Source organism: Sardina pilchardus, chromosome 5 (genome assembly GCF_963854185.1).
Source record: "Sardina pilchardus chromosome 5, fSarPil1.1, whole genome shotgun sequence".
NCBI classification, from domain to species: Eukaryota; Metazoa; Chordata; class Actinopteri; order Clupeiformes; family Clupeidae; genus Sardina; species Sardina pilchardus.
In genome coordinates, this window is record NC_084998.1 from 35,384,419 (window position 1) to 35,456,507 (window position 72,089).

The following is a 72,089-nucleotide window of genomic DNA, read 5'->3' on the forward strand; positions in this document are numbered from 1 at the left end:
ATAAATTCTTCAATCACAAAGAAAATTGGTGTCATTAGCGGTTTGATTTTTACTCATTTTTTTTAATTGAGGCATTAAGATCAATTGTCAAATGATGATTTTATATTCCTCTTTTTAACCAACTTCAGCATGGTGTCAAATACATGTTCTCCCCACTGTATCTGACTCATTATTATGTTGTCCTTTTCTTGGTCAATAATCACATATAAAACACTTTAAAAGTATTTTCTTTCTTATCTTTTCTTTAATTCTTCTGACATTAACATTATTATCTTCAATGGCCAATGTTCTGTTTTTACCTACATGTTGGCCACAAGCTGAAAATTGGCTTACAGGCCAAAAGAAACCATGCTCTTCAACATTTTGTCTTTTAGTGTGCAATACATGAGGGGAAAAAAGAGATAGCATAATATTTTAATCAAAAGGCCACAGGTTAAATTAACATAAACAGTAATTTGGGGACAACACAAAAAATTGAAATATGGGCCACGCTGTTCTTAAAAACTCCAACCCATTCAGATGGCACACAAACACAGGAACTGTGAGGTTAAGTGGAACATTTGTCATTTACATTTGCTCAATCCATTTTCAGGGTATACAGATGGTCGAAAGACTTAAACATATGTAATCCCAAATGATAGCAAAAAGAATACCTATTCCTTTCTGGCTCCCCCATATAAATACTTAATTGCCTTGGAAACAGATTGTGCTCTCTATATTCTCACTCCTGGATGTCACTGAAAAGGCATTGGTTACTGAAGAACTGGTGACACGTGAGGGGAAGGCAGTTTCTCATTAGAGGTAGAGGATGTTAGAGAGGACTGGAGATGAACTGTTTTGTGAAACAGCTTGTTGCTGATGAGCACAACAAGGGAGAAAAGGCGCAGCTGAAAATGGCTGTTAAGAGACAATAACAGAGTAGAAATGTTGTCATGTTAACAGTTACATCACCACGAAATCTGGAGAGGGTAAAAAATTACAGGTTTAAATGTGATACTCACTATAACTTTACTGGAGTCTTGGCTTCATTGGCGCTGATGATGAAGAGGGGAAACAGGATGGAGAACAGACAGCCACTGATAAAAGATGTCATATATGACATTTGATTAGGGTTCAAACACATTTTGATGGAGAGCAGACAGCCACTAAAAAATATGACAAAATTGATCACAATAAATTTGAACAAAATTGACCAATCCATGTAGGCTGGGTGAACCCTGCCTGAACTTCCAACAAATCTGGAAATATGCACATATCTCCTCTGTTCCCTGCCAGAACCTTTGGCTCCAATCAGAAACTAGCTGACACACCGGATTGTTGGTCAGATTGGTTGAAGGACTATCCAAGCGAGTAATTTGAACAATGCCCATTGATCACAGTAGAAATAAAGCGCAGCCTCCCCATACTAATGTTCATTCTTAAAAGATTGAGCTTAGTATGGTGATAGCCAAACTACACTCTATGTGGCTTGATACAATATACACATGTATTTAAGTAACACAGACCCTCGTTTTGCATAGTTAAATGCATCAAATGATGAGGTTATATTTGTTTATTCATATTTTACATAGACCTGAATCAATAGTGGTGAAAGAGTTGAAAACAACACAAACAAAGTGAAATTGAACGTTGGTATGCCAGCACTAAGCATTCAGTGAACAGAGAAGGCTACCCAGATGCACCCATGCAGCAGACGTTTTGGATGCGTAGGCCTATAGCCTAGTTTCAAGCAAAATACTGCAAATAATGCAAACTGCATTTCACTCGAGAACGTTTACAATGTGACAATTTGCTAACGCCATGTTGCATGCAAGAAGGTACTTTTTGGGCTCTCTGTCTCTACCACGTAGCATTATCTAACTGTATTATAACAATTAGTTACTTTGACTTTTGAGTCTTGAATAATTCATTTTCCAAGCATTATGCCGTGCCGATTGAGGCATTCCATTCAGATAGCTATATAGGTGGCTACCAGATTCATAATTCACTTTTAATTGCAAACAGAAATGTGAAGCAACGTGTCATCACATACTTCAATTCACAAAGCGATTCTGCTTAGGGCACCAAAATGGTCAGCGGCGGCACCGGAGCCATAACCTAACTGTACCATCCCCCCTCTGTGAGCTGACTTCTGTGCCTTAAATCATGTATCAAAAAAAACCCCACCCCCCAAGAGCAGTTTCACACATCAGCTTGGGTTATTAGCAATCTTTTGTATAGTCTATGTTGAGTGTGTGTCTGCAACAGTGAGCCTACTACTCCTTTCCGGCTTTCGGTTAGGAGAGAGCATAAACCATATAGTTTCTCCTGTATTTTATTTGACAAATTTGACAGGTACAACAGGTGACAACATAGCCTTCTTTCTCTTTATCGCCATGGCGGTACGTATTTAGAATAAAGAATAACCTTTGTGATTCCTTTTGTTTTGTTGCCAGCATAAATGCTTTTAAATGAAAGTTTGACTTTCATACAGACCACAAACTGGGATTGTTCTAGAGGTATCGAGCACTGCCTCAAAATGTGAAGAGCTTCGTGGTTGCCACGCTGAAGCGACACTTTCCTAGCATTTCCTGGATTTTGTCACTAGCAGCCTATGTCCTCTGCCAAATACAATTGTAGCCTATTTTAAGCCCATTTTACAAAAAACCTCCACCACTCCGAGTAATTAATGTAGCCTTAATTTCCTGCACTGAGGCCCCGAGAAAGAGCAGAGTCGAGAAAAAGAAGACCATGCAAATATGTTATGTGCAAATTTAACAACTGAGATGCATCCCCTATAAACATTAGCCTTTAGGTCAAAAAAGACAAGAAGAACACACACACAACCATAGGATTCATGAGGTCATATCATTTTTAAATAAATGAAGTCAAAATTTTTAAGGCTTCCACAGGGCAAACGTGTGCTTCTAGCGTGTGTCTAGTAGGGCTGTTGGAACGAATTTCGGTATTCGAATATAGTTCAAATTTGTAAAAAATTAATACTATTCGAATGTTAAAATTATAATTCGAATGTGTTTTTTTTTTGTGTTGACTATATTTAGCAGTCGGCTTCAGACAACCTGGGACCACAACACGTCTACCTTTCACACTGCGAAATCCCCCTGAGCCCGTTATTTCTGTAACGTGAATGTAATGTTTCTCAGTCAGAAAAGGGCTATAATTTACTTAGCAAGACAGCTCTCACGTAAAACAAGTCAACTACGATGTCATAATGGCAGTGGCATAGGCTAAGCCAGTTTTTACAGTGTGAGTAGATAGAAAAATAGTAAATATTAATAAGTCAAAATTGATCATTAAATATTCGAATATAATTCGAATTTAGAAAAATAATAATGAATGAAATTCGAATGGGATACTAGAGGAAGATTGATAGCCCTAGTGTCTAGTGTGTTTCTTCTTCTTCTGTCAACTTAAAGTCCAATCAAACTTCCTTCAAGGGCAGTCAATTAGGGCTGGGACAATGCATCGGCCTAATTGATTAGTTCGACGCAAAAAATACGTTGGTTCAAAATATGAGAATCGATATGTTGTCAAAATCAGGTTGGCGGCAACGAGAGTGACTCCTCAGACTTTCAGAAGTGCAAGGCAGCACGCACTCGTTCCTCTGCAGCGTTTCTCTAACTATGGGCCGCAGAGCTGCACCGGTCTGCATGTAGACTGCTTGGTCGTGAGGCGTGGAGTGAAATTAGGCTCGGTGCTTCACCTGATAATTTGTTGCGCAATTGATCAAGCAACCGCGACCCGACAGAAAAAGAAAACAAACGTTTCAGCAATCAGGAGGAAATACTTGCTAATTCGATGTGATTAAACATAGAGCAACACAATTAAGTGTTGGTATAAGCATTCATTGAATGCATGCATGTGCGTGTTTGCGCGACAGAAACTGAAACTAAACGATAACGTTGGTGGCAAGTTCGGCTTCAACCTGTTGGAAGGCTGTTTAATTATTTAACAACTTTTAATAGAACAACATGGATTCTTGAAACAGAGCAGAGTATAGTTCAGTCAAATCTTAATATGGTCAAAAGATTGTAGCCTAAGTCTTTCATTTAAAAATCTCCAGATCAGTGATTTCCCAGCTAGCAATTACAGTCGGGCCGCTTCCATAAAACCTCCGGCGCTGTCGGCTGAGACGCCCATCTGCTCGGCCGTAATACATAGACAAAAGTTGGTATTGTGTTTCTGAATCCTTACATTCAGAGATTCAAATGGAATTTCATTAAAAAGCATGTCAATTTTGTCTCCATTTGCCAGAGTTTGATGCTTGCATGAGGGAAACATCCCAAAACAATAGCACCTATATAATTGCTGTTGTCAGAAGTATTTATCATGCAACCATGCAAAAGCAATTAGCTATTGTAATTATACTGTATCTTACATTACTATTTGCAGGGCTCTGATTTTTTCAAACTTTTTTGTGAACATTGCTAGCACTTTAAACATTGACTGCTTTGAAGTGAAAGTACACTTAACACAGCATAATAATAATGGTAATAATGATCATCATGATGATGATTTGATAGGGGTATACAGTATGTGTAGGTGGGCCCTATGGCCCCAAAGACTTAAAATAAGCCTATACTTAACTTGTCATTTTATTGATGACAGTTGGGATCTTGTCTCCTTCGACAACACTCCCAGTGTTTTCAAGGCTTCAAGGTTTTATTGAATGCTACTTCTGACTTAGAATGCATATTGCACTTGTACAGTCTTTCATTTTGGAATTTTAAGAGCAATAAACATACATTGCCATGTTAAGACATTCATGTTTTATTTCATTCAGATATGTAAATCAACATGTAGCTATTAGTCAATTAGTGGGGAGATAATCGATAATCGAATCGAACTGAAAAAATCAATCGTTAGATTTATCGATGCATCGAAAAAATAATCGCTAGATTAATCGTTTAAAAAATAATCGTTTATCCCAGCCCTACAGTCCATAGTTCAAATGAAATTGTTTTGTTACGAAAAAGTCCAAACTTTTATGACACATAATATAATATTTAAATAGGCAAGATGTTTGTGGTGCGTCGGAATACGGGACTTTTTATTTTTTAATCGTTGCCCGCATTTAGAATCAAGAATAACATTCGTGAACACCATGAGAAGTATTTTTTTGGAAAAGAATGTAATGTCTGCAACACTGATAAGTATTTTTTTGCCCTGATCAAAACGGTTCAGGAATTATTTATGCAAAGTGGAACTTATCGCTTTCAGTTCGGAATGAAACAGCATAAGAGAGCATAAAACCATATAGTTGCTCCTGTATTTTATTTTACAAATTTGACAACAGTCAGCTTACATTTCAAATAAATATATAATATAGGCAAGAGGTTAGTGGTGCGTCGGTTTTTATTTATGTTTCCCTTATTTAGAATCAAGAATAACATTTGTGAACAATTTTGTTTTGTTGCCAGCTTAATGTTGCCACCATCGACCTATCTGCAAATTTGAGATAAAAGGTATTGATTGAGCCAATAAAGACAACACAAGTGGCGCTTCGGACATAAGCCTTATTAGGCCTATGCTTTTAAATGGAAGCTTGACACTGGCTTCGTGACCTCATGAAACCATTAGTGACAGCAAAACAAACCTAAACGAAACAGCCCGATGCCTCTTCATAAACAATAACAGGTTTTTATTGTGAGACTGCATATCGTTTGGAGCATCTATCAGTAGGCTCTATTAAAAGCAGAAAAGATGTTCAGCTTGCTTCGGGATTTAATTCACTTTTTGGAATGTTGGATTGGATTGCTAGTGGTAAATGCCGACATTCCTAACCCTGCTCACAAGTGCCACCAGATGGTTGTCTGGGTCATTGCAGCTTCACTTGGGAAAAAATAAATAAAATACACGTGATTCACGTGAAACTGGCCAATTGAATGCAACGCCCACTGTTAGTGTACAGAAAGGGTATAAATACTCTGCAATCAGTGCAAAACCTAAATTCTTCTTCTAGAGGTCTGTTCGGAAATCAACTGTATGGATCAGAATAATAGTAAGATACTGCACTGACTGAACAAACAGACGTTTTTTGCACTTACAAAACTAAAAATACTTCTTTATCTCCAGGGTAGCTTCCTAATTATCCAACATGCCCTGACTTATCCCTGTAAGTCCAAATAGTATGAGAGGTCAAATAACTACCTTATGATATATGAGGATGGAAGAGCAGTCAGCAGAGCCATAGGTAGACCAAAGCCAAAGTAATAAGGCCAATTTCTCTCAATATTTGATAGCCGTTGATGCATTTCGATACCTAAAAAAATGCAAGTTAAGAAATTTGCAACTCAAGACTAAGAGAATGCTTCTGATTAGAAGAGTATTTTGGGGGGAAAACCCAACAACAAACACAACTCACCATGGTTGAACCAGCGGTATTCAAAGCAGTATAGAGAGTACAGCAGAGACATGTGTAGGAGACTAACCATCTGTCCAATCGCGTCAATAGGAAAGAGACTAACAATCATGCCCTTTAGAAAACGAAATGAAAAAAACTGTAACATTTCTTGGATCAACATTTTATAGTGAAATGTTGAAGAAAATAGTAACATAAAAAGACTAAAAGCACAGTCTCTCTTACTTGAATAAGGAAGAGGGCCTGGAGGATGAGATTGAAGAGCATGTCTGCAACAATCTTACTAACACTGGGAAAGGGCTGGGCCTTTCGTCCAGAAACTTCAAAAGCAAGATCAGCTATATCCTTGGGGAGGTATGAAACAAACAAACAAACAATACTGAAAACTCATCACAGGCTAAAAGTCATCCCAGTATTTACAACACAATATAGTCAATTTAAAGAGTCTAGCCAACAGCTGGATAGCATGGATACAATTCTGAGGGAAAAAGGACAGTCAGCTAAGACTCACCTGAAACCAAATGGCATTAACAATTTTGCTGAGCACAAAAAGAGGAAGCACCCAGAGAGCACTAAATACAGATGTCAAAATGAACTCCAGCCAGGACCACACATTTCCATGAAGTGATGGGTCACCTGTGAATAAAAGCCATATTTAGTACATGCTAACAGAAAACCACTTCCATGGACCACACCTGATTTTGGGATCCAGGGTTATAAAATGGCTTTACTTTGAGTAAAAGTGTTTGCATTGGCAATGCCGTATTTACATTGTAAATGCACTATTGGCATTGTGCACATCATTTCATGAGAAGAAAATAAACAGTCTAAAAGTGATGCTTAGCCTACCTCACAGAGCAGGGACAGCAGAATGGTTGCCCATGTTTGTACATAATGTAAATTTAGCATTTAATTCACACATTCAAATAAGTTCTAGGGATACAAAATAACACAGGTTCACTTAAGAGGGGTGTCCCCCTCTATGTTAAAATGTATGAATATCTCATCTGTTAACACATCAATGGTATTAATATAATTTATTACACGGCTCTTCAGAGAGCTGCAGAAAGTTCCATTCACATTAACAGGCCTTCCCAACGTTCGGAGGTCTGTTAAATCTATATAATGACCGTTGACAATGGCAACGGGTTTTGTGCTTTTAATTCACGTCTTTCATATCAATCAGCAACAAATCCGTTCGCTGGTTGCAATGGAATTTCTTTGAATGTGAAACTCAGCTACTAAGTATGTTGCCAGGTAACACCTACACTGCAATTTTTTTTTAACTTATCAAGATAAAAAAAAAACATAGATTTAGAAGTGTTAGATAATTCATCTTGTTTTAAGAGTGATGTCTTATTTTAAGTGTTCAACGTTACACTAGAATCTTATTTCTAGATATAATTAACTTTCATTCAAGAAATCTTGTCAAGTAAAATTATCTTGCTGCATGGACAGATAATTTTCACTTGTTTTGAGTATCTTTTACCTCAGATTTAGTGTTTTTATCATGTTTCTTTTTTACAGTGTAACAACTGTCAACTGTGGCGAACTACTTATTCTGTTAGTTCTAGCAGAAGCCACGAAACAGTAGCCAAGTCATTGCTAAAGACACATTGAGTTAAGTTTATTTTCTCGTTTTGGTAAGTAGCCGTATAATAAGCAGGATAATGTATAAAATGCCGGTCATTATCGGAAAATAAGTCCCTTCAGAACTGTGAGGGACCAGGCAGCAAGGCAACGGGGATGCAGAGATAAAGGTTTCAAAAAAGGGATTTATTCCAACAAAACATATAAAAATCAAAAATCAGAACTTGAAATCATAACAAAATCTTCAAATAATTCGAAAGAGAGTTCTCAGGCCTAGAGCTACAAAACAGAACTTAACTCAAATGAAATCCAGATAATGGTGACTCAAACAGAACTGAACATAATGACTGACCTCCTACAATGACACACTCGGGAAACATATATACTGGCTGATCAAACCATTGAAGACACACAGGGGAAGACTAGGACTAGCAACACATTCAAGGACCATGGCCACCTTAGAATAAATAGTCAAGTAAATAATATTTCTTAAATAAGAATAATCATAACCAATATCAAATCACTTAATCACAGTCCCAATAATCTTCTCCCCTCCCCCCGACATCTGCAATGGTGGTGCCTTCCAGTGGACACTTATTCTGGCATCCAATCACCACGAATTCCTTTAACTGGATATGCCAGCCGGAGGAAGTCACACCGCTCACGCCGGGTAAAATAATCATAATCAAAACTAAGGACATGTAGATAACGAAACAAACAGAAACAGACTGCGTGCGCGACGTCAAATAAACTTGGAACTGTTGGATGAAAATGAACGTGTTGTGTTCTAATTGTATGAACTGAAATGAAAGCATATGTTAACCGGTGCAATGTCACAATGTCGGGTGTGCGTGTAAACTGTTCAAACTTGCCGCTGTTATGGCAGTCTACATGTGCGGCCGCATAGCGGTCCGTCACAAGGACGAAGCAGAACCCCTCCGCTACGCGTCTGTTCATCCTGTCGGGACTTATTTTCCGATAATTACCGGCGTTCTATACATTATCCCTTACATAATCCATAATATGAGGTCGAGCAAATACTTTTGACAATATAGCGTATGTCTACAAAACCTACACAAGTATTCCATGTCTTCATGATATATATTTATGGATGACTAGAACCTATTGAACCTACTGGAGCTAAACAGTACAAGTCTGAGCTTCTTGTTGTTGGCACTAAATCTGGCAGAAGTAACACCTTCACGGTCTCTATAGATGGCTGTTGATAGCATTCTATTTTCGGAGTAAACCGGAATGTTAGGCTACTCTTGTATCTTTTTGTTACAGCTATATTTCATATATTCCAGCCAAATATGCAAGTGAAATGGTCACACTGTAGAGCCCTGATCAGGCATTGTGATTCCATACATTCACATTTTCCGCTTTGCGTCGTGTCTAACAACGCCCCTTAGCTGTTCTAAAATCAGTGTAAACTACGGCCTCGAGGGGCTTATTGCTTAAGTCTATTGCATATATGCCCAGCTCTCTCATAAGCCCCTTTCAGACAGTCGTGTATTTACACAATGTTCACGGACATTCTACGGCAGTTTTTTTTTCGTTGTGCTGTCTGAATGCATATATCCGCATATCTACTATCGGAACTTTTCCTGCTGGAAGTATTATGTGTAATACTGGGAAGTATTATGTGTATTTAAAGTGCCCGATATCACTGAACAGTTAGCCTACATCTCTCTTAACAAGCTGCAGATCTGTTTCGACCTCACTCTGACCGTCACTACGGTCTAAAAAGGGATGGTGACGGTCATCCCTCGGTCTCACAGATCCATAGTTACCTTCGTAACCTACAGTAATGCAGCAAGGCTACTCCCGGTGTGAAAACTACACTCGCATGCACAGCTGTCAGTGCGGCCGCATTTATTAGGCGTCATTATCTGCCCAGCGAACTAAAGCCCAATTGACGGAAATTCTACATTAGATGTGAACAACAGGTGGCCGTATACATTGCGCATATATGCTTAATGTCTGAAAGTCCGCTACCGTCAGAAATGCGGTAAGCAATTATTGCAAAATGTGCGCAAAACCTGTCTGAAAAGGGCTATAATGGGCCTCACCACCCCTCCTCTGCATGGACATCCAATAACACATTACCAATGGTTTAAAGATTGTAGTTAGTACACAGAAGCATTGCATAGAAGACAACGGGCTAAATTGCTATTCCGCTTAGCATCAAACTTTTTCACCTGCATCACTTCCAGGTGATTACAAACAAATACACATCTGCTACTTTGTGAAAACTTTGCGCAGCGAATTTGGGCTTGAATCAAAGCTCTGGATGTCTGGCAACTACTGGTGTCGGTGTCGCAATTAAAAAAACCCTCAAGGGCCGACATTATTATGACTGCAGCGCAACGAAGTGGCGGTCATATAGGTTTTTTTTCATCGGTTTTTTTTTTGTTGCTTTTTTTCGCATTAGTAATTTTCTGTCAAGATCTCCTGGGTCACTGAAAGACCGGGGTGCATGAAACTTGGTGGGCATGTAGCCCCACAAGAATGACATGGAACCATTGTTTTTCGCTTTGATCCATCGCCGCCCCCCGCTGGACTGGAACCCCCATCCTACAACCACTCATTTCATGTATAGCGCCACCTAGTTACAAATGAAGCAAAAATTATATGTGTAATAGTTTAGCTCACAGGTGGAATGTGGCCTATGCTATTAAGCTTTAATGCTAAATAATAATTTGAGGTGTTGTAACCAAATCAGCTACCACCACAAATAGAATCCAATTCTGTGGGAAACACTGCATACTTGTTATTGTTACTTAATTCATTAACTCATAACTCCAGATGCTTTGCATGACAGATTATAGGCCAAAGTGAACAACAGTACAAATTTGACTATTTTGCTATCAGACACATCCTAAGCCTGGGTCACCACATTTTACAATATATTTTACTGATATTGAACATATTGTTTAAGCAAATGACATATTCCAAATAAATGTAAGAACATACATACCTATGATTTTGGCTGTTACAGTCTGTAAGAGTGGAATAAACACTCGGTAGAAGAGTAACATACTGAGCTGTGAAGATAATTGCCATGATTTACCACACCGTGAGATTAATTAACAGTAATTCTCTCTGTGATTTCTAAATAACAGACTTACCCAAAACACTCCTCCATTCCATGCACAACACTGAAAGATCCGGCTGGCTAATTTTGGTTCACTGAATGGAAGAGAAGATGACAGAGATGAAATGAGTGCATTACATATTAATACATCACTGGTCATTCTCAAAATATTTTTTGTCCCTTTGTTGGACATAATAAAGCAGTGGTAGCATCACCACCTGACAGGTAAGCTTCTCTAACTCACTGTTGCAAGTCTGTGTCACTAAAAACAGATAAAAGCCTCTAGAGCAGTGGTTCTCAAACTGTGGTACGGGTACCACTGGTGGTACGCGGACTCTCTGTTCTGGTACTCAGTCTCCAAGAAGTTTTTTTTCCATGAAGACAAAATAATCACTTCAAATGATATATATAATGAAAAATCATTACATCTAGAGGAAAACAATAGTATGTACAATGTAGAATATATTTAAGTAGGCCTACGCTACCGTATTTTAATGCTGCTCATAATGGTGGTAAATGTAATTGTTCTCTGAGGTGGTACTCATTGTGAAAAGTTTGAGATCCACTGCTCTAGAGAGTATCAGTCATCTTTTTCTTTAATTTAGCTCTTTATTAAAAAGTTACCTGTCCTTTTACCAGCACTTTTCCTAAAATAATAGGTTGAACTGGTAGTTAATTACCCCTTGGTAGTTAAATACCCCTTTCTGTTTAAGTCAAATATTCGGTGTTTAGATTAGTCTGCATCTATGCATAACTGCATTGTACTTCATTGTACTACATTTCTACAGCATAACTGTGGTCATGCCACATGATTAAAGAAGGACTTGAGTCCCATGCAGGAAGCCCTATTTAGTTGACCTGCTTGTGGAGGATATAGAAACATTAGTCCTGTTTTGTCATTTTGAATTGCATTTTCTATGTGTGACATGCAGGAGACTGCAGGGAGAGGAGCACACACCCATCTATATTGGGGACACAGCAGTGGAGAGTCAGCTGCTCCAGATGCGTTACCAACTATTCAGGATCTTTACAGCCAGCGCTGCAGGAGAAAGACCAAGCGGATCCTCACTGACCCCAGTCATCCCTGCCACAGTCTCTTCACCCTCCTACCATCTGGTAGAAGGTACAAGAGCATGCAGACCTGTCTCAGCAGATACAGAGACGGTTTCTATCCACAAGCCACCAGGATGCTGAACTGTCATTACAGTGCCTATAGAAAGTTATCATACCCTTTTGAAATAGTTACTTTTTTTGTCTTACAGCCTGAAATCAAAACCCATTTAAAAAAAAAAATCTTTTCCAGTTTTATTTACAAATGTAGCTGTACAACATCAAAATAATGAAAAAAAAGTCAACAGTTCTGAAAATTAATAAAAAATTAAAAACTAGAATAACAGGGTTGGAAAAGTCATCATACCCCTGACTTAATACTTTGTCAAGCTTCCTTTTGCTTTCATTACAGCCATCAATCTGTTTGGATATGTCTCTATTATAGCTTTGCACACCTAGATAGGGGAATATTTGCCCAATTTTCCGTGCAGAATTGTTAAAATTTAGTCAAATTCTGTAGGGAATGGCGATGGACTGCTCTCTTCAAGTCAATCCACATATTTTCTATAGGATTTAAGTCAGGGCTCTGACTTTGCCACTCAAGGATATTCACCATCCTATCCTTAAGCCACTGCTTTGTTCTTTTGGCAGTATGTTTAGGATTTTTGTCGTGTTGGAAGGCGAATGACCTCCCCATCCTCAGCTGTTTAGGAGAGGGACGCAGGTTTTCCTCAAGAATTTTGGTGTACTTGGCAGCATCCATTTTCCCTTCTATCCTGACCAATTGCCCAGTCCCCGCTGAAGAGAAACATCCCCAAAACATAATGTTGCCCCCACCATGCTTCAAAGTAGGTATGGTGTGTTTTGGGTGTGTTTGGGTGTGTATACTGTGTTTGGTTAGCGCCTGGAGCTCAGTCCAAAAACTTCAATCTTAGTCTCCAAAAAGTTCGATCTTAGTCTCATCTGACCATATAAGCTTTTTCCACATGGTAGCAGAATATTCCAGATGTGTTTTTGCACTGAACTCCAAGCGCAATGTTTGGCGAAAACCAACACAGCACACCACCCAAAACACACCATACCTAGTGTGAAGCATGGTGGGGGCAACTTTATGTTGTGGGGATGTTTCTTTTCAGCGGGAACTGGGCAATTGGTCAGGATAGAAGGGAAAATGGATGCTGCCAAGTACACCCACATTCTTAAGGAAAACCTGCGTCCCTCTCCTAGACAGCTGAGGATGGGGAGGTCATTCGCCTTCCAACACGACAATAATCCTAAACATACTGCCAAAAGAACAAAGCAGTGGCTTAAGGATAGGATGGTGAATATCCTTGAGTGGCAAAGTCAGAGCCCTGACTTAAATCCTATAGAAAATATGTGGATTGACTTGAAGATAGCAGTCCATCGCCATTCCCTACAGAATTTGACTAAATTTTAACATTTCTGTACGGAAAATTGGGCAAATATTCCCCTATCTAGGTGTGCAAAGCTATAATAGAGACATATCCAAACAGATTGATGGCTGTAATGAAAGCAAAAGGGAGCTTTACAAAGTATTAAGTCAGGGGTATGATGACTTTTCCAACCCTGTTATTCTAGTTTTTCATTTTTTATTAATTTTCAGAACTGTTTACTTTATTTTCATTATTTTGATGTTGTACAGCTAAATTTGTTAATAAAACTGGAAAAGATTTTTTTTAAAATGGGTTTTGATTTCAGGCTGTAAGACAAAAAAAGTAACTATTTCAAAAGGGTATGATGACTTTCTATAGGCACTGTATCTTCCTCATACCAAATCAACTTCACACCTCCTCAGTTTTATTTATTTATTTATATATTTTTGAATTAACCCTTTAACCGCCAGGGTTTTTTTTTTTTTTTGAAGAAAACGCTGGATTTTGACATCATTTTTTCAAAAGGCTGTGGCTTGAAAGTGATTAGAAATGCAGGGAAAATTTAAATGAGACAAATAATGAGCATGATCCAAAGTTTATGAGAGGAGTAAATTTAGCATATTATGACATCATGGTGGCCATATTGAATTCCACAACTTTTAGTAAATACTGGATGTTATGATTATGGTTATGGAATTTAGCAGACATTGAACATATATATTTTTTTTTTTATTTTATCTACAGGACAACTGAACAAGTAAACTGGAACAAGTAAACCAACAGTAGTGGAGTGTTGGAGCGATGTTGACATAGTTCTAGGAGAAGGAGCTGACAAAAAAAAACAGGTTGACGGGAATAAACAATAAGAATAAGACTTAAAAGGAATAATAGTGTAGTATAGTAACAAGCCCTGCTCAACTGCCAGGGCTGCAGATCAAGCACTGGGCACAACAATGACTGTTACTAGTGGCTACAGCAGAATGTTGCAGTGTCTTGTCTTGATGAACTTACTTTTCATGATTTTTGTCAGCTGGTAAAATGGCCCATTATAAATGCAAACCCAGCAGGAACTCTGGCCCTGGTGCTTGTAGCCTAGGCCAAAGTCGCTAGGTTTAAGTTCATGGTGTAATTAATTGTCTGTCCCTTACACAGACTGTAGCAAAGCTAAAGTGTTGTAAATTAGGTAATTTGCAGATGCAAACTTACACATACCATAGCAATTGAGGAAGCTGAACTCTTTTCCAATAAAAATCAGTTTTATCACGATAGTATCCCATGGACTTATTCATGTAATTATCAAGATGTTGTGTTTTTCCATATACAAATGTAGGCTTTGCAAAGTCAAATAGCTTTGGCTATCTGTTAAATGTCAGGTGGTCAAGCTCTTACACTCCTCCAGTAATGTCAACTTTTAAGACATGGACAACTGCCATGTCCTGTTCCTTTTCTCTGTAATTCTACATTGGAACTTAGGGAATTATTATCACAGGGGTGGGAAAAAACTGTATTATTACCATTACAGCAAAACTTTGCGATCAATAAGTGGTTCACCTCTGTGTTGAATTGTGGGTGTTGGTCCATACAGATCAGTTATGGTCCATACACCAATGAAAAGCAGTCCACAGCCATGCTCCCTTCCCCCCCCCCCCCCCCCCCCCCCCCCCCCCCCCCCTTCATTAACCATGGTCTGCTCCCAGGTGCCACTTCTCAACACTCTCTGAGATCACCATGTAACTGTTTACAATTACAACACTCACCTAAAACTCTCTTACCTCTCTGGCTTGCGGTCATTAATTTGTGCTCTCCGTTGTGCCAGAGCTCCACTTGTTCGTCTCCGCCTCTGCTCTTCCCTTTTTTGCTGTATGCGGGCATCAAGTTTGGAGATTGTCCCAATCCCTACAATGGAGTCCTTTACCCCCTATAATTACACAATGACATGATTTCTGCAGATAATGACAGTAATCATTCAACCAAATACACTGAAAAAATACTTTCCCATATAATGTCCTATGTTTAAAATGAATAATAACCTTTTTCTTTTCATTTTTGTTCAACATATTCCATCGCTTACTTTTTGAAAATAATAGTAGCCCAAAGGGACTTGCAAGACATTTATCAGTATGTTTCACAGCTACCTAAAAAGCTACTCCTTTCCGCTTCTGCTTCAGGATAGCCCCACATCACCACATACCCTTCACCATGCCTAGAGATTAGCATGGTGTTTTTTTCCTTAGCCTATTAGCTGGTTTCATTCTCATTGAGCTCAATGCAAATCAAACCAGCTAATAGGCCAACTGAAAAAAACACCATTCCAATCTCTAGGTATGGTGAAGGGTATGTGATGAGGTGGTGTTATTTCATTCCAATGGAACTTTATCAGGATGCATAGTATCCTGGATCCATGAAATAACTGGCCTTTAAAAATAAAAATCTGCCTCTATGGGAATTTAACATAGGGGTTCCAATACTTATGACTCCTGAATTTTAAGGAAAAACATGTATTTATTTATTTGTTATTTACATTTATTCATTCATTCATTCAGTTATCTATTTATTTACATTATTCATTTGTAAAGACAATTGGTGTCCTTAAAGGTTTGATATTTCCTCATTTTTTTAGTCAAGACATTGGCCCTCATTTATGAAACGTGTGTACGACCAAAAACAGGCGTAAAACAGGCGTACGCTTGTTTCCACGCAAAGTATGGCATTTATCAATGTGAATGTGATCGGTGCTATACGCTCAAATCTCACGTCTAGTCTGAACTCGCGTACGCAAGTTTTTCAGGCGGCATAGCATCGCGCAGCAGTAAATCGGCGGTGCATTAGAAAGTTGAATAGTTTAATTGATGGACTATCTCGGACATAACACCTGTGCAGCCTATTTGCTGTAATGTTGTATATTGACACATTTCATGGCTTAGGATAGCCATTTAGGAGATGATTACTTTCTCTTTGGCAAACGCAACATTCATGAATTATATATTTGAAATTATTTTCAAAGGGCAAATTTCAGTGTCGTACGGTTTTGTAATGAATGTATTTGTAGTATGATGCATTCTCTCTGCGAAAATAAAGTATGTTGCGCTTAAAGCGCTCTAGTTTCCCACCTTCCTTGATGACAAGGACAGCTGGACGTCACTGTGGCTCAAGATCACTAATGATCTCTTTTGGATGTATAATGCACCTTCATGTCGTAAATTCTAGGGGCGAGGCCATTAAAACGAGCATAATATAGGGACGTGATATTTAAATCACGCTTGTTTCCAGCCGCCACATTTATCAACACACGTTTATTCTTACGCTGGAAATGGAGTGATACGAAACTTTGATGAATCACACATGAGCCCCGCCATAAAGTGATTTCTGCGCTTAGATATTCGCTGGTTTCTACGCTCTGTTGATAAATGAGGGCCATTAAGATCAATTTCCAAAAGATGATTTTATATTCCTCTTTTTAGTCAACTTTGGCATGTGTTCAAATACTTAAGAAGTTCTTTGGTACTGCTGGCAAACATTCCTGAAAAAGTATATTAAGGCGGCGGTACAGTCCACGCACCCGACTTGTCGTGCGACAATGTGACGTCACGTGGAACGTTGTAACCATGTATACTTGAGCGTGGTGGTAGCGACACTATTAGCAGTATAGGCCCTTCCCACGCTAACGTCAGACACTTTCCGCTTTGAAGCTTTGCTGAGTATCAGTTCATCCAACGTATGCAAAAGCTATGGTGATATGGTTACAGTTCTTGAGGTAAGATTAATATTCCACATGTATTTCTTATCTTCATTTTCCTTGTTATCGTTGGCGATCATTGCCGTCACATAGCTGCCTTGATTTGAGAGTAAAGTCAGTAGCCTAATCCTTAAAGGGATAATCCGGAGTGAAATGCACTTTAGATTCATTCGGATGTATTTTGAGAAAGTTCGAGGTCACCGTTTTTAGCCAAAACTCGTTAGCCTGGAAGTGACCCGGGCATGTCCTTTCTCAACTACAAAACGCTATTTTTATACCTCTTCTACTGTTCCAAATAACACTACACTTACGTGGTAGTGAGTAGAGGGTCCCTAGGGATATTCCGCCATTTTTGGAAATATGCTAATTTCCCACCTCCCCTCGAGCAAAACAATCGATATTTACCTTGTTCCCGTTCATCCAGCCATTCTGTGAGTCTGGCGATACAACTTTTAGCTTCAGCCTAGCATAGATCATTGAATCGGATTAGACCATTAGCTTCTCGCCTGCTAGCTTCATGTTTAAAAGTGACTAAGATTTCTGGTAATTTTCCCATTTAAAACGTGTCTCCTCTCAAGTTAGAAAGTGCAATAAGACCAACTGAAAATGAAACCTGGCGTTTTTCTAGGCTGATTTGACATGGAACTACGCTCTCATCTGGCGTAATAATCAAGGCAATTTGCAAACGTACCATAGGCGCAGTGATATCATACGCAGCATCTGAAAATAGTCCCCATAGACAACAAGCAGTAGTAGTGCCAGTAGTTTGCAAGTTGCCTTGATTATTATGCCAGATGAGAGTGTAGTTCCATGTCAAATCAGCCTAGGAAAACGCCAGGTTTCATTTTAAGTTGGTCTTATTCAGTGCTTAATTTGAGCCGGAACAAGCCGGAACAAGATCCGGAACCTCCGACTTTGGATCCGGCAGCTATTCAAGGCTTAATTTGAGATCCGGAACCTCCGACATTGGATCCGGCAGGTATTAAATTAGATCCACCACCTCCATGACCATATCACAATGAAATAAAGCAAACAATAATTAATTCATTCATTCATTAAATAAAAGTTCGTTCGGACCTTTTGGCCGCAGTCAACACTGTCCCAATCTCAAGTGCAGGGGCTTTTCGCAGATTAAATTGATTTGCGCAGCAAATAGAGCATCTCTTTTCCCCTCTACCATCTCCTCACAACTCTTTATTGGCCTTGTCGGCCCACTGCTTAAGCTACCCGGTTCAATCCCATTCCCTACGTGAAATCATGGATTGCCAAAGGACATATCTGCACGGGATCTGAGTAGGGAAATAGAGGCAGGTGTCTATCTATGGATAGCCTACTGTATGGGCTGTTTTGGACAAATAAGATATATGTGTAAGTCGAATGAAGTCTTAATTATTCTCTGCTGGTACTCTCAATATATTGTAGTCTTTGTTTTATTTGCTAGCCTAATCATTGATTCATTGTGTTGCGTTAACGTTTGGAGAGTTAACGTGCGAACTTTGAGTGAGTATTGTGTGTTTGGAGTTCATCCTTTTACTCTGCGCGTTGTCCGTTGTGGTTAAAATAACCTTGGCTAGCTTACTGTCTTGCAGTGTTGGCGAAATAAAGCCTTAAACATGCGAAGCTAAGCTAGGCTGAAGCTAAAAGTTGTATCACAAGACTCACAGAATGGCTGGATGAATGGGAACAAGGTAAATATCGATTGTTTTGCTCGAGGGGAGGTGGGAAATGAGCGTTATTTCCAAAAATGGTGGAATATCCCTTTAATATATAGCAGCAACTTCAGCTAGCTTCAAGTTGGTTTGATAGTGGATATTCGACAGACTGCCTCACTGCCTAGCGAGTGAGTTGCCGTAGAAGGCAACAAGGTTAACTGTACGGAACACTGTGGTGTACGTATTAGCGTTGTTTTCGAAATAGAACGCTGTACGGAACTCCGTGAACTACTTCTATGTGTTACCGACAGCTGTGCTTTAGGTGCGTTAGCGTAAATCGCTATTAGCATGCTAGTCATTGCAAATTAATTGCCACTGCTGTGTAATGACCGGAAATGCTTTAAAACCCTGACCAGCCAACGCGGTTCACTTGTTAAGACCCCGGGGATGGTGTTGTGAAGGAGAGGAGACGAAATTTGAAGTATAAACATGCTTTAGACGTGTAAACAGACCTATCGTGATTTTTGCAAGCTAAATACATACGTTTTTGCCTCTCTATTACAATATTTACGGTAAATGCTCTCATTGACAACCACCAAGCTATCCGCGTGCTGTGTCGTTGTATACAAGTGAGTACCGTAAATCTTAAAATAGCGGCGACCGTACAAAGCGTTCGTGAGTGTTGAGCCGACGGTTAACTTCAGAGGCAGATTTCTCCGTTTTTCTCTTGGCATGACAGGATGAACTCAACTCCTTTGAATGTTTATATTTCAGTAATGTGACATTCAATTCATTAGATAAAGGTATCGTTTTGAAGGTAGACTATGCCCCTTCGTGAAAACTTAAGAACTATGATTTTGAAAATTTTAACAATGTGACTGATTTCGCCGTGGAAGGTCTACATCAAACCAACTTGCTAACATGTTAGCTAGCTGAAGTTGCTGCTATGTATAGCACGGGTCTCCTAAATGTTAGGACTAACGTTATCTTCAGTTATCGTTTGCAATCATTGCTCTCGTAGCTGCACTGATTTGAGAGCAAAGTTAAATGACGTTTTGACTGTATATTACTGCTACTGGACGAACTAATACCCAGCTGCCGACATCACGTGGGAAAGGCCTATTCTCCTGAACAGAGGCAGGGTATCCATTGATGTTAATGGCAGAAGCAACTAGATTCTTTGATGATATTTCAGACTTTGCTTGCTGCTCTTCACAACTGGGGGACATTCCCATCTAGTTTCTAAGGTGTGTGCAGCTAGCTAATGAGATGAGTTTGTGTAATCTCCCTAAGTGGAAAGAGATTTTTTTTAGGTCTTAGCAGAATGATATCCTTTGGTTGAAAATAAATATCTTTGTTACCTTTTGCTGGAATGCGTATGTCCCTCGGTCCTAGTTCTTTCCCCTTAATTCTTTCGGTTGGAACTCTCACTGGTAACTTTGTTAACTTATCCAACGTCTAGTTCATGACTGTAAACAAATCAGTCATCCGAACAGCAACTTTCGCTGCAGCCTAGCCAAGTTAACTTCCCACTTCTCAAACTGACTATTATTCAAACTTCATGACTAGTCGTTTTAAAAATGAATGGGCTTATTTAAAGGAACACGCCACCCCCAGGTGAAATTGGGTCACTCCCCACAGTCCCTCGAGTTGGATGAGTGAGCCAAAGCGTTTTGTAGCCGACCCAGCCACTGTCCTAATCTAGAAACGGCCCGGTTAGCCTTAGCTTAGCATAGTCGCTGTATTCCAAAGTGTCCAGCTAGCATGTCGTTGCAAAACTGAATCAAATAACTCAACTCAATATGTTTTATAATTATTTCTCGTAACCTGTACATTCACATCGAGTGCAAATATCAATGCAAAATAACATGAAGGGATTTACTAGACCAATTTAGATTTGGAACTATTTCCGGGCATAGCACCGGCAAAGCACAGCTGCCAGGCGCAAAGACACCACCAGCATCTGACCATTTTGATTGCCGCGCAACAGGTCGGGTGCGTTGGGTATACATTAGGCATTACTTTTCTTCAATAAGTGTTATGGATCACGTGTCTAACCATTGCAACATTGCGCAGGAAGGTCCTCACACTGTCTGTCATGTCTTGACCAGCAGCAGATCATCAACTACAATGGGAATGCTGTCTGTGGATCTGCAAAGCTTTCATGATAAGACAAGCCCACTGCAACCTACAAAAACAAGGCCATAAAAATACATACATTCATGAGAGAACATTTTGGACAAGTTCCTTTTTGCAGTTGCTTTAATCAGATGGACGGTATGGTTAAGGCGAGACACGGCAGGTGAAGAAAACATTTTTGCATGCATCAGCCAATTTCAAGATTTAGTGCTAGTTTGCTACTTTAGCATGTATTCTTTCACCCTACCACAACAATAAGTCCGATTTGCTCATTTAGGTGTTTATTTCATGACATTTAGTCTACTCGCACAGGTATACATTTCTCCTAATTTCACCAAAAGTTCCCATTCTTATGTGTCATGTACTACGGCGACCTTGATCCGAAGCATATCGTGTTTTAAAATATATGCAAATTAGCACATATTTAATGAGATAATGGCTAATTGTTATATTTAAACATCAGATTACAGAAAAACCTTTTTTCTTATGTTGATCTCAGTAATCAACTGAGGAGGTTTCATAGTGATATCTGCTAGTTTAAAATGTTACCCTATTCACCTGTAGTGTCTCGCCTTAAATATCTATATCGCAGCATAATTAGAAGCATGTGGGTAACAACATGTATTTTAAAATCTAGATATAAATGCTAAAGGGGTAAAGCACAGTTAAGTCAAGACAATTACTAGGAGATATTTCACTTACTAGAGAGGAATTTTAAAGTAACTGACAATACAAAGTAGAATTCGGGACATTGAGGAAAAAGTTCATTTGGAGCCCTGATTATAACAAGCACTTCTTATAACAAGTGTACTAATGATACGGGCACACAAAAATACATCATGTATCAACTAAGTGTGATATTACCTATTCTAAAACAGGTGGATCCAGTCCTTGATTATGATTGGCTGAATCACGTTTGATGCAATTGTAAAATCCAACACAAACATACACCATGACTGCATTTCGTTCTATAGTAATTAGTAAGTTAGAGTTGCTGTGTCTCGATGTTGCTTGGCAATCATTCAGATAGAGGAAATATATTTCTTGGTGGAAGAATGACTACCTATGAATACATTGTTACATTGCTCATTGCTGTGCCTTTGTTTCATGAAATCTTACCAGACAGATGTAGCAACCGTTTCAGAAAACCAATGAGCCACTCAAGTCCATGGTTTACACTAATTTTAGAACAGCTAAGGGGGGGTTTAGCTAACGCAAAGTAGATTCTCATAATCAATCGACAATCGTAGGAGCTCCGGTGTGTGTTACAAAACCTGTGTAGATTTAACAGAGCTTATTTCTATGGAGTACTGTGGCACAAATGGCCATCGGCCTGACATAAATATCAAAATATGAAGCAGATAAACATTCATAGAAAATAAGAAATTGCATAGCCTGAGATGACACAGTACAGTGGGTACGGGTTGAGAATGCACCTTCTCCCGCGGGACTCCCGAAGAGATCCCGCAGTGCGTCAAGCCGATTTTTTTCGAGGCTAAGGCAATGTACCCAAACAACCACCAGGTGGCAGAAAGTTTCAACTGCATTTAATGATGAAGACCGCATATCCGTCAATAGTCGACTCCTTAATCTCATTGAATCATTAAAATGAAGGTGATGACTGGCGAAATTATTCAAACGACACTTCAATGAACCATTGTTGAAATGAATGAAAATGGTTATATAAATCGCCTACAGCCAGCGTTATAAGAAATATATAAGTAATAGTTAAAGTCTTCTTCCGTATTAAACAGATAGCCTACGGGACGCTCTTTGTTCCGTAGGCTATTTTAAGGAACTACTCAATGCACACACACTGGGTAAACTGGCGCGCTACAAACATTAAAATGTCAAATCATATTTATTTCTCTTTGTCGCCATGATATTGGGGGAAACGCGGAGAGGCGAGATGGTCAGTCCTCGTATTTGTTCTTCGCGTTTCGTTATAAGAAATATATAAGTAATAGCCTAGTTAAAGTCTTCTTCTGTAGCCTATTAAACAGATAGCCTACAGGACGCTCTTTGTTCCGTATTTTAAGGAACTACTCAATGCACACACACTGGGTAAACTGGCGCGCTACAAACATTAAAATGTCAAATCATATTTATTTCTCTTTGTCGCCATGATATTGGGGGAAACGCGGAGAGGCGAGATGGTCAGTCCTCGTATTTTTTCTTCGCGTTTCGTTATAAGAAATATATAAGTAATAGTTAAAGTCTTCTTCTGTATTAAACAGATAGCCTACAGGACGCTCTTTGTTCCGTATTTTAAGGAACTACTCAATGCACACACACTGGGTAAACTGGCGCGCTACAAACATTAAAATGTCAAATCATATTTATTTATCTTTGTCGCCATGATATTGGGGGAAACGCGGAGAGGCGAGATGGTCAGTCCTCGTATTTTTTCTTCGCGTTTCGTTATAAGAAATATATAAGTAATAGTTAAAGTCTTCTTCTGTATTAAACAGATAGCCTACGGGACGCTCTTTGTTCCGTATTTTAAGGAACTACTCAATGCACACACACTGGGTAAACTGGCGCGCTACAAACATTAACATGTCAAATCATATTTATTTCTCTTTGTCGCCATGATATTGGGGGAAACGCGGAGAGGCGAGATGGTCAGTCCTCGTATTTTTTCTTCGCGTTTCGTTATAAGAAATATATAAGTAATAGTTAAAGTCTTCTTCTGCATTCTCTGCCACATTCGACAACAGCATTCAAGTTCCTTCTCAGCACGAAGACGTGACTTTGCTTGCTGTTGGCCCAGAACAACATGCTCGGATCAGGGGCGTCATGCAAGCCAAAATTCGTAGGGGGCACAATCAGCGACGTTGCAATAATTTTCCGACGGGGGGGGGGGGGGGGGGGGATTATTAGATACATATTAAGTTTGCTATGTTGCTATAAAGATCCAATCCCAGAATAGACCAAACAGTAGGATTAATAGGAATCGACTGTATTGCTCACAAATATACTGTAGCCTACGAGAATTTGAGCGCCAACACTAACGTCAACGCATCTGAACTTGAAACTCTTCCTCTGCAATCGCGACATAACTTTCAATCAGTTCTAGCCACGTTCAGAGTGGTAGATAAAACAGTTCGTCCTGGCGGGCTACAGCACTGCCCATTCACTCCCTGAGAAGCCGACTTCCCTGGAAATGCAATTTTGGAGCGTTTGGTGAACTTTGTGATCATCATCACCAACATTTCCAGGTCCACAAATAATACCGCTACTTTTTAATATCATCCGAATGTAATGTTGATTTATTGCATAGCCTTACCACTTCAACACCATTGACTGTAGCTGTCCGAACGGTGCAGATCAACTGTTCAAATTGTAGCCTAACGTTAGCTGTAACAGTTCAATATAAGCGCAACAATGCGCGCTCGACGTGCGTGTGCGTTTCTACGGGAACAGACATGCTACAGACACCAATTTTAGGAAAAGGGCTGATATGGCCGGTCTTTATAGCTATATGTTTATTACACATCCAGAAGAATACATTTGAGTCGTTATAGGCTCTGGAATGGAGCATAATCGTAAAGTTATGATTAAAAAAAAAATCAGGGACGAAAAATCAGAGGGGGCACGTGCCCCCTTTACTTCAATGGGCATGACGCCACTGGCTCGGATTCACCAACAGAGTCGCGGCAACGTTGGTACGGATGCCTGCTCTTCAGAGCCATCACCACAAAGGAGCACTACAGAGTCTGGTGCAAAACCACCAACTGGGATGGATCGAAGGGCAAGCACTGCCACACAACGTCAAGACCTTTGTGTTGTCAACACTAAGCAGAAAGTTTCCTACGATGAGGAGAAGTGGCCGCAAGGACTGCATCGATAAGATCAACGAATGCCTTCGCAAGCCCCGAAACCCTGGCGATACATTTTCTTTCCTTTAATTCAATAAAACACTGTTTATCTGAAGAACCTTTCCGAGGTTGTCTTGTCTACCAAATCCTAAACTTAAATAGAGTAAACATTTTATCTTATGAAAAAACTCTTAGGGGGAACAGTTAGGCAGCCCTTCCTCCATTATCGTAGTAGGACTATAGGCAATTTATTAGAGGGGTCAAAAAAACTCATAAAGTAGGCTAGACTAAATGTGTCACTTTAGTGATTGGCTCTTTCAAATGCAAATTAGGTGGATGGGCTTTTGAATGGGCCTGCTGCAGGTGAGAGGACAAATCCTAAGAATTTATTGTTTTTAGAAAGTGCCATTATCATTGCCATATTCTCTTAAAACATAGGCTATATATTTGAAAACGAGTTGATTAAAGGCTTCTAATGGTGTTTCTATAATATGATAAAAGCAGAGATTGAGATGTGTGTTTGGAACAGTTTTTCAAATCCCCCGGGGGTATTTAGACTCCAGGGTGTTAAGCACTCATTCACAACTGTCCCATCGCTAAATGCTCTCTTGTGTTGCGTGATCACACAAGTATACCTGTCGTAGTGTGCTTTTAATTTGATAGGCCTAATTATTATCTCCGCCAAGGATATAACAAAGTCTATGGATTTGCTATCCAGTAGCCTAATAATTAGGCTATGTGCCACGTCCGATTCCGCAAGTGGTGTAGTAGGCTACATTTAAAAATCGACAGCCGCCTGTCTTGTGCGATCATTCCCCCTCCCCCACACTCGTCTAACCAGTTCATACATTAGGCCTATAGCCTACCTATGCGGCACTGAGGACGACACTTGAGCCCGACACTATGTCAATGTAAAAATGTGTGTGAGTGCGCGCTGAACCACGAATTAACATATTAACTTTTCTTTTTAGCAGACATCGCAAACATAAAAAGAATCTCAAAACAGAAAGTCTTTCATTTTTTTTAATAAATCGATACATTTTGCATTGATGGTTTCCGGAGAGGTTCCTCGACTGGGTTTCGAACCCCGGTCGCTGGCGTACGACACCTATGCTTCAACCACTTGCGCCACAGTTGGATATGAACTTTAACAGGCTTTATTCGGCAGATGTAGGGCCTACTTGAAACGCCGATCAAAAGTTCTGACATGTTAAACTGACGTTAGTTATTAATTCACCACATGATAAAATGCTGTCATATAGCTTGACGCCCAGCAGCCTATGGTAGTCTATGCCTATCTCTGAATCAACATGAACATGCATACGATACATAAGTTGCTAGAAACTTATTTTGCGGAGCTAGGCCTGCTAGTCGATGGTTACAATGAATTACCCTCACTGCCCTATCGCATATCTGACCATCCATTGTTACAATGTAACAAAATGCGCGATCTTCTCCATGCATGTAGCCTACGGTTATAAGTAAAGTGACAAGCATAGGCATGTATTAAAGAGATTTCTGTTAACCCTCTAACCGCCCGGGTTTTTTTGGATTTTTGCATAAAAAATTCAAAAGGCCATGGCTTGAAAGTGGTCAGAGATAAAGTCCTACTGTAAATGTGAAAATCATTGAGTATGAACTAAAGTTTATAAAGGGAGTACATTTACTCATCTAATTTGCATATTATGACGTCACAGGATGGCAATAGCGTCAAATTATGCACATTTCAGTAAATACTGATTGTTGAACACATTTGAGCACTTTTACTTTCATTTTTGTAATTTCTCCGACATAACAAACAAACAGGACCACAGCCACATGTAAACCAACAATAGTAAACTATTAGTATTACCACAATCCCTATGTTACTATATGTGTCGTTCCACGGCAAAACCAGTCGCTTGTCGCAACAGGCGTTTCTGAGAAAAATGGCTATTTATGTCACTTGTGCTAAAATCGTGGAATTTTTTTTGTAAGTGTTTTGAAACAGTGGGAGGTCTACACTGTACGGCCGTGAATACATTTCGCCGAAAAACTGACCTTTTGTAGTCTAAAAACGTGAGTTTGTTGAGGTGAGAAAGTTAGAGGAAGCAGGAAGTTAGAGGCGTCTCGTTTTTGCCGCTCTATTCCAATATTTACGGTAATTGCACTCATTGACAACCACCAAGCCATCCGTGTGCTGTGTCGTTGATACAAGTACCGTAAATCTTGTAATAGCGGCGACCTTACAAAGCGTTCGTGAGTGTTGAGCCGACGGTTAACTTCAGAGGCAGATTTCTCCGTTTTTCTATTGGCATGACAGGATGAACTCAACTCCTTTGAATGTTTATATTTCAGTAATATGACGTTCAATTCATTAGATATAGGTATCGTTTTGAAGGTTGATTATGCCCCTTCCTGAAAACGTAATAACTTTGATTTTGAAAATTTGGACATTGTGACTGATTTCGCCGTGGAAGGTCACATATAATAAAGTAGCCTGGTCAAATCAGTTCCTATCGCGGATGACTTTGTAGTTCTTCAGAGCCCTATTTTTACTAGACCTGCTGTCTGTACCATGTCAATTACAGACACTATCATCATGATTATCACTGGCACCAACCACACCATTCTTATTTGAACCCTTTGGTCAACATTGCTGCAGGTAAACACTGACGTACACACGCAGAGACCCACCTCCATTCACAGACGCATCTTGACTGTCACTGCCAATGAACGACCGATCATAATCTCCAAAAGGCAGATATTCTCCTTCAGAATCAGAGTAGATGACTTACAGACCCAAGACTTCATAACACACGACTTTGTTTTTTAACATTTGCCGTTTTTCTGCTTCAATTTGTGAAACGCGATCGCGCATTTCACTTCCGCGTTATAAACAGGAAATGCGTCTTTTTTTTTTGTTTCTCGCGAGTAATACAGGCACTTCCTGAAAACTTTTTTACTCGAATTTGGGCTTGAATCGAAGCTCTGGATGTCTGCCAACTAGTGGTGGAGAGTACAAAGGCGATTTGTCACCCTACTCGGATCTACCGTCTGTTTTAATTAGTGATGTTGCTTGTCGCCGTACGGCGCCTTGGGCGGTTAGAGGGTTAAATACATTTTATTTTCAGTCGTCAAAAGTGGTGGGGACAAAATCTGTGATAACAAGTGCTGGGTACATGTAGGCTACCCAGCGTCGCCGGTTAAAATGAACATGCCTCCGTTTTAAAATAGCCTACACATTTCTGAGTATTCCTAGCATGTAAATGTTGCCAAAATGTCCATCTTGTCCATCTCTTTCGTCTTCGCCTTGACGTTGACAATAATAGCCTATTCACGGAAATGCGGTCTTGTAACCGTAATGAATTCATGAATTAATCTAAGGTTGCCTTAGTATTTCAGGTTGAATTGAAGGCTATTTCCTTCTGATAGGCCTATATGTTTCTAAAACCATTTTCATTCATTTCAACAATGGTTTATTGAAACGTCGTTTGATTAATTTCGCCAGTCATCACTTTCATTTTAATGATTACTGTAAATGAGACGGATATGCGGAGCATTTCTCTCCCTCTCCATATACCAAAACGTTGCTCTGGCATCTCTGCTGGACTGACTGAGTTATAGGCTACGTCGAGTGAGAGAGCTGTGAGGTAGGCTGTAAACATTCGAAAACTCTGCAACTGCAATCTAACATGCCGAGCGTCATGTCTCTTTTCTCCGCTTGTCACCAGCGCGGTGTCCTCGGGTTTTTCCATGAGCCGAACCTTCATATTATTAGGGCGGTCTATGTTGCCCCCTTGCGGTTGCAGTTTTCCCGATGCTTCGGGAGTCCCGATGTGCGGGAAAGAAAGGAGCATTCTCAACCCGTACCATCTGTAGCTTAGAAATCTAGACGCACCCTAGCGGCAGCCAGGGTAGTGTAGCAACTCTCCGTTGGCTTGCGAACTGGAAATATTAAACCTCTCTCGGACCAATAACATTGTGTATAGAGTCAGGGGATGGGTTTAACATAATGACGACTGACCTGCGACCATAAGTTGTGACCGTTAAGTATGAATTCCCCATCCTGCTACTTGAAAACAAGAAGATGATTGGTTGTAGCGTTATCCTATTGCGTGGAGAGGGAAGTTGAAAGACAACTGTTTATCCCATCTTGATTTGGGTCTGGCTCGTCTGTAGGGATGGGCATTCGATTAAATTTTCTTAGTCGATCGTTGGGAGAATTAACGATCAACTATCGATTAATCATTAATATTTTTAAATTACAATTCATTATTTATTAAAGGAGAATTCCGGTGTGAAATTGAGCTTAACTGTACCAAAACATGTTAAGGTGTACTCACACGTGTTTTAGACGCACTTTCACTCACCCCCAGCATTCCGAACTCCTCCGTTTTCAGCCTAGCTTACAGTAGGCTTGAATCTATTAGATTGGGCATTACGTAGCCTATGCAGCTAAATCGCTATTTTTAAACCATTAAAAAGGTTCCAAGTAACTCCACACTGCATTGGTAGACTTCTGAGGGTCCTGACATTTAAAACGAGATACTGAGAACTTTGGAAATGCACAGGAAGTTTATTAAAAAAAGACTGTTTACAAGCAGTGCCTTCATAGAATCTCTCCGCTGGGCGCCATCTTGGAATCAAGTCGCGATAAGCCGACTGACGAGCACGAACGAACAGGAAGGACAGGGGAACATATTGCTAAAGTAATTCCATAGGAAATATATAGTTATACTGTCTACATGAACATGATGAGTAACAAAGCTCAAAATGTTTGCAATATGTCCCCCTGTCTTTCCTGTTCGTTTGTGCTCGTCAGTCGACTTATCGCGACTTCACCACAAGATGGCGCCCAGCGGAGAGATTCTATGAAGGTACTGCTTGAATAAACAGTCTTTTTTAATAAACTTCCTGTGCACTTCCAAAGTTCTAAGTATCTCGTTTTAAATGTCAGGACCCTCAGAAGTCAACCAATGCAGTGTGGAGTTACTTGGAACCTTTTTAATGGTTTAAAAATAGCTATTTAGCTGCATAGGCTACGTAATGCCCAATCTAATAGATTCAAGCCTACTGTAAGCTAGGCTGAAAACGGAGGAGTTCGGAATGCTGGGGGTGAGTGAAAGTGCGTCTAAAACACGTGTGAGTACACCTTAACATGTTTCGGTACAGTTAAGCTCAATTTCACACCGGAATTCTCCTTTAAATGTAAAATGCAATGAAAATACAAAACTTCAACGTGTTTGTTGCGTAGTGTGAGTCTTGAAGCAATGAAATCCATTTCACTGTGTGGCAACAATTAAACATTTTACCAGGCAGGGGCAATATTTGACGCTATTCTCAGTTACAGTACCTGCGAGTTTCCGTTTTGATTGCGCTCAGTTTCAACCTAGCATCAACTCGAATTTAGCCTGAAGGATATGCGATGCTCAACGAGCTGAGAAAATGACCCAATGGATCTACTAGTTCATTGAGATGATATGCTGCCAGCCTGCCCTTATACATTTACTGAAACCAGCATATCACATTCCGTCACGACATAGCCTACTATCACCAGACTGGTATAATCTTTCTAACAGCTCCTGCTTCTTTTCTTCGTATTGAGATTCTTATTTACTAGTTTAGTAAATAACGTTACAGGATGCACCGACCACTATTTATTCAAGTGGTAGGCTACGTTTGAGTTATGCCCGTGTTGTAGGCCTACTTCGCTTTGGACAAAGGCATCTGCTAAATAGCATAATATATATATCCATAACCATACACGTTATTGTTTGCAGCAAACTAAGTCACTCTTAAAATTATACTAAAATCAGAGAGGAAACTCGCAGGTAACTGAGAATGGCGTCAAACTTTTCCCCCGGCTGGTAAAAACGTTTAATTGTTGCCACGCAGTGAAATTAAATTCATTGAATTGTTTTAAGGCTCACACTACGCAACGCAACCTACAATAGTTTAATCAATTACAAATGTATGTCATCGACGAATTTCTTAATGATCTCTCTGAGAAGAGAATGAATGCTCTGAGAAGGACAAATCTACCAAGGTTGAGTGTACAAATAGGCCTGTAGCGAGGAGTCGATGACGTCGACTAACTGACTTCAAAATATCGTCAAAGTCATATTTAGGCGTCGACATATCACCACAAAGACGTGAGTAAAAAAAAACAAAACACTCGAGTCACAAAAACAAAACAAAACAAACAGTTTGCACTTCCTCAAACCAAAAAAGCCCGGCACAAAGCCCTGAAAAACTGCTTGCCTGAGGTGGTCGAATGTAGTTTGTGTAGTGTGTCGTGCAGCTTGAGCTGAGTGCACTTCGGTAGTGCTCGCCAACTATCCTAGCTCTCTGCAGTTTTTTCGTGCTTGTTTACAACAATACAAATACAAAATACAAAAAACTTTATTATCCACAAAGTGGAAATTCGTTTTTAGTTTCACCATAAAACATACAACATACAGGACAGTCAAGCAACATTCAATTTCAGAAGCACTGCATATCGTATGAAAAACAGACGAGCCTGGCCAGTCAATAAATACCAGTCAATAAATCAATAAATAAATAGGCCTAAGCAATCCATGCATTGCTAGGCTAGCTAATAAATATGATAAATAACTGACTTAAAAAATAACTGAAGTACTTCCAGTAAGAGTCCCTGCACTGTTTATCGCCCTGATACCATTGGGGACAAAAGAATTTCTAAAAATATTGTTACTGGTGTTAGGCACCCTATAGCGCCTACCTGAGGGGAGAAGCTCAAATTGGCTGTATAATGGATGGGAGGGGTCATTGATGATTTTTCTGACTTTACTTATGGTGTTTTCTATGTAGATTATGCTCAGTTGCTTTTGTGGCTTCCCTATAATCTTTGAGGCCATGTTGACTATTTTCTGAAGTTTGCTTCTCCACTTGGTTAGCAGTTCATGTTGGCAGCGAGACAGCTGTGTATTGTATTTGTTAACATTTATTGTTGCTGGAATGGCTAGCTGACGGCTACATAACACAGCTCCACTAACCCGGCCGGCACGAACAAACTGCACACAGACTTAACTCATGTTGTGGTAATTTACGAGTCAAGCGTAACAGAGGGACGCCCACCAGATGCGTACGCAACACGAAGCACAATGGAATGCCATTCTAATATTTCCATCAAAAAACGTAGAAAAATATGTTAATGTAGGTACGCCAGTGTCAACTACGGAGCCACACAATGTCCAGATCAGGGCTGTGCGCAGTGTGTTAGGGCTCGTATGAGTTGCACTAACGTTACCAAAGATTTTCAATGTTGTGTAGATATACAGTAGCCTACTCTACAAGCTTTTAGAACATGAAATGCATTGTTGGACTTGACATTAACGTTACTTTAAAAGTAACTACGTTAGCGCTCAAGAAAAGCTAATCATGCCATAGCACTAGGGTTGCCAACGGTGGTATGAGCGTTAATTGAATGCGTGTGCGTAATGATTTGACGACATTTAACAACGTATTCTTGCAACTTCCATAGAAACAGAGCAGAGACTGTACAATAGTCTACATTGTTTAGGTCAGTCAAATTTGAATATAACATGGTCAAAATATTGTTAGTTTATGTACAGTCTATGGACGAATACAACTTATTTGGTGTGTATAATCCTCTGACTCATGGTATTTTCACCGGCAAGGGGGGACGCTGAAATAAGACTTGTTGCTGGTGCCGGTTGCTATGAATTCGGCTAACGTCACTAACGCGACTGATGTGTTTGTAGTCGTGGGAATTATTATCTTTCACAATGTTGTAATTCACTAGTTAGGAAATGAACTGCAAATGTCTTTACATGAAAATTTGTCTTTAAAATTGACAAAAATCATATGTGTAATTCATGGCACAAGACGATCGGGACTAGAAAATGATTTATCTTTCTCCATCTATCTTTCTCTTTTTTTTTCGATCTCAGGTCCAGTGGACCGACAGAAAGGGGCGGAGACTTAGGTTCCCTATTTAGGAAGGACATTCATTTATTTACGATACATTCTTCAATCACAAAGAAAATTTGTGGCGGAATAACATTGGGAGCACTTAGACTCTGCGCAGTAATACCCTCACTCCAAAGTGAAACTGAAAGTGCAAGAGTGAGGATACTACTGCGCCACACAATATAGTTATCCCTCTTACCTACTTACAAATGCACCACGTTTTATTTTGTCTCACCATACTTGGTCGTGTGACTACTCGTGTAACTGTATTTTAATAGGGAAAACATGGAGGTGTTTGGTCGCTTGTAACTTCATCTCTCTTTGGATCCTAATGAATGCACTGGGCTAGCTAAGTGCTATCAAAGTTGCGCCGTGCGCCAGAGCCAGTGAGTGCACGCATTGAAATGTGAGATGTGTATCAACTGGTCTTAATTAAGGGAATAACATAAACCGCTCACAAAAATTAAGGAAACTTGACTTTGGCCCATTATATCTCCCCTTTAGTAATACCAACCAGTAAAGTGTTTCATATCATTTTTATCGTTGATCTGTCACCTTTACAATGAGGTATAGCTTGTAAGCATAATGCAATCATGGAATGAGCAATACAGCCAAATGTCTGAGTAGTGCCAAAAATCTGCCAAAATGGCCAGTATGGTTATGGTTATCGTTATGGTTATGGTTATTTAGCAGACGCCTTTGTCAAAAGCGACATACAAATAAATAACAATACAAATTAAATAAACAGTTAACAATTACAAAATAGGGAGAATAGCAATATTATCAATAAAACAATAATTTTAAGCACTAACCTAATGAGAAATAAAACAGTGAAATGAGAATAGCAATCAAATAAGTCACTCAATTAATTAAATAATAACAATAACTATAGCATGGTATGGCTAAATTTAAGGACAATAGCAAAATAAATGTCAAATTCTATCAATGGACAAATATTGATTTAGTAATAGGGTTCTGCTGTCAGACATCTCGTTTTGGGCTTCAAGTAGAGATGCACCGATCGATCGGCTGGTGACCGGAATCGGCCGATTTTCACGTGATCGGCCATGACCGGCGACCGGCCAGTCAGTTTGAGACATGCCGATTTTATGCCGGTCAAATGCACTCGCACGTACTTGTAACAACATCACACAGCTGAGTTTGCAAAGTTTGATGAAGCTAGCAAAGGCCAACAGTCAGGGCAGGATAAAGCGCTAATACTGAGTTTTTCTATGCAGCGAATGCTGTGCTTTGCCATATTGCGTGGAATTTACTAAACTGTCACTTCAGGTTACAGCGCTCATCAAAGCCCGTCCTTGCCGCTAATTGCGTGCCCACAGCTGAACCACAAGCGCTATCAATATGCAGCGACATAGCCTTTATACTCAACTTAAGGCGAGACACGGCAGGAATAAACATAGTTTTGCTTCGGTTTGCCAACTTATCGTGTATTCTTTCACACTACTACAACAACTAAGTCCGATTTACACATTTAGAGGTTTATTTCATTACCTTTTGTCTGATCATGCCTGTATATTTCTTCTAAATTCGCCAAAAGTTAGCATTCTAATGCGTCAGAAACTACCGCGACCGTGATACAAAACATATCATGCGTGGTATCGTTGGAAAGCTGTGTTTCTCCTGCATGACGTTATGCCATCCAAATATGGACACTTCCTTAGTATCCGCAAGCAATCGCTAAAGTTCAAAGAAGAGTGTGGACTGCTAATGGAAGTCATTTGCTGTGTTTCAAGGCTTCTAAAAATTAGGGTTTTTTTGTTGTTGTCATTTTCCAACATCTCAGCCTATGTATGTAGCACCTATGTACACCAAGCTTTCCAGTTATCAGTATTCTGAAGATATTTACAGTTGGATAGGCTATTGGATGTGAGAAGAAAAAAATAGTGTTCCTACAGTGCATTTCTATTAGTATGTGTGAAATGAATGTCCCACACTGGGAATACTGCAGCTGAAGAAGACTTGAAGAAGAATCTGTCTATTCACATTTTTCTACCAGTCATTGATAAGTTGATTACAGTTCTATATTAACATGTTGTATTGTATTAAATAAAATATAGGCTAGAAAATAACTCTTTGTTTGTGTTGTAAAGTGGTTAGAAGAAATTAAATCGGAATCGGCTAAAATCGGTATCGGCAGGTCAAATTCTATGAAAAATCGGAAATCGGAATTGGCCAAAAAATTGCAATCGGTGCATCTCTAGCTTCAAGTGCTACCAGGTGAGTTTAGACACCGGGATGAGATTCTGGAGCCAGTGGCAATTCCATATACTACAGAATATTGGACCAAATGCCATCCTCCAGGATGACAACGCTCGCCGCCATAGAGCTGGGACCATCAGAGAGTACCTCCAGAATTTGGGAGTGGAGAGGATAGAATGGCCTGCCGTGACGTGAGTCCAGACCTCAACCCAATTGAACTCTTGTGGGATCAGCTTGGGCGTGCTGTACATGCCAGAGTCACCAACAGAACCAGGTTGGCTGACTGATCAGATCCTTATCGAGGAATGGAATGCCATCCCACAGCAGAATGTAGCCAGGTTGGTGACCAGCATGAGAAGAAGGTGCCAAGCTGTTGTGGCTGCATATGGATCCTCTACACGCTACTGAGGACCCTGACACTGAGTATAAAATGAACGAATGTATGCCCAACATGTTTTGTTTTCCTCATTTCTGTGGGAGAGTGCAATTGTCAATGCTTGAAGTAACAAAGGTGAATTCCAACAGCATAACAGGCCATTTTGTTGGCACTACTTACACGTTTGCTTTTGTTGCTCACTCCATGGGAGCCCAATGCTTACAAGCTGTACCTCATTGTAAAGGTGACTAATAAACAATACATTTTCTCCCCACTGTACATTAGAAGTTTGTGCAAATGAATGCCTATTTCAGTAGATTAAGCCTCATTTGCACATTTAAACATTACATTTCAGACAACTTGTCATACAAACAAATCTTGTCCTAATGTAAGTGAATAACTGGGAAAGTGTTGTGGTGATACATAAAAGTTTAAAATGTTACCCTATCTACCCTTATAGCATTATATATGGCGTTTTTAGCGCAATAGTACCCAAAATGACAGCATTAAAGCGTAAGTTTGGCGGAAATTGAAAAAACTGTGTTTTTCTGAATGAAAATACATCAACTAAGCCACGGAAGAAGCATTTTTCATTGATCACGCAGTACCGAGCTAGCACGGGCAAGAGCTCCAGCCCAAAATAGCAAACAGTGGGTTAGCATAGGGCCTACAGCCATACGCTTTCAAATTCGCATTTTTAAGCCACTAAGATTGCTCAAAACAGCGCCAAACCTCGTCAGCAACTTGCTCTAGGTGTCTACACTAGAGCATGGAAACCCGACGGAAGCCCGACGGGACCCGACGGGTTCAGTCGGAGTCGGACAAATATTTAGAACTCATGTTCGGGCTCGGGTCGGACCCGGACACATCAGCGCGATCAGACATTTGAAATTTAAAATGAAAAACAACTTATTTCACTTGATGTTCGTTTTTGTGATAGGTTTGTAATAGATTATCCTGATTATCTTGATTCCTGATCCTAACAGCATAACATATTTCCTCCTGTGCGCGAGATTTTTCTATTGTATGCGACAACGAAACACGCACAGTAGCCTAAGTGCAGTTGTGAGCCGTGCTTACATGGAAGATTGCAAACAGAAGCCTCTGGAGAGTTTAAGATCATCAAAAATGAGAGAGGAAAGTCATAGCATGTAGACATAGCCTACATAACTGTGCCCGGCCTCTTGTTCTAACGTGTGCACTTCTTGCTCCGTGTGTGTGCGGCCATGGCTCCGCTTATCTGTGCCGACGTTTCCGAATGCTTTTCAATTGATTGATACAATCGGACTTTCCACATAAGTAATATCCACGTGTCATTAGTATGCCTATGCAAATAGTGTGATTTGAACTGTGTCGGGCCCGGTCGGACTCGGACACAAATATCTTAATGCCTGTCGGGTTCGGGTCGGATTCGATCACTGCGCTGTCGGGCTCGGGTCGGTCACGGACAGAAAAAATCGGCCCGATCCACACTCTATTCCAACGTTTACAGACTGATTGGTGCTTCGTTTTATGTGTAGACTAGTTTGTATACAGTTACAATTAGTTCGAGACAGCAACCCTATCTGAAGCACAGAAACGTCACACGAGATCTCACACGGGAGCATTGCGTGATAATCACGGACTTTCCTTCATGAGGTGCTGGAAGGGGTGTCCATAACAGTCTTCTTTTATAAACGTCGGATTCGTGAACCAAGTTGTTGGTGCTTCGTTTTATGTGTAGACACCTAGTGTAGACACCTAGAGCAAGTTGCTGATGAGGTTTGGCGCTGATTTGAGCAATGTTAGTGGTTTAAAAATGTGATTTTGTCTACCCGTAGTCCCTTCCGACAATAGTTCCCGTGCTTCCGTGTGTATTCTATAATTAGGAATATTTTACAGAGTGAGCGAGAAATAATTGTTGCAAATGCCAGATACAAGATGCGGAGAAAGAGTTGGAATTATAGGTTATGTCAAAGGGGAGGCCAGGATGCTGCTCACATGAACCAATGAAAACAAGAACAAGAAAAGAAAGGCGAACCGACTCAATTTTCAGCATCGAAAATGTCATCCCCACTAACTTACATTATACACTAATCCAGCGCGAACTTTATGGGCGCTGCCATCTTGAATATCGCCATTACTGCGTGCCTGCGAGTGTGACGAGTGACACTTGTCTGTGCTTTTCAATGAAAACATCCTGTCAGAGAATGTCTAACAAGAGGACTGCTAATGAATGAAAATGTCAGGTGAAAGGGAACATTGGATCAATGATGTCAGACTGTACCAAAACTTACCAATGAAGGTAATTTATTAACACCATAAGGTATTAAGACGTGTATTAATGACAGCTAACTTCTGCAACAGCCGCCTATGGAACCAACGGGCTAATTTCTTAGCAGCCAGGCACGCAGTAATGGCGGTTTTGTGTTACTTCCGTGTTTCGCTGGATTAGTGTATAGTGGAGCGGTTAAGCTCACATAATGAGAAGTATTGTGCATTTTATGACTAAAGCATGAACATTTCACTTCTGCACAAAGTTAAAGGAATACATGGTCAACATTCGATGTTTGGACAATTCGTTATGAGGCATAGAGATAGGTAAAGACTTTTTTTTCTAAGCATAAAAGACTTATTTGGGAACTGAAATAAAATTGATATTGTGGATTTGCATACATTTGGATGGATTGTTTATGTATTATTTATTTTTAATTACAATGGTTATGTGGCTATGGTGAAAAGCAAAATGGCTGCCACGGCCACCAGGAGGGATGCATGATGTTGTTTATGGTAGCTACCATAGTAAGCCTTGATCATCAAAACATCGGGGTAGACATAACCTATCTGTGCTATCATGGACATTGCTGAGACAAATACTTGTGCTTTTTGAGAGGGGGTTCCCTATTAAATTGCACTTAATCATATTATTTACCATCTATTCTACTATCTATCTATCTATCTATCTATCTATCTATAGGCATAATAGCAGTAGTCTAGGCCTAAAGGTGAAAAATGAAATCACATGTAATGTCAATGTAAGTTCTAGATCTTCACAGTAGAATTCTAGAATGACTTGTAAAAATATTTTACTCCTCAAAGATGTTTAGTTCTATATTGTACAGCAAATATCTAGGGCGCAAAGGTCAGATCTGAAGTGCCTCCACGGCTGAAATTAAACTTAAAGGGGTGAAGATTATATGGTGAAACTATCATGCTTTAGTCATAAAATGCACACTGTTTTGCTTATCAGCCTAACTATTGGGCTAATAGTAAGTCGTGTCCTGCTAACGTGTCCGCATAGGCCTACAATGACGGGTGGGTGTTGTTGGTGTTATTCTGTTGTTTGCTGAGCATGTCACTAAAACTGATGTCAATTTTGTTTCTGTGATAACAAATTATGCAGTGCTGGTAGCTAAAGCCAGAAAAAATCAGATATCTAGCTAATGCTATTGGAGAAACTTAAACTGAGTGGCTAGCTTTCCAGTTGATAACAGCCTTGTCCGTTCTGATACATATTCAGGTATCAAGCTAACTTTGGCAAACTGTTGCACACTGTTGCCAGGACAAATATGCTGAAGTATTAGGTAAGCGTCCTCCAAGCAACCACTGTTGAGCATAACGTCGCCACTTAAAAGATATTACTACTTTACATTAATGTAACTAGCTTGCTATCCCATCTTTGTTAATGTCGGTTAGCAAGCTAACGTGACGAGCAATAACTGGATAGCTAAGGTATTAGAAAGACGTTTACCAACTTGACACTGTAACGATATAGGTGATTACATTTCACATATGCGCTGACTGTATCCTAACTTACCACGTATAACGTTAACGTGAGTAGTTTTCAGATTAATGCCGTTGTTGATGTCTTGCTGATGGTTCTTCGCCGGATGTTTTTCTTCTTGGAGGCGAAAGACAAACCGGAGACGAGGATGTGCGTCATATCAATGGGACAACCTATGAGAACAACCGAACAACCCTATGCGAACAACAGTGAAAGCAGAAAGCCCATAGATATAGAACGCGTTCTATGCATAGACCTAAAGAAAGGTTCTATGTCTATGGCTCACTCGACATGTCAAGTCTGCCGCAAACGCATGCAGTAGAATACAAACAGAAACGTAATTTGCGTCATATGCAGTGCATGCTGGTTAGACGTGTTGTTCGACTTGAAGAAATGTTGTGATCATAGGGAGTCCATGGGCCAGAGCAGAAGTTGGTCTCACCAAAGGTGGCAAAATCTAGCAATGATTTTCTTAATCATCTATGCCTGAGAGATATGTTTTGGTATGATAACCTTTTCTAAGTGGTAGCTTAGTTGTATTTTTACTGGCTTTCATACCCATACCCAGTAGGCTACAATTCACAATTCACAATGTGTAGGTATAGGTGTAGCCTATGCAAGTATGGGATGATGGGATGTCTTAATCCATGTTATATCACATGTAGATGCCATATAGGCTTTTAGAAAATATGTAGTTTAGATGGATTATATAGCTTTTCATGAATCACATAGACTTTTTCACCTACATAATATAGGATTGGATAGAGGCAAAGGACTGAAAGTGGGTGGGTCAAATCCCAACTCTTGCTATATCACATCTAGAGAGTCTGGGCTTTTAGAAAATGTATGGGTTAGATAGCTGAATACACTTTACAAGGCTACTTTAGACCCATAACCGATAGAGATCGCTAAGACATGTGACCAAAGTCATCAAAACACAAAGAATTATGGGTAGGTTTGGCTCGCCTGATGCCAGCCCATGTAAACTAGTGGGTCTGGGTCTATGATCTGGCATGATAATAATGAAAACTAAGCGTGAAAAAATTGTGTGAAAAACAGTTATAATCTCGCGCTTCCTTAGTGCTGCTATCCAAGCCATTCCTCGCCTTTTTGTCACCTCTGAAACATGACGTATACTATTATTTTTCCACGCTGGAAAACTGTAAAAGATAAGCTTCATGTTACTCTATTGAATTTTATAACACAGCAGGTAAACGGCATTTCGACAACTGCACTTCGTTGTTCCCGCACGTCAGTAAAACAACTTAATTTTGGGCCACCTATTCCCAAAATGCGTTGCGTTTTACGTCACGTTCTCAATCTCTATAGCTGTCCATTGAAAATCAATGCATTTCAATGTAATGCAAAATACATTACAGCTAGGGTATAGTGATTTGGAGGAAGTTGGGAGATATCTCAGTGCACATTTTTATCACATCTAGAGTATATAGACTTCTCGAAAAAATATATTTTAGGGTAATTAACCTGTTTTCTTTAATGATACCAGAACTATAATGATCGGATATGCCATGATATTTCAATTAATGTAGATCCTGCATAACTATTGGGCCAAAAATTCAGTTTTTTTCAATTTGTCTGGAACTAGTTTTCTGTTCTGAACATTCTACAGAAATATAAACTGCCAACTTTAGAATTGCAAGAGTGTGTTGGTGTTTGCTGGGTCAATGTGTGGAACAACAGTGGCTGTTGTAGCATCAAAAACAGATTGTACAGGTGGGCATAAAGTAAGTCCTGTTTATTTTTATTTGCATTATGACTCAGATGTGTGAGAATGAGTAAGGATATGACCAATCACTAGGCTACTAGACTACTACTGAAAGACTAGACATAATAACCTAACCGGCCCAAGTAAAGTACTAACATCATTATCAAGCAATGATGCCTGCTGTAAACTGTAAAAGTAGGCTACTAGCCTACCATACTTCAGTTGGTAACTGAATTTACTTGAATTTGGAATTTACAGGGGCAGAATAGTGATGATGAACAGTCAAATCCACAGTCAGATCCACAGCTCAAGCCACAGTATTGCACTCTCACTCTCTTTCTCTCTTCCTCACATATACTCACACATACTTCATATACACAAACACATTCTCTCCTTCACACACACACACACACTCTCTCTCTCTCTCTCTCTCTCTCTCTCTTACACACACACAAAACACATTTCACATACAGTATTCCCTCTGTCTCTCTCTCACTCACACGCACACACACACTGTTGCTGAGTAAGAAAAGGCCTCATTTCAGCACATCATTGATTCTCTGTTGCTTTCAGGTTGCAGATTGTTGAGTGTGTGTGTTTGTGTGTGTGTGTGTGTGTGTGTGTGTGTGTGTGTGTGTGTGTGTGTGTGAGAGAGAGAGAGAGAGAAACACTGTCAAACGATCACACTAGAGCTATCAATTAGAATTTGGATAACATTTTTCCAAAGCGTAATTGCACCAATCGCACTATATGGTTCTGAGGTGTGGGGTCCAGTAACACACAATGAATTTCCCAAAGTAGACAAACACCCAACTGAAGCCCTGCATGCAGAGTTCTGTAAAAGCATCCTCCGAGTACAGAGGAAAACTCCAAACAATGCATGCAGGGCAGAATTAGGTCAGTACCCACTTATTATTAATATTCAGAAAAGAGCCCTTAAATTTTGGCAACATTTAAAAATTAGCGACCCCCTTTCATATAAAGGAGTGCACTAAGCCAACTTGTCCTTAGACTCTTATAACACCAACCAACATCACTCAGGACAACTTCATTGTCAGAAAAATTGGACCCAACCAAATTATAAACACTGAAAAGGAAGAATGCATTACATATTGGAAAGAAGTCACCAAAACACAATCCAAATTACAATTTGGCCCTCAAACATGAATATACAACAGCTACTTACCTGAGCACAGTAAAAGACCCTAAACTCAGGAAAACATTGACAATGTACAGACTCAGTGAGCACAATCTTGCCATAGAAAAAGGCAGACGCAGGCAAACCTGGCTGCCCAGAGAGAGGAAAGATTGTGCCCACACTGCATTTTGGGGGTCATATAAACAGAATTCACAAAATATGAAGAAATTAGGAAATCCTCATACATCAAATTTAGCCATTCCTGAATTCCCAACATTTACAAATGAGAGAACATGTTTTGTGTATGTGAGGAAGAGAGAGAGAGCAATACTGTGGCTTGACTGCATCATCAGCATTCTGCCAGTCAAACTTCCAAATTCAAATAAATTCAGTTACGAACTGCCTTCTCTCCAATGGATGCTGACCAAGTTGAAAAACTGGTCACCTCAGCTAAGACATCAACAGTCTTTACCCAATGCCCACCAGCCTGGTCAAGGCCTGTCTTCCCATTTGCCGTCATCCAGTTGAAAACATCATAAATGCATCTCTCTGGTGTGGTACCATCCAGCTTCAAAATGGCAGCAGGCATTCCCACTCTCAAAATGCCAGGCTCAGACCCTGATGACCCCAACAACTATCGTCCAATCTCCAACCTCCCTTTCATCAGTAAGATCCTGGAAAGAGCAGTGGCTGCCCAGCTTCAACATCACTTGTCCCACCATGAGCTCTTTGAACCTTTCAAAACTGATTTCAGAATCCACCATTACTGATATTGCCCTCATTAAAATCACTAATGACGTACTGCTTGCTGCCGACAATGGCCTCATCACCATCCTCATCCTCCTTGACTTTTCTGCAGCTTTTGACATCTTCCCATCATTCCCATTTTGACAGTTTCCCATCCTTCTCCGTTGCCTTTCAGAGCTCATCGGCCTTAGTGGCACAACACTGCCCTGGTTCACCGGCCGGACACAGTTAATCACTCTCAATGGCTCCAACTAAATGGCCATCAACCATGGCATACCCCAGGGCTCTGTGCTTGGTCCTCTGCTGTTCACCATTTACATGTTACCCCTAGGTCAAATTATCTGTAAACATGGATTCAACTTCCACTGCACAAACCCCTCCTCCCATCTCCCACCTACACAACTTGTCAACTGCCTGCAGGAACTCAAATCATGGATGACCACAAACCTACTCAAACTCAACAGTAATAAGACAGAGGTTATGGTGGTGGCCCCTGCACCACTGCTCAGGAAAATTGGAGACCTGGCCATGGTCGACCTAGGTGTTATCCTGCTCCGCTCTCTCCTTCCGGTCCTACATGAACAATGTCACCAAGTCCTTCTACCACCTCAGAAGCGTCTCACAACTCTGGCTTTCGCTGACACATTCAGTAGAGACACTAATCCATGCCTTCATCACCTCCCGCCTGGACTATTGCAATGGTGTCCTGTCTAGACTGCCCACCAAAGCCCTTAGCATACACCAGTATGTCCAGAACTCAGCTGCCAGGGTTATAACCCACACAAAACCCTGGCAGCATATCACTCCCATCCTCCAACAGCTCCATTGGTTGCCAGTCAAGTCACACACTGCCTACAAGATCCTCCCGCTCACATACAAATCTCTACATGGACTCTCACCTCACAGATCTCCTGCACTCAGTCACGTTCCCTGCAGTCCTCTAACAAGGACCTGCTGGCCATCCCCCACACCAGGTTGCGGACTTTTGGGGACAGGGCTTTCTCTGTCAATGCTCCCACACTCTGGAATAGTCTACCACTCATGTCTGTTCTGCCCTGTCCCTGCTTATATTCAAAAAGCACCTGAAAACATTTATTTTCACTAAGTCCTTTGACCCTTAACCCCCCTCCCAAATTATTAAGCGACCTTGGGTACCATGAAAGGAGCTATATAAATCCAAGCTATTATTATTATTATTATTATTAGTAGTAGTAGTAGTAGTAGTAATAATAGTAGTAGTAGTAGCAGTAGTAGTAGTAGTAGTAGTAGTAGTAGTAGTAGTATAACTGAAACTGCTCTCTCATAGGCTACATCTCTGAATATTATTTTTGTCCTTTCTATTGTTCATGCACAAATTGGGAAAGTCTACAGCTTAAGTTAACGTTCCAATGATTATAGGAAGGTTGGATATAAATGATCTGTATTCATCAAATGCTTGTATTCTTTCTTAAAAAAAAAATCCCCTTGTTCGTATATTGCATTTGTAATTCAATACGGCGTAACCCCTCACACACACAACATCCACACTGAACATCTACAGAAATACAATACAAATATTAAAAATATAGCTGCAAGCAGCAATGTGGGGGTCTAGCAGTAAAATCGCAGAAATGGCGTTGCCATGGCATGAGCAAGCACTCACAGCAACTTTCACGGCAATTGGATAAAGAATGGTTGAAATATCAATTTACTTCCTATATTACAGCACCCCTAGCGGTCAAATGATGCTTCAAACCTTGCATGTCCACACAATCAGGTACCAATTCCCCGTAACAAGTTTGGCCTTCATACATCAAAACGTTGCTGAGATATGAGCTCACTTCCTGTATCCCAATGCCCCCTACAGATGCCAAATGATGCCAATTTCCTATACTAGTGCTTCCTCTCAACCAGATACCATGGGTGGCTCTCAAACTCTCTCCTCGATCCTCGGTCCTGGAGGGGCGTTCCCACTAATCTATAACTAACACTGGATAGACTATCCCATTGTTGCCGCCCCATCATTCTTATCTTGATCAGTGAGGAAGAGGATCAAGGAAGAAAGGGAGGCTGTATAAAAGACCAAATGAGAGGCACCCCATGTCCCGTGCCAAGTTTGCCCTTCGTATAACAAAACGTTACAGAGATACATTGTGCGTCCTCACAACCAGATATCATGTCCCTGTGCCAAGTTTGGCCGTCGTACATCAAAGTGTTGCTGAGATATGAGCTCACTTCCTGTATCTCAGCCCGCCCTGTGGATGCCAAATAGTTCCAATTTCCTAGCACGTCCTCACAATCAGGTACCAAGTCCACATACCAAGTTTGAACTTCGTACATCAAAGCGTTGCTGAGATACGAGCTTACTTCCTGTATCACAGCGCCCCCTATAGAGTCCAAACGATGCCAATTTCCTTGTGCGTCATCACAATCAGTCCCCTTAGCAATGTTTGGACTTCATACATCAAAGCGTTGGTGAGATATGTTATTCATAGATACACTTCACAGATACACTTCCTGTTTGGCGGCTTCGCAGTCAATTTTGATTGGCTGTATTGAGTAAACGCTTATGCGTATCGAAATTCTTCAGCTTTGCTGTTAGACCCCCAAATATCAAACCAGAATTCTTACACTACATGGTCAGATAAACATTGCGAGCACCTCAGAAAAGCTGTTGCTTCAAGAGTGTATATGTACGCATATTTAATCAGATATTGCCTCATTTGCATATTTAAAAAAACTAATTAGACAAAGTGTAATACAAAAAGTATTTCTCTTAATATGAACATTAATCTGGTAGAAGTTTATGAGGATATCTCACCTCTAGTGTAATAATAGTGTGATCTAATAGTGTCACCTATTGTGGTCATTTTCAGGACTTTCGTCCCGGATAGAGATTTTGGCACACATCCCACGTTGTTCAATGGGGTCATATTAGTCTACAACAGTTGAGATATTCTCCGCTAAATGAAGCGCATACAAATCTTATACAGGACCTCTACTATGAGGTAAAACGTTACCTTTTTTACCTCATAAACTCAAAACGCAATGTAACAGATGAGACTATAGCAATGCAGTAGCCTACCTATGTTTACTTCGGTAGCTGATCAATAGTTATGGTTATAGTTGTAGTTATGGTTATAGTTATTTAGCAGACGCTATAATATAGCTGAGGGGTATTTCACAAAAGCAGAATTAAGACATCCAAGATAATCGATAAAGCCAGGTTTGACATAGCGTTCTCTAGTCATCCTTGCTAAACTCGTTTCACTAACGCCAATCCAGGATGAACAGGAGCGTCTATGTCAAGCCAGGTGTAAGTTATTCGGGATGTGTGCGAGAAGCGTTCTCGTTTCTCCCTCAAATAACTCACGGTTGGAATAAAAAAGATGCAAAAAAAAGCGTCTTGCACACAAAGTTAAACAACCGCTTTTGATATAGACAACAACGAGGTAAAGTTTTACTTTTTTGGATGGGGAATCATGATTATTTCTGTTACATAGCGGGAGTAGGTGTGGCAGACCAACTGAATGCAAATTTAAGTGTGCACCCATGTGTGAGAGCTTCCTTGTCTCGGCACGCAACGTCATTAAGAAAGCGCTTGCCTCCGCAAAGATGCACAAAGTATGACTATATATATCTTTATTCTGTCTTTAAACCAAATTAGTTGAAAACACCTTCGAAATATGTCCCCTCCACTTCCAATCAACTGCTACAGCAGGCTATTCATCAAACGTCAGTCAAAAAAAAGATGCAAACAACGATTTTGTAATTAATTATAAGGCCACCATAATTTAAATGATATCTAAATGGTATTGGGCAGACATTCTGTTGTGTTTTACGAGTAAATGCAAGTAGCAAATAGTATATAAATGGAATACAGCTCTTTCAAAAATCGCATGCAGGTCTGATTTGAATGACAGCTAGCTGAACCAACCAGATAATGTAATTACCATTAGAATTAACTTATCTTGGCTGTTAGCCTGGTCGGGAGCAGGCTAGCTTCAGAGAATAAATTCCGATGGCAACTTATGTAGCATCTCTTTTGTGAAACCGAGTCAAGGGTAAGTTCATCTAGCCTGACTCTCGCCAGACCCTTGTAGTTCCGCCATGCTCCACCAGAGGCGTTTTGCTGAGCTCCACACAAGGGTCTGGACGCGAGGGCAATCCAAACCCCTGTGCCAGTGATAAAAAAATGAGCAACCAATCAGGAGCGCCGAAGCGAGTGTTTGATTCAAATAACAATGGCGGCACGCAGCGAGGAGTCTTGTGCTGACATTGATTCTGCTATTTCAACCGTTTTGTCGAATCTATCGAGTATTCATTCTTTAAAAGATTAACAGAGAATAGGTTTGAAGACATTTATTGGTGGCAAGGATGTTTTTACTCTTCTTCCGACCGGGTTTGGCAAGAGCTTGAAGAAGCCTAGCACGTCATTCAAGATAACAGGCAAGTGGTTTATCAAATCACATGCGAGGATGTTTTACAAGGACCCGCCTTCAGAAATACATCTCCTATCGAGAAGTCCCAGATCCTTGTGTGAAGCAGACAACGAACTACAGGATCTGGCGAAAGTCAGGTTAAAGTTCATCCAGGATAACCAAAAAATCCCGGCTTAATCCCTTATCTAGGTTTTGTGAAATACCCCTCTGGGCCCGTATTCACAAAGAATTTTAGGGCTAGAAGTAGCTCCTAACTGGCGAATTTAGGAGAAACTCCTAAAAATAATGGGCGTGTCACTCCTAACTTTAGGACTCCAAATTTTTCTCACTAAAAGTAATTCACAAAGCATTTTAAGCCTAAAAGTAGCTCCTAAGTCTAGGACAGCTTAAAAGAAGTCGAGAGGACTCCTAACTCAGTAAGACCTATTCACAAACCGCTTTTAGTGGCATTTCACGTCACGATGTAGTGAAATGACCGTGCGGTTACAGGAGCTGTCATGCGAGGGAATCATTGTGCATTGCAACTAAGAGATGCAATAACGCCACCGACAATCAAAAAAACACCACTGCATGTAAACTAAATGTAACGTGTCGTTGTAGGGCTAAATTAAATTAAATTGTTTTGTTCGCGAATGTAGGCTTCATGCTTTCATACAGATTCATTTCAATCATGTTGCAAATATAGGCTACTGCTCCAGTCTGTGTTATTACCATGAATGAACAGGCGGAGACCAGCACGTCCAGTGCGTGTATCGTTTAATGAACCACTGGCATAAACATGTCCCCAGTACACCTCCTCCTTTTAGAAAGGAAGTACATCCTAAATAAAAGTAAATCTAATCTTCTGCTGTGACCTACCCAGGATCCCATGACTCTTTTATTTTACTCACTCCTGAAAGTCATTAATAACTAAATGAACAAACTGAAATAATCTAATATTAACATCTTGTTAACAACATACAAACTTTTCTTTTCCTTTTTTTTTTTTTCCTTCGAACATGAGCTGCTCTAAACTAATGCAGCAGTGTAGATGAACATTCTACAGTCCTTCAAAACCTATCCACCCCTCTTCTATATGTCCAGTCTATCTGGGGGTCTTGACACTCTCCCTGAGCGGGTGGTTGTGTCATGTTGGGTGTCTGTCTGCTGTGGACACGGGTGTGTCTCAGGTGTCTCTGGGGGATGCCCCACTGCACGCAGATGAATGCGGTTTCGCCTGAACAAACCCCGGTCCGTCTGGACAAGGAACGATCTCGGAGTCTCTGCTTGCCTGACAACAGCACCAGGAATCTGTTCAGTTGTGATCCAGACTTTCTGTCCTTGTGACAGCTCTGGCAGCGGGCGTGCCAGGTGACGGCGGTTGAAACGTGTCTCCTGCTGAAGACGTCCTTGCCTGTCTGCCTTCTTAAACTCTTCCAGGTTCGGCCATCGTGGGGTGAGTGATGTCGCTGATTGTGGAACCGTTGTTCGGAGGTGCCTCCCCATCAACAGTTGGGCTGGAGAGTACCCATGTTCCAAGGGTGTTGCTCGGTAAGCAAGAAGTGCTTCGGTTTGATCAGTCCCTTTCTTCCAGAGGCTTTTCACTGTGCCTACAGCACGTTCAGCTTCCCCATTAGCCTGAGGATAGCGGGGACTGCTGGTAACATGCTGAAACTGGTAGGCGGCGGTAAAGTCTTTGAAGGCCTCTGACGAGTACTGGGGCCCATTGTCGGACACCAAGAGGTCGGGGATGCCATGCCTAGAGAAGACTTCTTTCAGTCCGGCTATGACAACAGCTGAGGATGTGACTGTGAGACGGGCCACCTCGATGTATCGAGAAAAGTAGTCCACAATTAACAGGTAGGTGTTCCCTTTCCAGGTGAACAGGTCTGTTCCCACTCTCTGCCAGGGACGATCTGGAGTGGGAGTAGACCGCATAGGCTCACAGTGGGGGGCCTGGTGGATTTGGCAAGGCTCACAGTTCATGACCAGGTGTCTGATTTGGCTTGACAGTCCTGGCCACCACACTGCCTGCTGGGCGCGTGCACGGCATTTAGTGATGCCCTGGTGACCTTGGTGGAGCTGCTGCAGGGTTTCTTTCTGAAGAGCTGAAGGTATCACTAACCTGTGGTCTTTCAGCAGCAGGTTGCCAACCAGGTGAAGATTTCCTCTCTCGGACCAGAAGGGTTTAGTCTCTGGCTCCAGCTCACTTTTTTTCTGGCCAGCCCTGGAGACAGTACCGGGCCACGCGTCTACAAGCTTTGTCTGCACGCTGGGCTTCGCTGATCTGCTGTAGGCGTGGCTCTGATGCTGGCAGCGCAGCACGCACGGCGTCCACGAAGACCTGAACATCCTTCTCAAGCTGACGTTCTGTGGCTGTAGGTGTGTCGTTGATCGGTGCTCGTGAGAGTGTGTCGGCCGTAATAAGAGACTTCCCAGGGACGTGCAGGATCTCGTAGGTGAATCTTAGCAGTCTCAGGCGGAACCGTAGTATCCGCGGTGGAAGTTCATCAAGGCCTCTGGAACCAAGCAGCGGTAGTAAGGGTTTGTGGTCAGTTATAAGCGTGAACCGTAACCCCAGGAGATAAGAGTAGAGGCGCTCACAAGCCCATGTGGCGGCTAAGGCCTCTTTTTCTATTTGAGCATACCGTTTTTCTGTTTCGGTTAAGCTCCTAGAGATGTATGTTATGGGTCTCCATTTCTCGTCTGCTTGTTTCTGTGTGAGAACAGCTCCGATGCCATAAGAAGATGCATCGGCTGCAACTCTCGTCTCTGCTGTTGGCGAGTACTGTGCCAAGACTTGTGGAGAGCTCAAAGCCAGCTTCAAGTTTTTGAAAGCCTCGATTTGACTTGTTCCCCAACACCACTCGTTTCTGTCGCTGAGAAGTTCTTTTAGTGGTGTGGTGATTGTTGCAAGTTGAGGAATGAATTTAGTCAAGTAGTTAGCCATCCCCAGCAGCCTGCGGACGTCAGCTACGTTCTGGGGCTCGGGCATTTCCATAATGGCTTTAACTTTTCCGGGGTCCGGCTCAATCCCCCTAGCTGTGACTTTGTGGCCAACGAAGATCATGGTGTCTCGGCCAAACTCGCACTTCTCATTGAGCGTCAGCCCTTCCTCTTGTAGTTTTTGTAGTACCTGATGTAAGCGTGTGTTGTGTTCTTCTTTGTGTTTTCCAAAAATCAGGATGTCGTCAGCATGGCAGAGCACGCCGTCCAGCGACTCCAACATCTGAGACATCCGGCGCTGGAAATGCTCGGGAGCTGACGAAATCCCGAAAGGAAGCCTGTTAAAGCAGTACCTGCCGTACGGAGTTATGAATGTCGTCAACAGTGCTGACTCCCTGGCCAGAGGTATCTGCCAGAATCCAGATCGTGCGTCAAGCTTTGAAAAGACCTTTGCTCCAGACAGTTGTGCCAGAGTCTGATCAACGGATGGTAGAATGTGTCGCTCTCGTTTCACCCATGTGTTGAGGTGGGTGAGATCAACACAGATCCGTATTTTCCCGTTTGCTTTTGGGACTACGACCATTCCCGCACACCAGTCTGTAGGCTGTGTGACTTTCGAGATGACTCCCATCGCTTCCATGCGGTCAAGCTCCTCACGGACTTCACCTCGTAGAGGGATTGGAACTCGTCGTGGCGTAGAGAGGGCGTATGGAGTGGCGTCCCTCTCCAGCTCGATTGTGTAGTTCTCCTTGAGACGTCCCAAGCCGCTGAACACTGTCGGATATGCAGCTTTAAAGTCCTCTTGAGCATCTCTCACTTCCTCTATTCTCTGTATCAGGTGCAAGGCTTCTATTGCAGGTAAGCCGAGTAAAGGTTTTGAAAGTCCTGTCACCACAAACACCTCCTGTGTTGCACTGTGACCTTTTGCTGACAGCTTGCTCTTAAAGCAGCCTAGGACCTCCAGAACGTTGTTTCCCGGACCATAGAGGACTTTGCGGGGTTTTGCGAGAGGTCCGTCGCGCTCTGCCTTGAAAACCTCTGTTGGAATGGCCGTCACTGCCGCGCCAGTGTCCAGTTTGAAGGTGACAGATTCTCCGTTAAAGGACAGTGGTTCTGTCCACTCTGTCAATGAGCGTGTGCTGACTGTCACTGACCCGAGGAACTCATACTCCTCCTCATTTTCTTGCCATCCCTGCTGAGTGACGGTGTGGACTGCTCTCGCGGACCGGCAAACCGCAGCATAGTGGCCCTTTTTTTCACATTTCCTGCAGCTTGCATCCCTTGCTGGACAGTCTTTCCATTGGTGGTGCTGTGTTCCGCCACACCACTTGCACTCTCTCTCTGCACAGGGGCTGTCTCGCTTGTACTGAGATGGCTTCTCTCCTTTGGAAAATGTTCCTTTGCCTCTCTGAGGTCTCGGCCCCTGCCCTTTGTACCTGATACTATCCATATTGTGTTCTGTGTTTTCGCCATGCAGCACCGACTGCTGCTTCTTCACAGACTCATTTTGTCGTGCGCATGTGATTGCTTTAGCTAGATCTAAATTTGGGTCTAGCTGTAAGCGTTGAGATAGCTTTCTGTCCAGGATCCCTACAACTATCCTGTCTCTTATTAGCTCATCGCGGAGTGCGCCAAACTGGCAGTTCTCTGCCAGGGTGTGTACTGATGTTATAAAGGATTCAACACTTTCTCCCTGCTCTTGGTGCCTCATGTTAAATTTAGCTCTTTCATAAATTACATTATATTTTCCTACACAATGGGCTTCAAAGGCCTTTTTCACATTGTCATATTTCTTTTTGTCGTCTTCTGACAATGGCAAAACACTCAAAATATCATCAGCAGTATCCCCTAAAGTATACAGCAGGGAGTTCACTTGATACTCCTCAGGTTTATCAATGAGGCCTGATGCCAAACGAAAGCGTTCAAACCTCCTTATCCATTTAGGCCAGTTAGCTGAGTTTGAAAAATCAAAACTATCTGGTGGAGATATTTGTACTGCTGTGGTGGCCATTGTGTGTGTTACTTGTTCTGGTATGCTTACACTGTCCTCTTGCTGATTATCTTCTGGCGAGAGCGAATCATCTGATAAACTTTCACTTTCACTGTGTCGTCTTTCACGTCTATTTGGCATGCCCTGGACTGGAGCTAGATCGCTAATGAATGTCCATTCCGTTTACGGGTGCTTCCTAGTGATGGATTAGGCTACTTGATCTCTCCTCTACTCACGCTTCGTGCAGCTCCGAGAAAATCTTTCTCCTTCTTAATAACCGATGTCCACAGGATGCTATAGCCGGCCTGGCTTTGGCTAGTTGTAAACACGCTAGTCTGAATGACGTTCACGTTCGTGAAGGTAAATCCTTTTACTGATTTTTTTATTTTATTTTTCTTCTTCCTCTGTTCTGTCGTAAGGCTCCGGAGTTAAAATCTTTTTCTTTTAAGATTGCACAAACTCTTCTTAACTTCTGACACCATGTGTTATTACCATGAATGAACAGGCGGAGACCAGCACGTCCAGTGCGTGTATCGTTTAATGAACCACTGGCTGTGTTACACATAAACATGTCCCCAGTACACAGTCCATGTTTCATTATGCTCCTAGGCTATTTGCTTTAGCCTACTCTTTATTCATTTAGGCTATACCCATTTATTCATCATCTTCCATCCTTCACAGTCCGACATAGCGCACGCATTCTCACCAGCTAAGACCTGACACCTGTCACTCAAATCGTAGGGGAGGTTTTTGCCATCATTCCCGCGTTATAATCACCAGCCAATCAAGGTGGTCACTTTCATCAAGCTCCTGCATGAGTAATGACGTCAACCATAGCAACGAAGACTCACTTTTAGTTTAGGAGTGGGCGTTTCTCCTTACTAAAAGTAGGTCTGAAAGAAAGGCTTTGTGAATAACTTTTAAGGGAAAACTCCTAGCTAAAATCTTCTAGCGCGATTTAGGAGTACTCTTAGTGGTAAGATAAAATGCTTTGTGAATAAAGTAAGTAAACAAAAGAGCCATGTGGCCAGTGAAATCGGGTGTGTTCTTACCATTCAAAAGCCAATGACACCTTCAATTTCAAGCTTTCTTGTGGTGTCACTTACATGTTTCTCGGATAAAAACTCGCGGAGTGTCAGACGTGTGTTTGGAACAGACCAAAAAATGGGATGGCCGACCCCTAAGGGTTAAACATGATGCTGGCAGGCGAGATGCTACTGGTCTAATCCGTTTCAATGATCTATGCTAGGCTGAAGCTAAAAGTATCGCCAGACTCACAGACTGGCTGGATGAACGGGAAAAAGGTAAATATCAATTGTTTTGCTCGGGGGGAGGTGGAAAATGAGCTTATTTCCAAAAATGGCGGAATATCCCTTTCACTAAGCTGATCCTGCGAGATATCCATCAGCACGTTGGACATTCAGGAAGAAACTACATCTCAAGACTCCGGGAGAAATTCTGGTTACCCTCTGCCAAACTCATGGCCACTTGGTCGGGTAAAGAAGCCCCTGTCTGGGTCCAAAGGTCTGGTCCGCAGTGTGCTGGTGAGAACCAAGACCGGCGTGCTGCAGAGGCCCATCAACAAGCTTTGCTTGCTGCTTGAAGCTGAGAAATCAGCTTAAGAGTTTGACTCAGTCAGACTCACAACATGGCCTGTTGATACGCACGCTACAGATGGTACGGGTTGAGAATGCACCTTCTCCCGCGGGACTCCCGAAGAGATCCCGCAGGCTGTCAAGAGGCTAAGGCAATGTACCCAAACAACCACCAGGTGGCAGAAAGTTTCAACCCACATGCATTTAATGATGAAGACCGCATATCCGTCAATAGTCGACTCCTAAAGGCTGGCTTACATTGCACGATTTTGGCCTGTTTTAACAGTCGGCGACTAAATTTCCAAAATCGGGTGGAAATCTTGAGAGTTGTGCTAGAATCGCAGCGCGCTCCCGTCATCTAAATCGTTTAGTGTAAGGTGCCAATCTTAGCGGTTTTAAGTCCGTCGGAGGCAGTCTTTCTCTAGTTTTGGCGTTACGACAATATCAAACATGTTTGATATTATCGGAAGTCTTTTCAGTCGTGGCTCATGCAAATAGTGACGTGAACATTAAAAACCAATAGTAACCTCTCGCGAACACGAAAACAGGAAGGGGCAAAATAGGCAACAGCTGTAGCCTATATGATTATTTGTTATTTCATTTCTTATAATTTATTAGTCGGCTATTCTACGAGACAGAACAACTCTATATCTGTTAGTGATGTCACACATCAAACAATGCTGCAGAAACGCGAAAAAAATACTTTGATATGAGTAGGCTATCATGTGATTTCCTGTTAATGATGACGTGTAGCCTATTGCACGATGGAAATAATTTGAAGGAATCTAGCAGCAGTCTTGTAAATAGGGACCCACAGTCTTTGCAAAATCCTAATCTGAGACTGGCCTGTGACTAGACTGTGACTAAAAACTCAATGAATTGTCTTTAGATGTGAGAGGGTCTGAGACAGTAGTCTTTCAAAAATCTTTTCCAAATCTTTGCAAAGTCTGTCAATGTAAGGTAGGCTTTAATCTCATTTAATCATTAAAATGAAGGTGATGACTGGCGAAATGAATCAAACGACGTTTCAATAAACCATTGTTGAAATTAATGAAAATGGTTATAGAAAATCGCCTACAGCCTAACGCCGACACAGCTGATTCTTTGATTGATTCTAAGCTGTTTTGATGTAGGGGATGGGTAAACTGGCGCGCTACAAACATGCTACCAATCAAATGTAATATTAGTAGTATTAGCCTACTTAGACACTTTAGTCATAGGCAACGTTGCCATGTCAATTTGGGCTAGAAGTGCTTGCTTGTGGTGGCGCTCCTGGCCGCTGCTTCTCCCGAATAGTGTTTGGCAAATTTGTCAACAATCAGCTTAAATGTCAAATCATATTTATTTCTCTTTGTCGCCATGGTATTGGGGGAAACGAGGTCAGTCCTCGTATTTTTGCTTCACGTTTCGTTATAAGAAATATAAAAGTAATAGTTAAAGTCTTCTTCCGTATTGAACAGATACGGGACGCTCTTTGTTCCGTATTTTAAGGAACTACTCAATGCACACACACTACAATGAAAAACACACAAAGAAAACACTAAACATATAGCCTACAACCTAATGACACTTTAATGCAGCGTTTCTCAAACTATGGGCCGCGAGACATGAGTGAAATTAGATCCGGTGCTTCATCTGATAATTTGCTGCGCAATTGACCAAGCAACCGCGAACCGACAGAAAAAGAAAGCAAACGTTGCTTGAAACGTTGCTTGAAACGTTGGAGGAAATGCTTGCTAATTTGATGTGTTTGAACATAGAGCCATACAATTAGGTGTGTCTGTTATTATGAGAATTTATTGTTTTTTACAAAGTGCCATTATCATTGCCATATTCTCTTAAAACATAGCCTAGGCTATATATTTGAAAACGAGTTGATTAAAGGTTTCTAATGGTGTTTCTATAATGTGATAAATAGCCTATATTGTAGATGTGCAAAACCAGCATTTGCGTGCGTGCTTGATTGAGGTGTAGCCTACAAAAATGAGCATAACATCTGATTATTAGCTGTAAGATATAGGCTACTGGTAAGAGAAGAGCTGGTTTAAAATTCAAGTGTAGTAAAAAAGTTTGTGCACATCCCCGGTCAAGGAGCAGAACAAGAGTATTGGAAAAAGGTTTGCACACTTGAAATCCTTCTTTTTTGATTTTCTTTTCTTTTCTTTAGCACAAAGGAATGACATTTCGACTGTGTGGTCTTCTTCAGATTAAAATTCAAGTAACGAGCGCTATTTAACCCCTCGAGACCGACTGTATTGCAGTCTGCTGACACAGCCAGGCGACGCTCCCAACCCAGAGAGAGAGAAAACCGACAGCCGTCTGTGAGATCCATTTCATGAAGAGCAATTCTGTCTTGTGCGATCATTCCCCCTCCCCCACACTCGTCTAACCAGTTCACTACATTATAGCCTACCTATATGCGACATTGAGGACGACTGCTACCCTCCCCCTTCTCTCCCGACAGACACCGACACTATGTACATGTAAAAATGTGTGAATGTGCGCTGAACCACGAATTCACATATTAACTTTTCTTTTCAGCAGACATCGCAAACATAAAACAAATCGCAAAACTGTGAAAATCTTTCATTTTTTTAATAAATCGATGGTTTTTGTCTTGATAGGTTTCGGAGAGATTCGTAAAGTGAAGTTTGAACCCCGGTCGCTGGCTTACTATGCATGGGCCTTAACCTGTTACGCCATTCGCGGCATGCATGTGATGTCCGATCAAAAGTTCAAACTGACGTTAGTTTAACCACATGATAAAATGCTGTCATGTAGCTTGACGCACAGCAGCCTATGGTAGTCTATGTCTATCTCTGAATCAACATGAACATGCATACGATACATAAGTTGCTAGAAACTTATTTTGCGGAGCTAGGCCTATAGTCGATGGTTACAATGAATAACCCTCACTGCCCTATCACATATCTGACCATCCATTGTTATAATGTTACAAAATGCGCGATCTTCTCCATGCATGTAGCCTAGGGTTATAAGTAAAGTGACAAGCATAGCATGTATTAAAGATATTTCTGTTAAATACATTTTATTTTCAGTTGTCAAAAGTGGTGGGGACAAAATCTGTGATACAAATCTGTGCTGGGTAGGCTACATGTAGGCTACCCACGTCGCCGGTTAAAATGAACATGCCTCCGTTTTAAAATAGCCTATACACATTTCTAAGTATTCCTAGCATGTAAATGTTGCCTAAATGTCCATCTTGTCCATCTCTTTCGTCTTCGCCTTGACAATAATAGCCTATTCACGGAAATGCGGTCTTGTAACCGTAATAAATTAATGAATTAATCTATGGTTGCCTATCGAGTCTTTCGTGAATTGAAGGCTATTTCCTTCTGATTGGCCTATAGGCGATTTTCTAAGATAATTTTCATTAATTTCAACAATGGTTTATTGAAACGTCGTTTGATTAATTTCGCCAGTCATCGCCTTCATTTTAATGATTAAATGAGACGGATATGCGGAGCATTTCTCTCCCTCTCCATTGACCAAAACGTTGCTCTGGCATCTCTGCTGGACTGACTGAGTAGGCTACATCGCGTGAGAGAACTGTCAGGTAGGCTGTAAAACATTTGAAAACTCTGCAACTGCAATCTGACATGCCGAGCGTCATGTCTCTTTTCTCCACTTGTCACCAGCGCGGTGTCTTCGGGTTTTTCCGTGTTTTCCGGCAGGAGCCGAACCTTCATGTTATTAGGGCTGTCTTATGTTGCCCCCTTGCGGTTGCAGTTTTAATTACAAAGTCCCGAACCTTTGGGATTCCCGATGTGCGGGAAAGAAAGGAGCATTCTCAACCCGTACCATCTGTACATAAACTCACAAACCTGAACATAGCATTGCGTGCCCACACATCACTACATACATGTGCATTCATGGACCTTTTCACATCTGCACCACATCTGCATTCATTGTTTGCACCTGCATGGACTTTGCCACTTTTGCACTACACTTACATTGGACTTCTTTTGAACTTTTTGACAATTTAAAGGACTGTGAGAATACACAAAATTGTAAAAAAGAAAGAAAAAAAGTTTTAACTTTATAACTTTTATTGATAGATATTGACTAATGTACATTGTTCAAGGAACATTAGAAGCTTTGTAGTACTTACTTGTTATGGCTCCCTTTGAATTGTATTATTGGTAATAGTCTTGCAGTAGCCTAGACAAGTAGGGGCCAGTGTGTTGGAGCCATATTGAAGTTTATTTGAGTTTGCCTTTTTGATATGAGTTTTGGTTGCTAGACCTACAAAAGGGAAATTAGTTATTGTATGATTATTGCTACGATTATTGTTTTATGTTTAGATACTTATTTTTAGACCTGAGTACGCTCTGACTTGACACCTTGATGACGTGGGGCGTGACCCCTCACCTTGACGTGCCCTAGTGGTGTGAAATGTATTCATAATTAGTTTATGGCCAAGGTGCTCAGCAGTTGAGAGCGAGTGAATGGAAATAGTTTTCGACCGCATATTCTAGACCGCATAACTTAGACCTGCTTGCTAGCATATCAAGTTAAAGGATTCATTATACTCAATTAGTAGGCCTATTAGCCTGGTTGATGCTCATTAAGCTCAATGCAAATCAAACAGACTAATAGGCCTACTGGAAAAAGCACCATGCCAATCTCTAGCTATATGGTGAAGGGTATGTGATGATGTGGGGCTATTTTAATTCCAAAGGCCAAGGGAACTTTATCAGGATGCATAATATCCTGGATCCATGAAACAGCTGGCCTTTAAAAATAAAAATCTGCCTGCCCCTATGTTAACCCTATGTGTTAAATTCCCATAGGGTTACATAGGGGGTCAAATACTTCCTTCCCTTAGCATTTAAGGAAAACATTTATTTATTTACGATACATTCTTCAATCACAAAGAAAATTGGTGTCCTTGGCTGTTAAATTCTTACTCATTTTTTTTTATTAAGGCATTAAGATCAATTGTCAAATGATGATTTTATATTTGTTACGGGTCTGCAGGGCTCCTCCTTGTGGTTTGCTTGTGTGCTGTTCATTGCGTCTCCTTACAGGTGAGCCAAGCACAGGTGTGGCATGGATTGGCGCACGTGAGGTCTGAGTGATTGATTACTTCCTGGATGGCCTTTAAGATCTCCGTAGACCTGGATGTGGGGGCCGCCGCTTCTCCTCCTCTCCCGCACCTTTTTGGCGTTTACTTTCTTTATGCACGACACCTCATCTTGCACACTGCATACACTTTCTTTTCCCAATCCAACAGTTATACTGACTTTACTTAACCTACGTTGTAAATACTTTACCTTTAATAATACATGTATTCTTTTTGGCAAATTCCGTGTGGTCTTCCCTCTCTGGTTACATACTAGGTGGAGGTCTAGAACTCCGGCGACGTGCGAAGCACGGAGATGGAGTTACCTCCGCCTAGCCATTATTTCCATCGAACCGGTTGATCTCGAAGGCCGTTATCCCGCTTATCTCCCGTTTGTGTTCATCACCTGTATATTTATTCCACTGTTGCCACTTGTGTAGTGTTAATTTCCTGTCACAATGTAAACCTGACCTGGTATCCTCTGCCACCATTAAGCATTGCGCAGTTGAGTTAGCTCCAGTGCTCACACAGATCTTTAACTGGTCATTAAAAGAATGTAGGGTCCCTGTCTGTTATAAGTCTGCTGTCATAGTACCTGTGCCTAAAAAGACCAAAATCAGCTGCCTGAATGACTACAGACCAGTGGCCTTAACTCCGGTGGTGATGAAAATATTTGAACGCATTGTATGCACCCACCTGTCCAAAGTAGTGTGCTTAGACCCCTTCCAGTTTGCATATAGGGCAAACAGGTCTGTTGACGATGCTGTGTCCCTATGTATTCACTCTGTACTACAGCACCTAGAGTCCCCAGGTAATTATGCCAAGATTCTTTTTATAGATTATAGCTCTGCTTTTAACACAATTTTACCCATCAAACTTTTTAAACAACTTCAACAGATGAGTGTGCATGACTCTCTCTGTCACTGGGTCCTGGATTTTCTGCTGCACAGGAAACAAGTGGTAAGGGTAAACAGCAAAACCTCTGGGGTCAAATATATCAGCACTGGCGCCCCCCAGGGTTGTGTCTTGTCCCCCCTACTGTACTCACTGTACACCAATGATTGTGTATCACATACAGACTCAGTCAAGATGTATAAATTCGCAGACGACACAACATTGGTAGGGCTCATCTCTAAGGATGATGATGATGTGGCCTACAGGAAAGAGGTACTCACATTAGTGGAATGGTGTTCCCAGCACAATTTAGAATTAAATGTTTTAAAGACTAAGGAAATGGTAGTGGACTTTCGCCGCAAGGGGCTAGTGTCCCAGCCCCTGGCAATCAATGGGGTAGAAGTGGAACGGGTGGGCAGCTTCAGGTTCTTAGGGCACAGTTTCATCCACAATGAAATGGGGTGACAACCTGAGCTGTATTACTAAGAAAGCCCACAAGAGGCTCTTTTTTCTCCGGCAGCTGAGGAAATTTGGGGTGGCCTGCAGGGGGATGCTGCAATTCTATCGTGCCACTATCGAGAGTATTCTCTCCATCTCTATTACTGTCTGGTATGGAAACATCACTGCCCAGAACAGGCTACAGCTAGACAGGATAGTTCATACGGCCGAGAGGATCATAGGCTGCAAAGTTACCCCCTTACCAGAAATCTATAAGGCCCACATGCAACGAAAGGGCATGAAAATCCTGAGGGATGTAACTCACCCTGCCAACCATCTCCTTAGCATCCTCCCATCAGGCAAAAGGCTTAGGGCTATTAGTACAAAGACCTCCCGCTTTTTAAATAGCACATACTGTAGTGCAATTAGATTTTTAAATAGCTCTACGTCCCTGCACCAATACCTCATGGAGGTAGATCAATTCAATACAGGTCTATGATAGTGTTTTGTTTTTATTATCATTATTATTATTATTTTATACTGTAATCATGCTTTTATATGTCCTGCTATATTTGCACTTCTGGTTGTGTACTTTTTAGGTACACTTCCACAGTCACTCGCCACTTTATACTTGCCTATGTAGGGATGAGCCATGTAGCGTATGTAGCGTCGTATATCATGTACTGTATGTTCTTTGTCTTATGTCTATGTCTGCGTCTCAGGCTTCCTGTTTTTGTGTGGTGTTGTCTTGTCTGTTGTGGAGCACACTGCAGCAAATCCCAAACAACTTCTGTTGTATGGCAATTAAAGTATTGAATCTTGAATCTTGAATCTTGTAAACGTTTACATCGCTAAAACTGTCTTGATTGTGGAACTACTTTCCGCCACATATCAACTTTCTACTTGCAGGACAAAACTGCCGTTACTAGTTCTAAATGGCTGGTTGCTATGGCCAAAAGCCAGTCGTTAGTTCTATCTCTCTTGTTGTCAAGCGGGCATTCTGATGAACGTTAACTTTGAAATATAACTACTTTTATAGCCTAGATGGCATCCAACTAGCTACAATCCACCTCCATCATATGCTACAATGTTACTATGTTCTGCACGTCTGTATTTCAGCTTGGGTGCAACGTGACACTTCATTTAAACTTCGCAACGAGTTTGGCGAATTAATATTCAAGTGTGATACAGGCAACACATTGGAACTACTTCGAAGGTAGCAGGTTAATGGCCACGCCATCAGCCAATCAGAGAAGAGAATTCCATTGTTGAGGGAGATAATTAAAAATATATTTCACCCTATATTTAAATGTATTTTCACCCTATATTTAAATGTATTTTCAACTTATATTTCACCATATATTTCAAAACATATTTTGCCCTATATTTCAAAATATATTCTGACATATATTAACATACAATCTTGAAAATGTATGGCCAATATATTTCTTTTGTGTATGGGAATGTTATCATTAGTTAACATACTGTGCTTGTGATTGAAGTGTCATTCAGTTACTAACCTTTGTTAACTGCTGTAGAGGGCGGAGAAAGGCGCTGTTGACCTGATTTGATAAATTCGGCGCTACCATGTGTCAGAAGGTTTCTATGGTGCTGATAATGTTGCGCTCGCAAATGTACTGTACGCACATCTGGCCCTGGGATTCTTAAAAGTGCTTTGCCCACTTCTGCAGTGAATATCTGGCACTCCGCTCTGGATACAATAAAAATAATTCTGATTGTATAATACTACAAATTAAACTCTGTATACTAGATTTTCAACACTGAAGGGTTGTGTACAGCGGTGTGCAATTAAACATATATTTCGCCTGTTAAAAATCGCAAATATATGTCAAATATAAGTGAATTTATATCACAATATATTTCAAATATATTTCAGAATATGTTCTTATAAGCTGTCTGAAAGACAGATATATTGTAATATATTCAACATATATTTCAGACACCCAAAAATATATTATCATGTATTTATTTTGGGTATGGGCAGAGACTGTATTCAACATAATCAGACCCAGACCTAAATTGCATGCTACAAAAGTGATAGTAAGTGGATACGCAGGAACAGCCATACCTGTGAAAGGAAAATGCATGGTGAAGGTGGCACACAAGGACAGATAGCATACACTCGCATCCATAGTGGTGCCCAAAGATGTGCAGACCATACGGCCTATCGGCTTGTGAGAGACTGAAACTTGTGAAGAGGGTGCTTGTAGTGGACAGTGAAGTAGATATGTACTATAACGAACTCATGAAGGACTACAGTGACTTATTTCAGGGTCTTGGATGTTTGCCTGGCGAACACACCATCAGAGTGGATACAAATGTCCCACTCTGTCATCAATCTGTGTCGTAAAGTGACATTTGCTCTACAAAAGCCACTGAAAGATGAGTTGGACAGGATGGAAAGATTGAAGGTGATTGAAAAGATTGACGAGCCAACTGACTGGGTAAGCTCACTAGTCATAGTAAATAAAACGAATGGAAAACCTAGAGTTTGTATGGATCCAAGAAACTTGAACAGAGCAATAAAGAGAGAACACTTCAAACTTCCCATAAAAGAGGAGATTATGTCACAGTTTGCAAATGCAAAATATTTCAGTAAAGTTAGATGCATCATCTGGCTTTTGGCAAAGTTGTGGACATTCAACAGTCCATTTGGGAGATATAGATTTCTTAGGCTACCTTTTGGAATAGCTACCGCACAAGAATAAGACATATGATATGAAGATTCATATGATTTATGAACACCTGGATGGCGTAGATACATCAGTGGATGACATCATAGCATGGGGCAGTACTAAAGCAGAACATGAGGAGAGGCACAAGAAAAGTCCATTTAAAACTGAACAAAGTGCCAGCTAGGAGTGACAGAACTGACATTTGTTGGGGACATACTGAGCAGTGAGGGCATCAGGTCAGATCCCAGAAAGGTGTCAGCCATTGAGAACATGCCAAGGCCTCAATGTAAGAAGAACATACAGATATTCAACGGAATGTCTGTCTGTCTACACTGAATCCGTTAAATATGTCATTGTGTTTCCATATTTCTCATTCAAAATAGCAGAGCAATCAGGCAAAAAAAAGAAAATAGAAACGGGGCGTTTGACAATAGTTCTCTCAAAACGGCGCGTTGCGTCGCACTGCTCGCGTCGCTTGCAGTCAGGACACTCCAATTGAAAACAATGGAATTCAACGGATGTTATCGCTAATGTTCGCTCATCAGGACAAGGTGTAAGAATCCAACGGATGATGATACGACTGCAACGCTACTCATTGAATGTGTCATATACACCGGGTAAGCTGTTGTATACTGCGGACTAGAGTGTGGATCGGGCCGATTTTTTCTGTCCGCGACCGACCCGAGCCCGACAGCGCAGTGGTCGAATCCGACCCGAACCCGACAGGCATTAAGATATTTGTGTCCGAGTCCGACCGGGCCCGACACAGTTCAAATCACACTATTTTCATAGGCATACTAATGACACACGTGGATATTGCTTGTGTGGAAAGTCCGATTGTATCAATCAATTGAAAGGCATTTGGAAACGTCGGCACAGATAAGCGGAGCCATGAGCGCACACACACAGTGCAAGAAGTGCACGTTAGAACAAGAGGCCGGGCACAGTTATGTAGGCTATGTCTTTCCTCTCTCATTTTTGATGGTCTTAAACTCTCCAGAGGCTAACTTCTGTTTGCAATCTTCCATCTTAGCACGGCTCACAACTGCACTTACTGTACATGTTTCGTTGTCGCATACAATAGAAAAATCTCGCGCACAGGAGGAAATATGTTATGCTGTTAGGATCAGGAATCAGGATAATCTATTACAAACCTATCACAAAAACTAACATCAAGTGAAATAAGTTGTTTTTCATTTTACATTTCAAATGTCTTATCGCGCTGATGTGTCCGGGTCCGACCCGAGCCCGAACATAAGTTCTAAATATTTGTCCGACTCTGACCGAACCCGTCGGGCTTCGGTCGGGTTTCCATGCTCTACTGCGGACACACTGTCAAGAGCTGTTGACCCAAAGGAGCCGACTAGTTCAGGTATGACTGATGATGTGAACGCGTATATGGACATGATAACAAGTTCAATGCCCATGGCAGATGAGAAGATGGAACAAATAAAGTCAGAGACAAACAAAGCTGAAAGTTTGAAAAGACTACGCAAAGTTACCATAGAGGATATACTATGCAGGGTTGTTCACCTGACATTACAGAATACTGGAACTGTAGGGCAGAATCATCTACAAAGGCAGCAAGATCTTTGATTTTTGAGAAAAAAAAATATTAAAAAGATACATGCAGGGCATCTCGGGATTGAAAAATGTAGGAAGAGAGCACGCGAGGTGATGTACTGGCCATGACTAAATCAGGATATACACTAATCCAGCGAAACACGGAAGTAACACAAAGCCGCCATTACTGCGTGGCTGGCTGCTAAGAAATTAGCCCGTTGGTTCCATAGGCGGCTGTTGCAGAGGTTAGCTGTCATTAATACACGTCTTAATACCTTATGTTGTTAATAAATTACCTTCATTGGTAAGTTTTGGTACAGTCTGACATCATTGATCCAATGTTCCCTTTCACCTGACATTTTCTTTCATGAGCGGGATCTCTTGTTAGACATTCTCTGACAGGATGCTTTCATTGAAAAGCACAGGCAAGTGTCACTCGTCACACTCGCAGGCACGCAGTAATGGCGATATTCAAGATGGCAGCGCCCATAAAGTTTGCGCTGGATTAGTGTATTGCAAATTAAGTATCAAATTGCCCAACGTGCCTGAGATATCAAGCAAGCAATCCAGCGGAGCCTCTTAAGCCACACCCGGTGCCTGACAGGCCATATCAGAAGGCGGGCGCTGATCTGTTTGTTTGTGCAGGGAAAGACTACATAGTAGTGACAGACTACTATTCCCTGTATCCAGAGGTATGTAGACTGTATGCCACAGCAGAGGCTGTGATAACATGCATGAAAGCCATATTCCAAGTGAGGTGTTCACGGACAATGGGGCGCAGTTTTCCAATGGCAGTTTTAGACACTTTGCAACTGAATGGAATGTTGTACACACAACATCTAGTCCTCACTAATGGGTTCATAGAAAAGTCGGTTCAGACTGTAAAAAGGCTACTGTACAAAGCAAGGGATGATGGAGCTGATTTTTATCAGAGCCTGCTGGTATACCGCACAACACCGCTTGAGTGTGGGATGTCACCAGCACAGCTCCTCATGGCACGTAGACTAAGGTCAAATCTGCCTGTTCCGGAGAGCCTACTTGTGCCTAAAGAAGGGAAGAAGGTGAAGAGGTTCAAAGAGCAACAAAAAGCAAAGCAGAAGTTCTACTACGACAGAGGAAAACGGAACTTGCCTGAACTGCATGCTGGCGACCATGTGAGACTCAAAGACAAAACAAATACATGGGCACAGAAAGCCACAGTTCTCCATGAAATTCAACCAAGGTCATACACCATTCAGACAGAAGATGGCACTGTGCTTAGGCAAAACCGGAGAGACATCATTGGACCTGCCATAGCAGAAAAAGGGAATGATGATGCTTCAGATCAACTGCAACACTCAGTAAATCCATTAGCTGAAGAAGTGGTGTCAGTGCAAGGACCACCTGTCCTCAGACCTTCTAGGAATGTGAAGCCACCTGAGAGACTGAGCAGATTTAGAATAGGAACGCCCAAGTAGTAAAGTTATGAGTTCATAACCTGTTATTCAGTTTTAAATATTGCAGTTAAATGCATTAAGAGTAATGGTTCAGTTTGAAGCTACTGGTGTGGTAAAATGAAGTAGTTTGATAAAGGGTACTTTTCTGCTGGGGCCTTGTTCTGATGAAGTCTCCTCAGCTCCATTTTCACCTGGCTGCTGGATACAGACAAACAGGTGGGAGGGATGGAGGGGGAGGGGTATGGTGCAGGTTCAGCATTTTCAGACCATGGTGGGAGTTGAAGGCTGGGGACATTGATCCATGACCATGATCATTGAAGGGATTTGCTCATGATTCACCCAGCCACTCAGACCTCCCTCATGCTGCTTGTTATTTGCAAAGCATTTCACTTTCCTTGTAGGTATGACATTGTCAACGCAGAGGGTGATTTATTCTGTTACAGTCCGTCATTGAGTCAATGTCATTAGCATGGGGCTCACAGAGCACACCTGTGACCTCAAAGCACTTCTGCAGAGGCTCATTAGCTTCCTGTGACAACCTCCTTACTGACCTTGAAGTCACTGGCTGCTGCTGAACAATGGGTATGTAAGTGGGTGTGAGAGAACCAGGTTGTGGAACCCAGGAAGTAAGGCCTCCGATGTCGAAAAGTCAATATACTGTATATGCTCACATGGTTATCACATATCACAGGCTCCCATCAGGGGTTTGTCCTGAGTCCACTGCTGTTTACCCTGGTGACTCACGACTGCTGTACCACATTTAGAACAAATCACACAAGTATGCAGACAACACAACAGTAGAGGGCCTCATTCAGGATAGGCGAAGTTGGCCTGCAGGGGGGAGATGAGACAAAGGGTGCATCACAAACAACCTGGCCCTGAAAGTTGAAAAGACAAAAGAGATCATCATTGACCTGAGGAGGAATTGGCACAGTCACACACTACTCCTGATCAACAATACCAGGATGGAGTTAATCAGCAGCACTAAAACACAGAGAACCTGACTTGATACCTGAAACATCATGCCATTTGTAAAGCCAGCACAGCAGTGTCTGAACTTCATCATCACCATCAACTTTTTTTATTCAGGGAGAAATTGAAAAAAGAAGAGGAAAATGTATGTATAAATAATAATAAAAATAATAAGAATAATGACATAAAAGGTCTAAATATCAGTCAAAACTAAATGGATTTTTATCAAAAATACTATAACCAATCTTCAAAATGGGCACAGACCGTCTATAGACCATGCCCTATCAGTGCATTACTTTCTGTAGCATTGACCAAATTGTTTGCCCATCACAGCCCCACATTGGTAACCTGACTTTCGCCAGATCCTGTAGTTCGCTGTCTGCCTCACACAAGGATCTGGGACTTCTCGATAGGAGATGTATTTATGAAGGCGGGTCCTTGTAAAACATCCTCGCATGTGATTTGATAAACCACTTGCCTGTTATCTTGAATGACGTGCTAGGTTTCTTCAAGCTCTTGCCAAACCCGTTCGGAAGAAGAGTAAAAACATCCTTGCCACCAATAAATGTCTTCAAAACTATTCTCTGTTAATCTTTTAAAGAATGAATACTCGATAGATTCGACAAAACGGTTGAAACAGCAGAATCAATGTCAGCACAAGACTCCTCGCTGCGTGCCGCCATTGTTATTTTAATCAAACACTCGCTTCGGCGCTCCTGATTGGTTGCTCATTTTTTGATCACTGGCAGGGCTTTGGATTGCCCTCGCGTCCAGACCCTTGTGTGGAGCTCAGCGAAACGCCTCTGGTGGAGCATGGCGGAACTACAAGGGTCTGGCGAGAGTCAGGCTAACATTGGGGCTTGCAGTTATACGTATTTACATTGCATGGAAATGCAATGTACTGTTATCCCTTTTCTTCTTATTACAGTGCATGAAAATGCACTGTACTGTTCTTCCTAGGCTTCTTCTTCTTATTATTATTACAGTGCATGAAAATGCACTGTACTGTTCTTCCTAGGCTTCTTATTATAGTGCATGAAAATGCACTATACTGTTATTCCAAGTCTTCTTATTTTCATGCACTGTACTGTTCTTCCTAGGCTTCTTATTACAGTGCATGAAAATGCTGTACTGTTCTTCCTAGTCTTCTTCAACTTCTTCTTCTTATTATTATAGTGCATGAAAATGCACTATACTGTTATTCCAAGTCTTCTTATTACAGTGCATGAAAATGAACTGTACTGTTCTTCCTAGGCTTCTACTTCTTATTATTATTACAGTGCATGATATTGTTATTCCAAGTCTTCCGCAACTTCTTATTATTCTTTTTCTAACGCACGCAATTCAGCTTGAACCGTTTAACGTAGAAACTTCATTCAAACTGTGTTACGTATCTTACTTAGGACATGTGGGCTATGACTTTTCAACTTAGTAACTTTTAGACGTTTTAAACTATTAGTTAAAAACTATTAAAATTTCCCCATAGACTTAACATTGTGATTATGACATCATAATAGGGCAATTAGAATCTCATGCCAGGTGGCCAGCCCCAGAGCCATATAAAGAGAGAGTTGCGACAACTCCATTGACGCTAATGTTCCATATTTTCTCAACAATAGTTCCCGGAAGTTAGGATCGAACACTCGTTAACAGACAGTAAAAGACGGTTATTTTATGATTCTAACGAACAGTCAAAATCGCTTCCGGGAACTATTTGAACTACTTGAAGTTACACGAACCACGTCACAATCCTAATTTTCTGTACCCGGGTTGTCGCATCTCTCTCTTTATATGGCTCTGGCCAGCCCCACCTGCAGCAACTCTCTGAGTGTGTCTCATATGGCGCACTTCCGTAAGTGCACTGAAATGTTGTGCGTAGTGCGCACTGAGCACTTACCTCTGTAGTGCACACTGTCGTGGGTAAGTATTGTCTCATATGGAACACTGAAGTTTCGCACTTGGCGGAAGTGACGGGCTAACATTTGATCGCGATTCTCCAACCCGCCAAAATATTTGAACGGCTTTGTTTACCATAATGGATTTCCTTGTGCTTGCTTTGCTTGCTTTTATTTACCCCCTGTTACCCACGTGGAGACTACGCCGAGCCCATCGTGATCGTAGGATCCTGCTCCTATTGGCGGAAGCTGAGATGGTACGTAACCTGTTATTTTCATTGTTTCTTTGTATGGCAGCGTCCCGCCGGTTTTAGGTATACCTTTTCATGCCGTGTGTCGAACGACGTTGTTTGTACAACGTTTTATCAATAAATGCACTAGTCAAAATAAAGTTCACATACATTTTTTTGTATATCACCATACTTATTAGCCTGATTACCATTGACTTTCAAAGGCTCTGCGAGACTTTAGTCTGACCAACAGCCTGTGCTAACACGGTTTCTCCAAGCGCTGGTTGACCCGCCTCCTTTAAGTGCCTCGATTTGCTACTGGTCGATGTCAGAAAGCGGTTTGCCGAGTTTAAACCAATAACAACACTCTTTCCGCTGCCTTGAACACGCCTCTACCCAGAGCCGTTGGAGCTGATCAAAGTTGATTGGTTCTCGACCAAAGGGGGCAGTTCCGCAGATTTCGGGAACTCAGAAATCCTTCCCGATTCAGTTGACCAGACCAGCGACAGAAACAGCCTGAAGGCGTTACGTCACTGGGAGGGCGTGCCAGGCTACATACTTATTGCAATTAAATGCCTTTTGTTGCCCACATTTGTGTAACACTGTGCCGTGAGAACTAAACCTCATGCTATACACTTCATAATTAAAAGCAACATCAGCATACATACCGGTATTCATGTGTATGTGCGTCTCTCTTTTCATACCCATTAGTATTAAAGTGCAATTCACACCAGTAAAATAGCTTTTGATACAATATCTTCACTAAATTAATGTATTGTTTCACATCTATTGTAGTCTGATGTTTACACATTAAGTATGACAAGACAACTAGTTATAGTTAGAAATCATCATAGTTACAGTATATCATAATAAGAAAAATCTAAAAAAAAAAAAGTAAGGAAGAGGCTAAAACACAGGGATTCAGCAAACTTTCATGTTTTATTAAAATAAAATGTTCTTGCTTCTTACAGCAGCATCCAAACCCCAGGCGTAACTGCCAGCTGAATAAATCAGTGCCACTGCTGGCACGGTATTTTGACGGCCACAGTGACTTGCGGGTGGACTTCCGGCTTACCAGGGAGTCCTTCAACGCCCTAATGGCCGTGCTGGGGAGGGAGTGTTATCATGAGCCCCTTTCACATTTAGAAACGATACATTAGCGTTTAAGAAATAGCGGGTTCAGGGGATTTCGCAATGTGAAAGGTAGACGTGTTTTGGTCCCGGGGTTGTTTGAAGTCGGTTTCAGAGGCGAGTTATGGGAGGCGTTGCCTTGCAGCACGTCACACGCAATTTAGGAGTGAACAATGACGTTAAGCATGCCTTGGACCTCGGAGATAAACTGATAAACACAACTGTCATGATGCTAGTGCCAGAGCGGTAGATAAAACAGAGTGGCGACACTCCCATAGACCTCCATAGGATAAAATGGCAGCTCTTTTTCCAGGCTATTTCCTCGTTATGGGACTTTTGGAACTGTTTACAGCCAATCTCTTGGTCAGTAGTTATGAGTTAATTGATTACACCTTCCAGCATCTAGAAGTACATCCCACCCTCCTGCAATTCAGCCATTCAGCGCAGGTTTTGGAACTTTTGATCGCGTGGCGGCGACATCAAAGCGTGTCGCAACTCTCTCTCTCTATGGCTCTGGCTAGTGCTACTTGGTTTACTTTCCAAATGATGGCGGGCCACTTGTTATGTTATTTGAATGCCCAATGAGGTCCTTTTGTCTGTTGAGGTCATATTTTTGTGTGTTGAGTCCTGAACAACTGTTGCTCTGACAGTTAGCTCGTTGGCTAGTTAGCTAGCATTAGGCAAACATTCTAAAAAGACGTGCTGGCAGCAGACGGTTTTGGTAATAGGGTGACCACCTCCAGTCAGACAAAATGTGGGACAAGTAGCATGGTAAAGAGGGACAATGTGGGACAGACGCAATAACTTTAAACTTAAGATATATTGCCAGATCTAATTTACTAAGCAAAATTTTTTTTAATCTACCGACATAAGATTAAGACTACCTAGGCTAAAAGACAAAACATTAATTTCGCAACATCTCATCTTTATTGGGACTATCAAAATTGTCAGCTGTCCAAGGGACCAGGCATTATGCAGCTGAAAGAATGCACTCAGTGAATCAAATTCTTAAAATCCCAAAAAAATATTAGACCCACCTAGCCTAAGTTCAACCAAATATAAGGCCTAGTCTATAGCCTAGTTGAGGCTTGCATAGAAAGTTGAACTATTTCAGTGCAAATAGGTAAACCAGAATCTTTTATGATTTGCATGTTTCTTTGATGTGTTTTTTTTCATCGGGGCTTGTTTGTCTGTTTGCTTGTCTGTCTGTTGGTTCGCAAGATAACTCAAAAAGTTAAGGATGGGATTTTCAGGAAAGGTCTGAAATGACCCACGGAACAAACGATTAAATGGGAGTTATCCAGGAGGCGGTTGTGTTTTCGCTTGGACTATAGGTCTGCGCTCTCGGAGTGTTTTTTTTAGTTTTGTAGGACTCACTTGCACCATGTCGCTTCACATCGTATTCTTCACCATGCCCCAGAGAAAAACGCAAATGCAAAATGCCCTCTCTGCTTCGCCGTCTACAGCTCTTTGCCAAGAGTATATGTTGCGGTCCATTCGCTAAAAGTGCATCTTCTCTTTCTTGTGGCCACACTGGCCATGTCTGCTTAACCTGACCGAAGAGCGCGCTCTCCAATTTGAGATCTTTGACAACGTTGAGGAGGCGTTCGTGCACCAGGCAACAGTTTGATTGACGTACGACTCAGCCTATCGACTACCGATTTTATTGCTCTCCTTTGAACTATTGGACGTAAGTTAACACTACGCCTGTGGGCGTATCTGTGTGTTTATTTTCAATTGGCCAGGGTCGAACGAAAAAGCGGGACAGATGCTCAATTTGCGTGAGGCGGGACCACGGGTAAAATTGCTGTACAGTACAACGTAAAGCGGGACAGGTGGTCACCCTATTTGGTAACCTAGCAACAATAAACACCGAAGTGCTGAGAAAAGGAGGTTCAGGGAACTCTCCGCATAAAAACGCGATTGTTGGAGTCAGCCATAGATATGGACACAGCAAAGTTGTCTTGTCTCTTGTGTGTTTCCTGTATTTTAACCTCCTGCCTTGCCAAATACGTCATCAGTCACACACCCCTAATAGCGGGATTGACCTCTGTTCTTTTCATATTCAACAC

At 41.3% G+C, this 72,089-nt stretch overlaps 1 protein-coding gene across 2 annotated transcripts; it reads right to left on the reverse strand.

The window, feature by feature from the left end:
• Positions 1-224: 224 nt before the first annotated feature.
• Positions 225-39,318, reverse strand: ei24 (EI24 autophagy associated transmembrane protein). Of its 2 annotated transcripts, XM_062537381.1 has the most exons (12): positions 39,168-39,297; positions 28,847-28,995; positions 20,939-21,068; positions 15,265-15,410; positions 11,083-11,143; positions 10,932-10,998; positions 6,873-6,997; positions 6,587-6,706; positions 6,365-6,476; positions 6,151-6,262; positions 1,002-1,076; positions 225-897 (listed from the first exon to the last, which is right to left on the reverse strand). In XM_062537381.1, the coding sequence occupies exons 3-12, from the start codon at positions 20,978-20,980 to the stop codon at positions 753-755; spliced, it is 1,005 nt and encodes a 334-aa protein (XP_062393365.1). In that variant the 5' UTR covers positions 20,981-21,068; positions 28,847-28,995; positions 39,168-39,297; the 3' UTR covers positions 225-752. The 2 variants fall into 2 exon arrangements, with proteins under 2 accessions (XP_062393365.1, XP_062393364.1); XM_062537380.1 differs by lacking the exon at positions 28,847-28,995 and having other exon boundaries at positions 39,168-39,318.
• Between the last annotated feature and the right edge of the window lie 32,771 nt (positions 39,319-72,089).

Bases quoted from the DNA above. Each gene is read 5' to 3' on its own strand.
- ei24 (XM_062537380.1), bottom strand. From the start codon at position 20,980: ATGACAGACAGTGTGAGGACCTTCCTGCGCAATGTTGCAATG. The intron at 6,477-6,586 runs GTAAGAGAGACT...CGTTTTCTAAAG, and splicing joins AGGCCCTCTTCCTTATTCAA to GGCATGATTGTTAGTCTCTT. The intron at 898-1,001 runs GTGAGTATCACA...GTCTCTTAACAG, and splicing joins AAGACTCCAGTAAAGTTATA to CCATTTTCAGCTGCGCCTTT.